Raw genomic sequence first — 52,142 nt, forward strand, 5'->3', positions numbered from 1 at the left:
GGCTTCGTTGCCGGTATTCCCAGAGTGCGCAGGCAACCCGATCAGCTCCACACGGCGGGCCGGGTTTTTTGGTGGATGAGCTCAGAATGCTGAGCTCATCCCCCCCCCCGGCTACGCCACTGATGCCTTTCTATAGCTCACACAGGCGCGTGGTCACTGCGAAGTGCATGCATTCATGCCGATGCATAAACATTATTGATGTTTTGCGCGTTTTCGTCTCTCTTCAGAATATTTCGCACACTTTACAAGTCCGCGGCATTTCCTCCTCAAATGCGGATGCACACAATGCCTGCACACATTGCCTGCACAAACGGGCGGGACTATTTTTTTAGTCGCGGCGATCAGCTGTCGCGCTTCGGTTGTCTGGGCGGGGCATCTCCGGACTTCTTAAGTTGTACCTGACTATAGGTACTGGAATTCGTTAATAGCGGTTTCGGCTACATCGAAACACTCGATATATCGAACAAATTCGGGAAAATCATGCTGTTCGTTATAACCGGGTTTAACTGCAACGGGCGGCTGTCCACTAGCTGCGGGATCACACACTAGCCGTGAACTCAGAGAGAAATGCACAAGAAACCAAGACAGCCAGGCTGACCCTACACTATATCGGTTCACTTGGCAATCTAGGTACCGGGAGCTTTCCACGTGAGAATCCCTCGGTGGTTGTTGCTTACTCTCGCAGAGCTAGATATGGTGAGCTAATTATTAGGCTGTGTCACAAAGGTGAGCTTGTCGGCCTTGACCGGGGCAGACGTTCGTTGACAGTTCATGTTAAGCCAATAGGTTCACATACCTGGGAGAAAAAGAAAAGAAAAGCACTGCAGGGCCTCTCAAACGAAGCTCACATAAGTCAAGCGTTCACTCGTCGCATGTCCTCGATTCATCAATTTCAGCTGTCACTTTCATTTCACGTGACGTGAGCACTGGAGTCTTTCTGAACGGCATCGTTTACGATCCTCGGGATGTTGCAGCGCATCCCTCAAAAGACGATGTGAAGGCGTGGTAATGCTTCTTGAATGACGTGTACGTGATCCTCCCTGCGACGATTCCATTACCATCTTCCCGAGACAGTCCTGGCGCATAATCGCTCTTGCATAAAACAGACGTATGCACGTTCAAATGCTCGGGTTTTCCATGCCTCGTTGAGTGACCTTTCCATTGCGTGGTGGCTTTGTCGTCTCACAGTCTTCGAAGCCCGCTTTACGCACGCTTTTTAGTTTTCTGTGACAGGATGGCCAGGTGCACGAGCCAAGTATCTCCAGAGCAGTTCAAAGAGAAGTCTCCGAAAGAAGAAGATTCCATGCGGCGACGGATCTCAGCATTAACGAGTGAACCTGTAAAACAAACGTATGCAATTAACGGGCTTTACGCTGCTATGATCCTCCGCGTGTCAAGTTGGGGTCGATGGCAGAGATAATGAGTGACGAAGCGAATTAGAGCGTCGAAGGATAACCGCCGAGGAACCGCACCTTTACTGGTGCCTCAGCGGACACCGCAATAAACGGGAATTAATCTACCAATCTATCACTGCGCCATACACACGAACTATAGTCAGGAAGAAACGCTGCCATGCCACCTCGGCTGGAAATTCCGAACCCGGCTTTTTCGCAATGCTACGGCGCATGCGCCCCCCCCCCCCCTCCTCTAACGGAAAAGTCGCGAAACGCCTTATGATCTCGGAGGCTGTTGTTCTGGCCATACCGGCCCATACCAAAACCGTATATAACACATTGCTTGGAATTGCGGAATACATCTGCTGTAGAAAAAAGAACACAGTCCTTAGTAATGTTCTTGTGTGCTTTATCTTCCTGCCTTCTCATAGGGCTTTGCCAATTTAGAGGTTTGTATCTGTCATCGCATCATGTGAGTGCATGAAATAAACTTTGAATACGAAAATTTTTTTTAAAAAGAAAACAAAAATCTTTGCTCCGCAGTGAGCAGCATGCCGATCGACTTCGAGGGACCGACAACTGCCCAGAACATGAAATGAGTTGACTCCACTGATGGATAGATTGTCCGTCGCATTGACTCAAATTAACCCTGTTTTTTTTTCGTGAGAGATGGATTTATATTTTTATTTCTTAATTGAAAGTCGCGAAAAATTACCTGTGGCGCCTCTGGCGGCAAAAACATGAACGATCCGATGTACCCGGCCATGTGTCCGTTGATTGCTGTGCGCGGTCGGTGATTTTTTTGTTAGTATTGAAAGATTGTTCGTTTGTTGATATTAAAAGGTATTACTCCATAAAAACGTACATACAGGCCTGCGTTAGTAGTATGCATCAAAGTGGCGCTGCCTTCGCGTGACGTATAGTGACGTAATGATCCCATGCTCGTCAGCGCGTCATGAGCAATTTTTCAGCGTGCTCATGCAACCGTGCACACAGTTTCGAGGTCGCTAAGATTTTGGAGCGACATAGTTTTGCTACCTACACTTCGTCTCAGAAATGACGCGCGCTGCTACTCGGCCTGACCGCGCATATGCGTAATGATCGTAATCATGTTTTCGGTGACTTGGCTTGGCTCGTGCATCGAGAGAGTAACGACGCCGGAACAAGCCACCCATGACACAGGCGCAGGCAACCTTGGACGCATGCGCACGCAACGCGGTACGAACACAGGGAAGCTGTATAATGCCACATCATCTCATTGTAACAGCTTGTTATTTTAAAAAAATAGTTGAAAAGCTCTAAGTAAAGGTGGTTATAAGCATAGTTGCAGGAACTCCTGCGAAAGCAGAACAACGATAGCTTTCACAAATCGCGAGAAGGGTTGGCGGCATCGCTATAAATTCTCAGCGTTGCCGGAGGAAAGGTACGTTCGTGTTTAGAGCCTCTGAGATCGAAAAATACTGCTTGTAAAATAACTACGTGCGTTTGGGATTAACCACTGCAGCTACAAACACTGCGAAGGGTGAGCTTTCTGGCGCGTCGTAAAAGAATGGGTCGAGAAAAATCAGTTGTCGGTCCCTTTTTATGACCGAGGCATGTTCAAAGAACGCAATCCCGGCGTAATGGAAAAATCGGCCGACGTGAATGGTGTTTTGAGCAGTGCGGACCAACGTTTATAGCGGACGTATTTCACCTTTAATAAATCGTTGAATAAATCGTTTGTTGTTTTTAGTCACTGGACTGCTTACTTTTGTGGGCAGGATATATAGGAGCGCCTGTCCTGTCCAAAACGTTTCATCATGTTCTGTGTTCACTTGCCAGCCAGCATGGCCCAAGCGTGCGTCTCCAGGTGCCTACTCGTCGATGCTCGGACCGGCGTCGATTTCAGAATCGCTTCTTTGCAGAGGATCGAAGCGAGGATGATTCGCAACGTCGCGAATTGCAGCGATTTTCAATACCTCAGCATTTTCTTCATTACTTGTAGACACTGCTCACGGCGGCGACGACGGTGGTGGCGACGAAGACATGACTGCACGTGTGCTCTTAGCCGACGAAGTGACAGCTGAAACTCGCGCCACCGTCTTGTGTGGCCACGCGATCAGATGGGGCCCTTTCGGGGCGTCTGCCACCTTGGCGTGACTAGAGTTACTGTACACTCACAGATGTAGAGGGAGTACTGCGAGGGTAGAGCGACTGTGTTACTCTCGCCAGAGTTCTTTAACGCCGTGGGGGAGTAGTGGAGAGTTAGCCGCGGAACTTGCTCTTTCCCTGAAGGCAGAGTAAAAGAGACCGCGAACTCTCTGCTACTCAGATAGAGTTCCCAATCCGCGGAACTCCCGCCCCGACGTAGCGTGAACAGGGTCGGGAACTCCCTCCTTAGCAGACGGAGTACAAAGCGCTAGCTTCTGGCCGACGCCGCACAGCGATATATAACTGTCTCTTAACCATAATCCTCCGAGCGTAGACGCCACAGATGTCACTTTATTGTGCAAGTTAATAGGATAGCTTTCAGTAATAACAAAAGAAAGTGTTTGTGATCGTAAACCTTTGGTTTCTGAAACGCCAACAGAGGCATGCTTCGAAGCCTCGAACATCGGCAAATTCTAACGCATCGCCAACTTAGTTTACGACACAAACTAATTGCCACTGGAACAAGGTAGACACTAAAGCATTATTGCAATAAAAAAAGAGTCGTGAGAAAAAAAAAAAAAAAACAACGTCCGGCAGGAGGAATCGAACCTGCCACCATAAGATTCTCAAGCCGAGGTCTCTACCACTACGCCACGCCCCAACGCAGCACTCTTGCCGTAAAAAGACTAGTCAAGACAGAGCTCACCGCTCGACTTCATCTTTACGGGTCGCATACTGAAGATAGACGTAATCTTCCTTTTCAAATAAAATTCGCGTCTTCATAACACACAAAACAGCTGACGACCACGAATGACATTCAATAACCTGTATTTTCTCGCGCTATCGACGATACACCCGCACAGCGCCCGTGTCAATGTACTGATTTTCATCTGAATCGATAGGTGCAACTACATACATAACCGATCGCCAAACACCAAATTCAACGTGCAATAAAGTATGCCATAATGTTAGTTCAACAAGGCATACTAATTGACAAGTCTGTGTCTGCGAAGTGCCGTCGAGTGCGCCCGGCGGCTTTCGGTGGCTGCCGGGGTGCGTTTGCTGAAAGCGGCGTCGTAACGATGCCCATCGCTTCTTGTACGAACACCGTACGCAAGAAAAAATGGTTCATTCGGGTTAACCGATACTAAAGCTACGCTCATTTTTACACATCGGAATTGCGTATCCTTAAACCCAGAAGCGCCGACAGCATGTACACACGGACTCGGCAGGTGCGCTAGGCCTACCTTCGCTGGGAGTCGTACGGGTCATATTGAGTGCGACCGATCTCGGCGCAAGTGGCTGACGAAGGTTGAAGAATGCGCATTTTATCGTCGAAAGCTTTGAATGCATTAAAATGCAACCGAAGTTGAGCGAAAGTGCGAGAATCGCCAGAGATGCGCTTGTATTGTGGTGATGTTGACCGTCGTTGCTTTTCTGGCGTACGTGCCGCGCCTGCCGCGGCACCGCATGTCCGAGCGGACGCCAGATCGTAACGTCGTAAAGTATTCATCAGCCAGCCCTGGTAAAAGATCGCCGCAAGTGTATTTGTAAGCGCGTGACTACAACTCTCAGATTTGGGCATGAGCGGCTGTACGGCATTGAGCCGATATTATAGAGTCCCAGCTGATATTTGGAATTTACGAATGAAAACAGTGTTGAATATTATGCGGTTTTATAGTAAAAGATCGATGTGCCAACAATATCACAATAGATCATTAGATATTTACACGTGTTCCGTGTATATTTGCTGTGTAAATACGCACAGCAGAGCTGTTGCCACTGGCACTAGAAGGGGGGCCAGACATCATGGATATATATACCGGTTACCGGGTGTATGGTTGTGTGCAGCGCCAGTAGTGCATATGTTCAGTGTTGGTGTGTTGTGTATGAATGAGTGTGCGGATGTGAGTTCTGTGTATGTGTGAGGTAAGATTGAGGCATTTCAGCCAGGTTCACTGTTACATTGTAGAAAACGTACGAAGGATTTCTTTTTTTTTCCTTTTTTTTAAACGTTAGTCCTAGCAGCAAGAGTGATTCTACTCTTGGAGGGAGTTCATGCACTCTAGCCCAACCAGCATTGTAAAACTCTGCGAGGGAGTAGCGCAATTCCAGCCGAGAGTCTATGTACTCCATTTCAAAAGCGTGACTTTACTCTGGCGAGGGAGCTTGTTCACTCTGGTTCATCCAGAGTACCAGAACTCTGTCGAGAGAGCATGCCTACTCTGTGCAGCAGAGAGTTCCCAGCACTCCTGAAAAGGGAGTGAAATATGGGACAAGCGTTTACTCTCGCAAAGAGAGTTGCTAGCACTCTCTTGCCGCTGTGAGTGTATATGCTACCTTTAGGTAGCATATACAGTAACTCTAGGCGTGACCGCACGGCAGCGCTGCCAAGTGGCGGGCTTTGCATCCGTTTTGTACCGCGCTCGTTACTGGTCATATTAATTAATATTACAGATATTTATTCATACCCTCGTGGCATTATTTATTTATTGATTTATTTATTGATACCTCAAGGGTCCCAAGGGACATTATCAGTGGTGAACCGGTATTAGGGGGCCGATAACTACACGTGGATGCCAAAAATGCGACAAGCGTTTAAATACCACAGCTACAAACACTGCGAAGGGTGAGCTTTCTGTCGCGCCGTAAAAATTGGTCAGGAAAAGTCAGTTGTCGGTCCCTTTCAGCAGGGTAATTCAATACCAAAGCCTTACTGGGATTTCTGCACGGCTTGCGCATCTAACTAGAGATTTTTAATTATATGCCTCAATTCTCAGATAAAAAAAAGGCAAACAACAATACGTCTAAATTGAGCTGCTTATCATTTAAACGATGCTTGGGTTCGAAGGCATAATTGTCGTAAAGTTAGACCCTATTAATAGAAAAGCGATCTTTCTCGTGTTAGTACAGTATACCTTTTCACAATACCGAAAGCACCACTCTTGCCACGAGAAGACGCTTGGTAAACGAGAAAACGCAACAATTGGTGTGACGTCACCAACTTGCTGTGACATCACAGATTTCGATGGTGCCTACCAGGGCCTACGTATTCTTAATCGGTAAATGTGAAGTACATTGGCCTCTGGCCAGAGCGTACCGAGTTAAAGGAAATTTTGTTGAGCCAATGCGGCTAAAATTCGAAAAATTACTCTGAAATACGTGACGTCATGCTGACATTTATTTATTTCGGCTCGAAATTAAAAAAAAATAAAACTTTGACGATTATTTTTTTTAATAATCAACTTATAATTGGCGGAATTAACGCCAACAAAGCGCTCAAAGAATAATCTATCAAACAGATTAGTCTAAGCACCCAAAATGAATTCACATCGAAGCAGATGACCGACCGGTCGCAAACAGTAGTTGTTGTATGCATCACCCATTTCCGTGATGAACAGAAAGATAAGGCGGAAGTAAGGGACACGCTCTGAAAGTGCCATATTACTCAGGCCGCTTCCTTCCTGCTGTCTTGAACGTTCGCTTCCGGGGTTGCAGAAAAGACGTTCGATGAAAGAAAGCAACTCTCGGCGGGAAGTTTAATTCATTGTTTGGCGGCGGTTTAAGCGACAGCTTTGAGAGATCAGTCGATTGGATTGCGTTTCATATAGACCTTTCAATGATCACGATGTGCCTGTCCTCCGATTCACAGGCTTGCGTACCGTCATTGTTTAATGCGCAGAGTTATGGCCGTGCAGGTTTTTTACTATAATGGCGGCCGAGGAGGCCGTTGTGGGAAGCACGTCATTGCTTCTATCACGCGTCCACTGCCAAGTCTGTTGTTTTCTTTGGACTGCGGTGAAATGTGGCGCCCCCTAACGGATATGTTAATCCGACTCACATTGTTTTGCAGAAGGAACACCTGCCTGTCGTGTACCCGATTGCACTCGTCCATTGCAGTGTTTACCTTCAGCAGAAATACTTTGTCCATCCATACGCCGTTTCTGTTTGCGCCTTCTTCGTCACGTGCGCGGTTCTTGCTAGTTTCTTTCTTTCTTTCTTTTTTCTTTTTTTGCCCCGAGCGTTATGACTCCTTTCCGTTGCCGGCTGTTTTTCTCGACGCGTCACACCTGTTATTGCGTGCCAACCGAAAGCGGCCGACAACAAAATTCGTTACAAGTCGACCGGTCCCTTCTCCGAATGGCTGCAGTGCGCGAGAAAAACCACCGCTATACGAGGACAGCCCCACGATCGAGTGTGTATTGCTATTTCCTTTTTGTTTATTCCCGTCTGGCCTCGTCGGTAGCGAGACCTTGCGAGCAGACGGCCTCGGCAAGGACAGAGCTACGCCGAGCAAACCGCTGCACACAAAGAAAGAAAGAACACGCAATCGCTTGGAAAGCACAGCCGAGAAGCACGCACGTTGAGTCATACGACCTGTGAGATATAAACAGGGTCAACTAAAAGCTGATCACCGATCTCCTCGTGCGTTATCGTACGCCTCTTAATCTGATTCGACAACAAACGCTTTCTGCATTGTTTGCATTAATTTGTTGGATAATTTATTTATTCATAACCTTACATGCCCCAGAGAGAAGGGAGGGGCGCGGTCGCAGTAAGATGACAACAACTAAGGCATAAACAGGAATTACATTGGAATTAAAAAAGTAACTAAGTTAGCGGCAGCCGAATCTTGCATTCAATGAACAACTGGGAAACAGGGGGTGTGTGCTGGAGCCGACATTTCGACAAGCGGACTTGCCTGCTTCAAGGCTTTAACTGGCGGGCGCCACTTAAGCGGTGTTTTTTGCCCTCAAGACCCATAAGTTGGAAATGCCCTTCCGTTCCATTGTGAGCGAACGCAGTGCGTGGCTGAGCAAATTCCTCCTCCTTTGACGGGCTGCAGGTGGATGACCCGCTTTCTGTCAAGAACTCGCTAGATGATCCGATCGCCCTTTCAAGAGAAAATTCCCCTGTACCGCATGGTTTTTCCATCGATGTCGTCGAGCTGTTTTATTCGGCACCTCCTTGCGTCAGAGTTTGTTTTGAGAGGAATGGGGTGTGGTCGAAATTTCCGGAGCCCTCCACTACGGCGTCTCTCATAATCATATCGTGGTTTTGGGACGTTAAACCCCAGATATTATTATAGAGGAATGGGGTGGCGTCGTTTCGGAATGATTGCGGAATTTCTGTAGAAGACTTTACGTCACTTTTGCAATTTTATCTTAATAGTACTGTCTTTCTTATAATGACAAGCTTTTTGCACAGAGGCATATGCATCGGCTCGTGTGTGGCGCCGGCGCTGCAGTGCAACGTTTTCCTGTCGTCCATTGACTCAGGTTCGAGTGAATTCGTTATCGACTGCAAAGCTTTTAAGATATGTTGATATGTTGACGTCTTCTTGCCGATCTTGAATTCGACTAACCAGTTGAGTTACAGTACTGCCTTGGACAAAGTTTTAACTGCTTTTAGATCACATGGAAGGAGCCTGACTAAGAGGAATCCAATAGTAAGGGACTGCAATTCCTAGATACCAGCATAACCTTTAATGATAACTTCACGTGCTGGTCGTATCGCCCTCGTGCTAAAAAGGAGTTGCTTAATTTTGAATTGGCGCACGCTAAAAATGTTAAGAGATGTATTACGACAACGTGCATGCTTTCCGCGCTAAGCAGATCCTGCGAGCACATGATGGTTGACAGTTTTGATTATCAGGTGTCGCGTCTGCAATCGGCTGGTTTCCCTTGCTCAGTCATAAATAGTGTTTCGGAGAGTACGCTAAAAAAATTGAAAGGCGTGCGCAAAAGGGCGGAACCTACACAACATAACAAAAGACTGGATATTATGCCCTATATTCTAGGAGTGTGCGAATATTCGAGTTTCGAATGCGGATCAATTAATACCTCGTCGAATAATTCGATTCGACTTTCGAATAGATAGTAATCGAAGTTTCGAAGAATTCGACAGGACGAATATCTAAAATGCGACAATTGCCAATGGTGCAACTTGGTTAGGGTGGGGTGGCTAAAGTTAACGCGTTACAGTAGGCCCTTCGTTAAAATTTTCACCGATATCCTGGTTCAAAAGCGAGCGCACCTTTACTTTAAAGGATATTAGGTAAATTCTGCACGTAAAAAAAAAACAATAAGAACACGTGAGAAAGCTCTCAAGCCCTTCCCAACTTGGCTTCCAAAACGAAGGCACGGACTTCTTGCGTAGCTCAATCGCGTATCCCGCAAGCGCCGTAAAACGTCCCGATTTTGGCCCGCGAAACCCTGTGATTGGCTCCACATGCAAAACCTTGTTCACGCTGTGCAGTCGCCACTGCCGCACTGCAACACTCGTTCAGAAACTCCCATCGTTAGGAGTGGCGCTACTGACTGGAATGGCGGCTCTTCATGCTTGCGCGCCCACAAAAGGTGAAGGTGGGAAACAAACATCCCTCCGTCATAGGAATCAGTATAACACGAAAGTGTAACGCGCCCTCGCAGAAATAGTTGAATGTTTATTATACATTTATGTACGAGAGCTTGCACAATGTCTATTGGTGTTTCGCTGACGCCTGGCGGTACATCCCGGCAACGAACGTCAATGAACATGATGAAACCTTTGTGGTAGCTGTAGTAGTTCACATACAGCCAGCTGGACATAGCATATGGTGAATCCCGAGCAAAGATGGCTTTAACACGCACATAAACATTATACCTGAGCTACATGCAGTGTTTCAAAGCGTCGTCATTTGAAGAGAGAAATGGGAAGGTGTGCGCTCCCTAGTAGTCGGTGCCAGTAAACTCGAAACACTGTTAGTCCATTTGGAAGCGACCCTATACGCCGGCGAGAAAGGCGAATCGCGTAACCGCGTCAACTGCGTCGTGGTAGAATCGAATAAGTGGACGCCGCATTTTACCGACCATTGAGTTGTCTTCAATACTGCAGCGAAACCCTCCGCCGCGCTGAGACTACCGAAACGCTCACAGTCGGTGCTCGTCAGTGAGATGATGCATTACTCGTGGCCTCCGAGATTGGCTCCCGCAACGCGCCGTTGCTCGTGTTGCTCCATTCGCACGGGGAGAGCGTAATCAGAGAAAGCAGTGCGATAGCCAGAAGAGCGTCGATTATTGGACGCTGAGCTTCTTTACTGAGCTTCGCCTAAGGTCGCCATCCCGCGAAATGTTAAGAGTTAAAGGGACCGACAACTGCCCAGTACATGAAATGAGTTGAGTCCACTGATGTAAAGATTGTCCGTCGCATTGACTCAAACCACTGAACTTTATCGAAAAGCTCTAAATAAAGGTGGTTAATCACATATAGTTACAGGAACTCCTGCGAAAGCAGAACAACGATAGCTTTCACAAATCGCGAGAAGGGCTGGCGGCATCGCTATCAATTCTCAGCGTTGCTGGAGGAAAGGTACGTCCGTGTTTAGAGCCTTTCAGATCGAAAAATACTGCTTGTAAAATAACTACGTGCTTTTGGGATTAAGTACTGCAGCTGCAAGCACTGCGAAGAGTGAGCTTTCTGTCGCGTCGTAAAAAATTGGGTCGAGAAAAATCAGTTGTCGGTGCCTTTTTATGACCGAGGCATGGGCTAAAGCGGCCACCTCGTGGTCTAAGGCGTTGACAAAAGTACGCCGAATGGGACGGCCGTAGCGACGGTGCAACGGCATTACTTCAACCTGCCATTCCTAAACGGCCACACCACCCAGCGAACCAAGCGCAGTGCGAGAGGAAAGTGTGATATATAAAAAGCACGCTCTTGAAGCATCCTGCACGTCATCGTGACGCAGTGGTTAGAGCGCCCGTCACCTATCGTCGCGGACTGAGAGGTCGTGTGCTCGATTCCCGCATACGGAGCTTCTTTCTTCTACTTTTTTTCTTCGCCACTTGATCGTGTACATTTTGTTGAGGTTTTTCCGTGACGGAAATACGTCATGGAAGTCTTGGCGAACCCAGGCATAAAACACTTTCGTGCTGAAAGAAATACACTTTCGAACAAACGCCTAATAAAGCACGCCGAAGTGTCTGATTTTTTAGGAGCGAAGCTCCTTAGGCCTGCACTCCTCGGCGCCGTCGAAGCTCCCTCTGTCTACCGTCCTTCATCACTTTTCTGTTTTGTACCGCAATAGAAAGCGTACCGTCTGAAGTGTCCAAACTTGCAGCGGTTTCTTTGCAAAGTGGGTAGAAATTTTAAAACAGAATTTTTCGATATATATATATAAATATATATATATTATAAAGGCATTTATTGACGGCACTAGTCGTCGAAGCACAACGGCGACAGTCAAGACAGAGCGCGGACTCTGAGCGCGAGGAGCGTGCTGTCCGAGAAGAGCGGAAGAGGACGACCAGCGCTCGAGAGGGCGACCCTTCCAACGCTTCGCTACAATTACGTCGGGTACGAAAAGGGAGCCGCCTGGCGACCTAACTGCTTGTCACTATGAGCAACTCATGGTAGGGTTTTAGGCGCTCCACGTTGACAATGTCGCGCCCTCGACGGCGCATGTCCGAAGATGGTTCAATGGGTTCGATTTCGTAGTTGACCGGGGACGTGCGTTCGACGACACGGTAGGGGCCGTCGTATTTCGGCAGTAATTTTGAAGAGAGGCCAGTTGCAGTGGTAGGGACCGAGAGCCATACGAGCGCTCCAGGGAGGAACGTGGGCGCAGAAGTGGTGGCGTCACCGCGAATGCTCTTCTGCTGCTCTTGGTCATGCGTAGTAAATGTATTGGCAAGCTCCCGACACTCCTCAGCAAGTCTTGCTGTGGCAGAAATAGGCGCACACTCAGACGGATCCGGCGTATGGAAGGATTGTGTCGATTGTGTGCGACGGGTGCCTGACAATAAGAAAAAGGGCGAGAAGCCAGTAGTGCTCTGAGGGGCAGTATTATAGGCGTAGGTGACGAAAGGCAGAATCCCAATTTGTGTCATCGGCGACGACGTACATACATCGAGAGCATGTCGCCGAGCGTGCGGTTAAAGCGTTCGGTGAGGCCATTCGTCTGTGGATGGTAAGCAGTAGTTTTCCGGTGAACAACGTTGCACTCTTTGAGAATGGCTTCGACGACTTCGGACAAGAAGACACGACCTCGATCGCTGAGCAGCTCCTGGGGTGGACCGTGGTACAGCATGAATCGGTGCAGCAGGAAGGAGGCAACATCGCGCTCTGTAGCCGCTGGGAGGGCGGCAGTTTCGGCGTATCGCGTAAGGTGGTCAACAGCGACGATGGCCCAGCGGTTACCAGCCGGCGTTGGAGGAAGTGGTCCATACAAATCGATGCTAACGCGCCCAAACGAGCGCTTACTGGTGGGTCGTCCTCTTCCGCTCTTCTCGGACAGCACGCCGTGTAATCACCGAGCAAGACGACGACATGCTTCGACGCGATGTCATTCGACCCTCTAACAGCCCCTGGGCGTCTCCTGTCGTTCTTGTTGCGAAGAAGGACGGTTCTGTGCGGTTCTGTGTGACTACGGACACACACACACACACACACACACACACACACACACACACACACACACACACACACACACACACACACACACACACACACACACACACACACACACACACACACACACACACACACACACACACACACATATATAAATGTTCTTCCGAAATAAAAATTTTCAGTTGCTAGAAAGCGCTTCATCCTGCTGTGTCCTTTCTAAGTCTTCGTGTATATTGTGCTTGTTTCATCATGAACTTTATTTTCGCTGAACAATAATGTAATGAATGTAACTGTCGTTCTCAGCGCGCTAGCGGTTAAATGAAGCCTTATTATACGATTGCAGAACACTTGTTTTGCTGTAATCGCAGTCTGTGCGTTTATTTTAGCACTGCTGCCGCAATCCAAGCCAAGCTGAGTCATCAAAAAGAGACAGTAAATGCACGCCTTCACAGCGCAGCACATGTGAGACATCCTAACAGGGGCGTAGCCAGAAATTTTTTTCGGGGGGGTTCAACCATACTTTATGTATGTTCGTGCGTGCGTTTGTATGTGTGCGTGTATATATACGCAAGCAAAACTGAAAAATTTCGGGGGGGGTTTGAACCCACCCAACCCCCCCTTGGCTACGCCCCTGCATCCTAACAACAATACAGCGGCACAGTACGACTAGCGCGGAGAGCCGCATGGCATAGCGCATGAGTTGAAGCAGACGAAATCGAAGACGGCGCCGCAAGCAGCGCCACCGGGCGTCTTTTTGGATGCGTGAGTAAAAAAAAGAAAAGAGATTACTCTCTGTAAGCAAAATGAGTCTACCTGCGAGGATTTCTTGTCCTACCAGTAGATTGAACCACATCGCTGTTGGGTGACGCTAGCGGTCATTCTTTCACAATTTCCAACATCAAATTAAAAATATAATTTCTTTTTTATGGGGAAAAAGCATGCTCGTTGCCGCAGATGTGATGAATGATCTAGAACATTTACACCACAATCAGAAATTTTTTCCGAGCGGTAGACAGACCCTTTAAGCATCGCTTTAGGTTGCAGTGGCCGGTGATTTAAGAGGAAATGTTTAGGCCTTGAGCGGTTTGGTTCGAGCGCACCAGAAATTCGAGGTCAAAAGAAATAAGCTCTGTGCACAACTGGTTATAATAGTCGTCTTGCCTTTAACCACCTTTATCGTAGATTGTGAAATTACAACCATCATTCTAGCGCACTACGGGCGCTTTGTCGAAGGTAGTAGCAGACGGTCAATAAAACGCCGCGCCCAATAATAAACGCTGCGCCAAGCTGCGAGCGCCGCACGCCGCGCGCGGCGTTCCGTCGCCGCCGTCGAAGGTCCCCGCCGCGTCACCGCTCGCACCCCTCTCCCACCTGTCTCCCTCTCGCTCGTGAGTGAGTGTGAGCGCACACTCAATCGCTCAGTCGTTCCCACCCTTAGTTCCCACCACCGAGCGCAGCAGACGCTCTCCCCACCCGCTCTACAGTGTACTACCCGCTCCCCACCCTACCGCCTTCATGAAAGCCAGCGGCGAGATCACGTGCATAGTCCTTTGCGTCCCATTTCTAAGGAGCTTTGCTCATCAGTTGTATTCGTACACGGAACAACTGCTAGTTTTTCTTTGTCTTGCCGTAACTGGCGGTGCACGTTTCGTGTAAATATAATATTCGATATTTTTGGCCACTATTCAATACTATTCGATTCGAGATCAAATTTCACTATTCGCAAACCCCTACTTTATTCATAAAGTCGCCCACAACCTGAAGAAGGTTGCGGACAGACGCAATGTTTCGTGATATTTTCCGCCCCTAACGAGCTCTCCCGGCTATGCGCCCGTATTTCTGAGAAAAAGAATAAGGCCGCCATGCAGCTTGTAAAACCTATATTGCCCATGTGGTTTATGAAATACCCCTCGGCTGTGGTAGGACATACATCGGCCAGACTGGTCGATGTTTAACTATCTGATTAAGAACACGAAGCCTCCCTTAACAATGTATCAGGATTACACTTGCCTTCGCACTGCAAGTCCTGCGCATGCGCGCCCCGTTTTTTCGAAACCAGGGTGCTTGGGAAAAGTCGAAACCAGGCGGCCGGCACCAAAGAGTTTAGGAAACTCTATGGCCGGCACCACTGCTGCCAGAACAACGACGTGACGTTCCTGTTCAAGTCACGTGTCGGAGGCCGGAAGTTATGGGAAACGCGCGGTTCGGCACGGGTCCCGTATGTAGGTCTGCAGAAACGAGCTAGAAGGCTTGCACTTCCGTTGCTACATATATACGATGCTAGCGGCTGCGCTAGTTGCATGCATTGGTCACGGGACGCGCACGCTGTTGCTGGGCCTCGTGTCGGTACATTTTCGCTTCCCTTCTTGCCGATGCATCAAACTGTATTATCCTCTGTGCGGCACCACTTATACATAAGAGGGAGATGCGGGTCCAACATAAATACAACGCGAGCGTGACGTGCACTCATCGTGCCATCATCAAGCGTTGCTGAGCACGAAGGTGCGATTTCCAGCCACTCTGGGGGAATGCAAAATGCTCAGTGATAATCTGGGAAGCCCGTCACTATTTATGTCGCCTAATTTATCAACTGACATCGCTCAAACCAACTTTGCACGTATTTGAGGTCGCAAAACAAACTGGCGCCCACTGTTTTGTTAGTCGCCCACGCTGTCGTCGGTGCGGATGGATTTGTGTGCGCCCGTGCGTTTTCGACGAATAGTTTCTCGATTTGTAATGCAACATGTGCGACATTGACATACCATGCATTCCATCGCAGATGCGAATTGATACACAAGGCCCGCTTGGCGTGTTTGAGACGAAATCTGCATTTGACTCGGTGCAACTGGCGCGTTCCTTGTTGCATTGCTGTGGAGGTCAAGGCTGCCTCTGTGGCTGGCAAAATACTTGAACAAGCTAAATGGCGAGTAGCTTATGTTTCGGCGGCACAAAATACAGGCTGCTGACTGGTGCATCCGCGGCAGGAGCTCCGCACACATTTCGAGGCAACTCATGGGACAATTCTTGCAAGTGGTTCGTTTGGAAGCGAGAAGCAACCAAACAGATGCTCGCAAAATAAGAATGATCGCCTTCGAAGGGAAATGAAGGTTGCTATGCGTCGAGATTACTGATATTAACGGTGTCCTTGTAACCACGACACTGCAGCAGCCTCGCATCGGCCTGAATGCACACACTACGCACGTGTGGCCGTAGGCTAAAAGGCAGACAGAAACGCCTTCCCGAGGCTGTCTGTTTTTCTTAGTGGCCGTCGTGAGCGAAGCACTCGCGGAACGTCAAGGCGTGACGGTTTCGTGTAGCTCGCTTTGCGCGTTCGAACCTGTTCTCCATGGCAGCCGCACAAAGCTCAGAATGCGCCTCCGCTGCGCAACCGACGGGGGAGACCCTGCAGAAGCGGCAGAAGCACGAGAGAGCCAGCAAAACAAACGAGTAACAACGACCCGATGACGCAGTCTCACGTGACATCGACGCATTGGGAGAGCGCGCGTATAAAACCGGTGGTGGAGAGAGAGAGTTTGTCCGTGCTCTCGCAAGTGCCGAGTCAGAACCTCGCAGACGGATTAATCCAGTTTCAGCGGACGGTCGTGCGTGTGTGGTGCGTACGTGCGAGTCCCTTCGTCAGCTGCGCCGGGTGTGCACTTTCAGTCATCGGAGAACTTCACGTGAACACGTCGTGCAGACCGTCGACGCTGTCTCTCGTTCGCACGCAGCCATCGTGGTGTTGTCGGCTGGGACGCATGCGTTCCTGGGCGTTCCAGCGCCGCCTGCAGTCGTCGCCCAAGCGTACCGAAGGAGCCTCCCGCCGCAGCCGAGGTTAGTGACTTTCGGCGACACCCCACTGCCGAAGCCCCGCTACCGAAACCAGGGGTCGAAGCGTTAGTCCTAGCGCCGGAGACCATCTTGGGCTGGTGAAGTGTCAGCGTCGCCTACGAGATTTCTCGGTGTGTGACAGCGATACCCTTAATCGTCACTGCGCGCGCAATCGGTTGCTTCCATTCCTCGTGATCATCAGCTGCAAACGGCTGACAAATACAAGAGCGCGCGCTATTTCTCAGCGACGCCCGCTCGCACGCGCGTGAGTCATCGCACTGCTGTGAATCCGCAGATGTTTGCGTTGCTAACGCAAACAGCGCGGCCCCTCTTGCAGCTTCCCGTCTGACGGGTTCGGCGACGCATTCCCGGTTCTTTCGTTTTCGTGGCCCCCTAGGTGTGCTAATGAGGCGCGATTTGGCTAATAGCCACCCCTTAGTTCAGGGGCTGTTTGCATTTGCATTAGCGGCTAAGGTCAGCCCTTGCTTGCCTTGTAGCTCTGTGAGGTCAAACGCGAATGCGCCGCTTCCGGATGCATACAATGCCGTCAGTTCGAGCGGCTGAAGCAGAGTGCGAAGTGGGCTGCGTCGCTTTTGGCGTAACTTATGTGGGATAATGCTGCGCTCTTAATCGCAGATGCATAACCTCAGGTCTCGGCAATTGCACTCTGGTTTGTTTTTTTCACGCTGCGCATGTGCTTGCGTCTTCCCTGTTTAGCGGTCGACGGTCTCGGTAACGAAAGATAGCCGCGCTGTCGCCGTTAGCTTGAGCTCACGGATGGTATCTCCTCTATCACCGACACGCTGTCGTCAATCCAGTGTAGTAAAACTTCAGTAATTCGTGTACATTGAACCTCCTTGATACGTTCCCGTTTCGTACGATTTCCCGGTACCAACGTTCGCGATCAAGCGAAACTGCGCAATGGTTTAGTAAATTTGGAGTGTACGTTTACACTCCGGATAGTATGTTTCTTCCCACGCTTTTTTTTTTTCCAGAAACACACGAACGAGGTTCTACTGTACACGCAGACGTCAACGGACAGCGCTTGTTCGTTGAAGTGAGGTGTTTGAATAGCTACGTTGTCCATTTTTAGTTTCTTCGTTATATTTGCATTTAGTTTTTTAAAGCTTTCCCTCAAGCCTAGCGTATCTCAGAACCCAAAAGGCGCGTCACACGAAAAAGTTTGTTTCGTGCATAAGGTCTTCGAGGAAACGGCCCAAGTCAAGAAGTCTAATGACTGCAGCAGCAACAGAAATGATCGCAAAAGGGGCATGAGCCACACGCTGCGCGATAGTGAGCGGTTGCCCCAGAGTTGAGACAAATTTCAAAAGGCTCCAACCACAAAATACCCAGCTGGTCCGTGAAAGAAAGGTTGCACATCTGCTGTCACTCCCCCTGAAGAAGATGGCATCGAGTTGATTCCGAAACGAAAATAAACCCATTTTTTTGGTTGGAGCCTTGTGAAAGCTTTAGTTAAATTAACCCAACCAGACTCTGTCGAAATGTTCAGCTCAAAGTCCAGAGTGCTGCTTGTTCACGTGTTGCGCCGCAACTTTAAAGCTCAGGATTATATCGGGATTTGGAAGCAGTCGAGCATGATGCTTTCCATTGCGACACACAGTTTCGCTTAGACAATTTTGCAAGTAACTAGTAATATTTGTAATTCATTTTCCTAATGAGGTAATCGGTGCAAACCTAAATATCCACCAGTTTGCGCAAGGCTGTTTCTAGCGAAATAGCACAGGCCGTATCTCCCCATTCTTTCAATTATGTGGTACACGTGCGGGTTGCTTTTACGAAGCCGAAATTTCCCAATTCCGACGGGAAAACTGCCGTGACAGTGCATCGTCAGAAATTCCGTTACTGCTAAAGGCACGATAATTACTAGCTATTAATAACTGAGCTTCACCAGTTAAACTCGCACATATGTGAGAGTCTTGATATAAATTCATTGTAATTGTTTCAGTTACTTCTTGGTGCACAGAGGTAACTATAGGATGTATTTCATAATTATGAATATCGTTTAAAGTGGATGCGCCTCATTCGTCAATTGCGATATGTGCCCTAGGTAATTTAGAACGTTAATAAGGTTACCGTTGATAGTTGATAGGTGATAGTTACCGTTCTGGACGACCGCCAGTTTATTTCGAATAAAATATTGCATCCTCTGAGTCTTCGTATATATTGGAACAATTTTTCGCAGTCTTCGAAGAAACACTAAAAAACGAACACACAGGTAGAATTCTCGAAAAAGGCGCGTGCCTGTTGTGTGCGTTTCCTTGATAGCTCGCAACGTGTTTATGGTGCCGCGGATTTCTCTCGTAAATAGATAACATTTTAAAAAAGAATGTCGGGTTCCCAGAAGGCCTGCGTCAAGGCTGGAAAAAGGTGCACCGCTTTCAATGCACGTATCTGTCTCAGTTTAATGCACAGTCAGTGAAGAAAAGAAGGGCTCTTTGTTAGACACAATATTGATGAGAACCAGCAGACAATAATGCCAAGGAAAGTGTGTGTCTCCAGGTGCCATTGCAACTGAAATTGGAGAGAAACTGCCTCTAAGCACAGTCCACACAATGCGAAGGACAGCGACGGAATGGGTACCAGGTCAACGTGCCACGATGGTCTAGTGGTTACGGCGCTCGACTGCTGACCCGAAGGTCGCGGGATCGAATCCCGGCCGCGGCGGCTGCATTTTCGATAGAGGCGAAACTCTTTGAGGCTCGTGTACTTAGCGTTAAATATCGAAATTTGCGGAGCCCTCCACTACGGCGTCTCTCGTAATCATATCGTGGTTTTGGGACGTTAAACCCCACATATTATTATTAACCCGGGGGGACGCGTTTTCGGGACGACGACGAAGAGCGTCCTTTTACGACCTACACTGAAAGGGAAGGCGTTTCCCCACTCGTTGCACGTGCATAGGAAACTCTTTTCGCTCAAACTGAGCGTACGTGTTGATTCAGCTGGGCGGCAGAGGGTAGTCTGTCGGGAGTGACGAAATCGGCAAGTTCGCAGGCATCAAAACGGAACCAGATCGCACAGGATGGGAGACCCGGGCAGTGTACAGGCTGGCATCACGTGCACTGTAAGCCTTTGGTCTTTCACTGGGGTTTCCAGTAGAAGGCCTTTCGGTTTGCCCTTTTTATTTGTCGTGAAACAGTATCGGTGGTCCATCCTCGTCTGATCATAATGGATGGGAATTACGAAGCGACTAGCACCCTTCCGATAAATCAATATGAAGGACTTTTCGTGCTCGGCATCAAAGGGAGACTGAACACGGCTTCACTTGTAAGATGCCACGTTAACACGCTGCTATAAAAAACGCTCAAAAAGAAACGCGCCGACCAACTGGCGGTCCCGTGTATGTAGGCAATGCATCGTGAACAGAAATGCCGACGAACGTGATTACCCACATGTAAAGGCATTATGTAGGTACATGACTTCTTAGTGTAATCTTATATGAACGAATTTATCAAATATAGAGCGCACTTTTAAGCCTTCTGTGGAGCGTACGAAAAAGTGCAGGTATAGTGAGTGCCCGAGCCGTCTAAAAAAATTGTTGGGAAAATATTTCACCAAATTACTTTTCTTTTCGAGTAAAATATCGCAGATGGTGGTCAAAGATGTTCTTGGAAGCGAATGTGAAGCTAGCATTCTTCCCTACATACCTCAGAAACACAGCCTCTTCGTGTGCCCGATTATAGATCACGTGCTCTTGTTCTGCTAACGTAAATGCTATGTTAATTGTGTAATTAAAATAAGAGACCGCAGTTGTCGACTAAAGTAAAAACAAATAAAACCGACGATTGTAATGGCGTAGCAAATTGGGCGAGTTGGAAAATACTCACGATGGCTGCAGCGCAAACACAAGAATAAAAACACAAGAAGGCAGTCAGGAAAAGGAAAAACGCTCTGTCTTTTCCTTCTCTCGTACTGTGTTCTGTTCGCGCTGGTCATCGTGTAAACCGATGATTATTGGTAACATCTGTCTCCAATAAAATTGGGCAAGGCATTGAGGAAGCTATAGTGACGCAAGCAGACACGTTGAGCAGTGCGGAACAGTTGGCCGTGCCTCTAATCGGACGTCTGGCAAGGGACACCCAAGGATTTTTATTCCTTGCTGACAGTGCAGCATAAGAAACTAAATCCCGTGTGTAAGGAAAGCGTTGGTGCGAACAATAACGGCATCTCAAGTTGCCCGAGTGCCGCCGACCTTCCCATGTAGCGAGAGTGAATGGGTCGGCGGCATTTTGCGAGGTCGTTGGGAGCGACCGTGGAGGATGACCTCGGCTTTTAAGCATTCCGCCAGAGATTGGCGCTCTTCACAGGCGCACTATATGCTTAATGAACGGCCCCTCAGAGGACCCCGCGTAGTGCAGAGTTTTTAAAAATCGCCTCTCACGTACAACACGATTACTAACGACAACCTGCGCAAAAAGAAAAAAGGGGCCGAGAAAGGACGGGCGCAGACTGAAGATTTATCGAGGCTCGAGATGCCTCGTCAAACGTGAAAGTCGACGTCAACACGAATGGTTGAAAAAAAAAAAAAATGGAAGCTAAGCGGCACGCCGCTCCATGCGTCATGTACAAGACGTCCACTAAAGCACCACTGAGAGTAATTAAGATGCAATTGACCTCTAAATAGCACAGATACGTAATGGATTTCGCCGTCGTGTTAGCACGCGATCCCTGCGACTGTTTGTCGGACAAACTGTGCAAACACACGTGGGATAATACTAATCAATCTCTCGTTTGTCACAGACGGCCTTGCACTTGTGAACGAAGAGAGCTCCTCGCGCCGCGCAGTCTTTTGTCGTTGGCACGGCTTGCCAACTCTCCCAGCGCTCAGTCGTTCAAAGACGGCGTAACTGACGTTCATGAGCTCGCGATCACTGCACGCGGGGAACAGTGTAGTTCACTAATCTACTATATTTAATTAACTGCATAGTACGTATTGCAGCCACTGAGGGTCACGTCCACACTTGGGAGGAAGCCTGCAGGGGTGGCTCGGATGTATGCGCTGTTTTAAACGAAACACCCGTTTGTACAAATACTGTAGTCTCGATATCAGGGTGGCATTACAGCTTTATAATATGACTATATATATATATATATATGTATCTACTCGACCACGTGCCCAACTTGTAAGCGTTATATATGTGCTGTCTCTTGAATAAACTTCCAGTGTGCGCCTCGAGGATACCAACGAGTGGCTGTCTCGCCGTAATATTCTGAGTAGTAACGATGGGCCCTTAACTATTTAAATGCTTAGTATTTATGTTAGCTGACAAAAGGCACTTGCGGTTCGAGCGGAAAGCATTCTGGGGGTGCAGCTAACTTTTCTTCTATTTTTTTTTTCTTTTTTCGTAGCACGTAACCGAGTATAACTTGGCAAAGGATGAAAAAAGATGACATACAGGTGCTGGTACACAAAGATTGCAGGTAGCACAAAATAAAAGGCGGATCACGTGCAAGTACGACACTTAATTGGAAAGCGTAACAAAGGTAATTCATTGGACAGTATATGAGACAAACAAATTTGGGGCAGGCTTCAATGGACAGCTGACTCCATTCAGTTATGGCCCTGGAAAAAGAATTAAAGGAGCATTTTAAGCGCGGCTCGTTTTCTCTTACGTTAATTCGCGTGGCGCCGTTTTATGATGGTAGGGAGTTTTCGAATAGGGGCCCCCCAGCCCTTTCCTTGCGTGTGCTCGCTTTGGGTCAAGCAGGCGCTAAGAGTTTTCGAATAGGGCCAGCGGCGCTTTGGACGAGCCGTCGCTTCAGTGTGTGCCGTCGTGTGTGTTTGACGCAAAGCCTTTGGGGCAGGCTTTGGGGCTTCCGCTAAATTCGATAAATTGCGTCCCCAGCGCAAAACGGTGTTTGGCTCTCGCGCATGCGTAGTGGCCTCGACGCTATTTCTTTGGGGCCCTAAAGGTTGGGGCCTCTAAAATTCGTCCAGGTTGGATACGCTTTCGGTTCCGATTCGTATGCTGCAACGTGTGTCCTAACGTACGTAGCTGATTAAAAAGATAAGTGTGACTTTTCGTGCCTGACATGGATTTCTCTCGCAAGCAATGTCCGCAGCTGGGAGTAAACGCTCGGTTACGCTATGTGCAATAGCTAGATGGTATTTTATTATTATTATTATTATTTTTTTTCAATTCTGTGTTGCCTCAAAAAACACCCGGTACGTAAAACCGATATCTGTCTCAATTCGCATATGAAATATATCCAGCTGGGTGGGCCGGCAGTTGGTTCAACACGTCGTGAAAGTTCGACCGAAAAAAAAAAAAAAACAGCAGGAACTGAAGGACGCGCTCAATGCGTTCCATCACTGAAGTGGGTGTAAGAAGGCTGGGCACACAAACAGAGAGGACAGAAAGAGCGCAAACTTATTCGGCGAAAGCAATATGAAAGCATGGAAAACATGCGCAAAGCCCGACAGCATTAGAGAAGACGCGAGTGGCAGAGGCGATCGGGAGGTTGAAATTATTTTCTGTACGTACGGGGTTATCGAGGGGATACGTGAATTGGCTTTTTTTTTTTTTTTTTTACGTAACGGGCTGCTCGCCAGGGCAGCCTATTGCATAAACGTGGCCTTGAACGCCCGCGTGAGAGAGGAGAGATCGACGTCTAAGAAGCCACACAAAGGCGTATGAAATATCGTGTCGACTGTACACATACACGACGATAAGACAAGTGAATCGAACGAAAGAGATGGCTGCAAAGCAAAGGCGCTTTCGACGAGTCGGACGTCCGAGCAGGCCAGCGTCGTCGCATGGAGAAGTTTGCGACTCCCGTGGTGTGTCGAAGCCGATCACCATTTGTGTCGATGGTGACCGTCGCGTGATCTCCGCTACAACTCGCTTTTCCAGGTGCACGTCACTTGCGTCTTCGCACGAGAGCGAGTTGTTCTAAAGGGCGATATTTAATTCCTGACGATGACTTTTTGAGGGGGTGCGTACTAAAAACCAAGTTTATATTGTGTAACCTCCTTTTGTCTCTTTTCTTGCGCTCAGTAATTTCGTCTTCATACTTGCGCATCATCTGTGTTGTTTTTCCTTGTTTCTTGGTCCGTGTCCGCCGGAAGCGCACTACAAGTATGAATACGTACCGACTAGCCCCTGTTGCTGCCCTACTAGCATGAATTTCGTCAATAGATGGCTTGCACTGACGTCACTGAAAGCGCCCTGTTGGAGCACCGGCACGGGTGGACGCGACGCTTCCGATGTCACAATAATGTCTTCAAAACATCACACGCGGGTTCTTTCATTATTCAAGTACAGAGACGCGTTGTTGCCGAGACGCAACTTGTTTGTCATCAAAGCCGCCATCGTGGAGTCCCAGTTCCTTTGAGAAGCGGCGAGAGATTAGAGTTGAGTGAACATTTATACGTGCACAGTTTGCCCCCCATTCCCTCCCCGGCAAAATGCCTCTGGTTATAATATACGTACGCGATACAATACACTGCGCCGAACGCGGTTCTGCTCGTAGCGTGGCTAATATATTGCGAGACGATAAAACGCCTGGAAAATATGGCGGCTGCCGATCGACTCGATCCAACTCGTTCCTCGTTTTACGCTGCGCAAAAGAACGCGAGTATTTAACGCCATCCGAGTCCTTCTGAAGAACAGACGCGCTCGCAATTAAAACTCGTCGCGCGCGAACTGCAGCTCTTGTTTTACAGTAATCTCGGGTCGCGGTTTAATCTCGACAGTCGAAGAAGACGCACACGGGCGCGCTCGATAATTTTATTGTGAAAAAAAAAAAAAGCAAGGCACCGCATTTTGACACAAAATAAAAACACAAAGTGCTTCGCGTTATTAATATCGAAGGCCATATCTACACACATGCCAAGGCAGATTACGATAGCGGGATTCTGACACAGCTGGGTGTCACCCGACTGCGCAATCTTCTTCCATTATATCGCGTCTTATAATTAAGCGGAATGAAGGACAACATGTGAAGCCGACGTCGGGAAAACCTTGCGAAAATGCAGGGTAAGAACCACAGGGACCAATCTTCCGCTCCCTAGGTTATTAGAGGAGATCGAAACAAACACGAGCGCGCAGTGAAATGATGAATCCTTGCCCAATTCTGTCAGTTAGTTATTAACCAAGGTCGCATTATTAAATTTAGAGCCAAGTACGCGTCGTAGAGAGGGCATTTTCCAAAACGACCGATCCAATTTTTTGTGGCTACGTAGTTCGTGCTGTGCGGATATCAGCAAGCCCGCGAGGAGTGAAATAAAACCACGTGACCGCGCTCGTACTGCGGCCCTTTCGAACATGCAGCCATGCAGCGGCTTCACAGCGCGTCAGAATTTTTGACGGCAAGGAAGCGCCGTCATCCCCGATAAAAAAGCGGACGGGCCGTGGTTATTCACGTGCAAGCGTGTGTTCGGTGGTGACCTGTCTTCGGAGGATTCAAATCCTTTTATGTTATTTATTTGTAATTACATTGCGCTCCCCCCTTCAGTTCCTCTCCGCGGTCGATCACGTTACCTCCTGGTCACGCGGCCTGTTTTAGCGAACGCACCGGCGCAGGGTCCGCAAAGACTGCGTCGCTGTACAAAGGCTGCACAGTTAATGAGCATCTCAAGATGAAATGTACACCAGATATAATAATAGACGCAGGCTGCAGACATTTGCGATGGTCGGCCGCGTATTTGCGCTCATTTTTATACCGACCCGCGTGCCCTGTCGCTGCAGTGAAACTAGGTCAATGCCTGCCTGCCGTCATTTGCTTGTTATATTCTGTGGGCGAGAGATGGGCACACAGATAATATGCCAGGCAGAGTGTGTAGAGTGTGTGGTGTGTGTGTGTGTGTGTGTGTGTGTGTGTGTGTGTGTGTGTGTGTGTGTGTATATATATATATATATATATATATATATAAATTGGCAGATCCCGTGCCTCGTGGGAATCGGTTTCATGCGAAGCTGTCGGCAAGTAGTTCTATGCTGCATTCCTGGGTCTGGGCCAAGTGTTACGGGGTGGATCAACACGTTTTTGTGAGTGTAGTAGTTGTGTGCACATCGTGGACTTGCGAGGCACGTCGACTACACTGGCGTTTAAAGGGTAACTTATGGTGTGACGTAACATCAGCACTCATGTTAGAGCACATACGTCAGTATAACCGAAACGAAGTGCACTTTACGGTGCGATGATGTGAATATCATATGTACCTTTCGTTAGCATATTCCTCTGAGGTCGAGCAATGCTTGAATATAGCTTGCTGAATCATAGGAATACAAATGTAATGTTTATTGGATTTGTATAAAAACGGGGCCAACATGAACCACAATTGACGCTAAGATGACATGATGCCTGTATCGTAGGAGTAAATATGTAAAGCTTATTGCTTTGTTGTAAAATTAGATAGCCAGCACCACAACCACAATTGACGTTGAACCAACATTATGCCTGCATAGACTGTTCTTCCAAAGCAGTTTCTAGACCTGGCGTGGCGCTGAGGTAGAATACCTGACTGCCACACAGAATGCCCGGGTTAGATTCCTGCTTGGATCCTAATTTTTATTCTTTGCATTCGTCGGGTCAACACTACCGGTGTCAGTTTTTCTTAACACTCTCGCATTTAAATTACCAATGTCTGTTCACGCTGTTCCTGGGTAGATAAAAGCTGTCAATCACCTGTGGCGCATACCCGTACGCCGCAGTCTGTGGTAAATGGGTATGTGCCGCATTTGTCTGGTGGAAAGGGTTTGACGACATATGCGGCAGCATTGTCACGTTATTCATGTCATGACCAGACAGTCATATTTGTTAGATCCTCTTACGCTCCCTCTCATGCCAATTTTGGTGTACCCCAAGTTTATATATATATATATATATATATATATAGTCAAGTAGATCCTCCGTGAGAAGTCACAACGTTGTTTATTTCGACGTTGTGACTTCTCACGGAGGATCTACTTGACTACTTGCAACGCTACGGCCACTCCACCACCATGCCTGCCTATATATATATATATATATATATATATATATATAGGCATGCTGTGTGTCGCCACTATATTCTGGTGCTTGCTTATTGGTGGACAAGATCACCCGTCAATCAAATTGGTTCAAAAGCAGGGACGGGAAAAGCCGACTGATTTATTGCATTCACAAAAGACACACATTTCCCCCTTTTCTTTTCTTACTTTTTTTTAGAAATGTACCTTTGTAGTTTTCACTATTCCAATAAATAATAATTTATGGTGTTCCATGTGCCAGAACCATATGGTAATGAGGCACACCGTAGTGGAAGGTTCCGGATTAATTTTGACCCTCCGGTGTTCTTTATTTGCGCTTAAATCTAGGTACACTGGTGTTTTTGCATTTTGTCTGCATCGAGATGCGGCTGCAGCCTTAGCCGGGGATCGAAGCAAGTTTAGCAGTGCGGCCATGTTTTTTCTCATTTGTTAACCTACTGAAGAGAATAACAACGCACTATAAGTTTCATTTTGCTGATCGACGTACTAGTATTACGCATTACTTATTCTTGGGTTTATTGCCAAGTAGGGGCATAGCCAGAAATATATTTCTGGGGAAGTTTGGCCTCCCTTTGTTTATATCTGTGCATGTGTTTGCATATGTGCATGCAAGTATGTATACACATACTAAAGGTAAGCATTTGGGGGTGGTGTCGGTCCCCCCAAACCACGTCCCTGCTTTGCCACTGTTGGCAAGTGTATTTTTCTTGTTCCCTCTGTTAACCAAGTCATTAGGCGTATATATTCACATTTATGTTCTGCCTCAGTTATCTCTTTGCTAGCATTAAGGTATAACAGTCTCTCCATGCAGATCTTTTTGTACAATAAAATGTGCATTTCACGATCCCCAACAAAATGCAGGTGATGGCCCAACAACCCCGAGAGAAACGCCGCTCGCTGCTCCGCTGGCTGGTGTCTCGATCGCGGGACCGTAAAACACCGGCGGCCACTGCCAACAACGGCTCGGTGCCCCTGGCCTCGCTGCCCAAGTCACACACCTACTCGGGCGCCTGCTGCAAGGCGCCCCGGGCCCAGCGATCACTGAGCGTCTACGATGTCGAGCAGGTCTCGTCCCAGAGGCCCCTGCTGGCACTGTGCAGACTTTGCTTGACCGTGGTGCCCTCGTCGGCGCTGTACCGAGTGACGCACTGTGGATGCTATTTCTGCCTCCAGGTGCGCTCGATTGGCAGCATCGTGCAAAACTTTTGAGTGCGTGTTTGTTTGGGCTTATGCGGAGCCTTGGCTTTTAGGCCAACAAAACAAAATGGCACCGAAAGCTACTTTACCACAAAATGCAGAATGTTTAGCGCTGGATTTATAGGTTTTGTAGTGGCCGCTTGGCTGCTGACAGCTTTGCCAGTTTCTCTTCATTAAGGGCATAAATCCCAAACGTTCCCTGCATCAAACGCTACATTAAGGCCTCAAATCCCTCATGAGAAGGGTCATGTGGTAAAAAGCAGGCCTGAGGTACAAAAAAGCACACAAATCTCCAAAAACCACGCCTTATGGCTTCGGGCACATGAGTTGTGTGGTCACCACGTCTTTCCGGTGGTCGTGCGACTAAAGAAATAACAAAATCCGGAGTCTGTGCGACTACAAAAAGCAGCGTTCACGTGGTATAATGTGCACAGTCCACGTGAGGTGTGCCAGCTGCGTGCTTACTTCATCTTTGCACTGTTCGCATAAATGATTTCCAGGGCCCCTGAACCACCTCTGATATTTTTTAGAATGTTTCAAGTAAACACGGGGATCAGAATGCCGTCACAGTCAAGCCCAAATAAACCTCACTACCAAACGCACTTGAACTTTATCGGTCCTTATTGGTTTTGTTGCAACAGTTATCAGATCTTATCAACCTTGCCAAATTTGGTTCGGCAGCATAGCAATTGCAGCCGGACACTTACAGCCCCTTATTAGTACCTACCATCATTGTCAATTCTTTGATACGTGAACATACCGGGCTGCCATTGAGTCCGACCAATGTGCTCCGTGGAAATTTGGCCGAGGGTGCATCCACACTGAAGGCTGCCTTGCTGGCCCAACAGCCATACACACTGTGCAAATTGTATTGTTTCATGTCTAATAGAGCTGCAGGTACGTCTACAGAGACTCATTTCACTTTTGCATTATGAACATTTTCTATGAAAGAGAGTTGAAGCATTTTTTTCCCTAGTGGTATACTTTTTAAGGACCTCCCTGATGCTGCCAATTATCTACATTTGCAATGTTCTAACATTCCAATATTATAAATTGTCGAATTATCAAATGATTTTCCGATTACAGAGCGTTACATATCTTTTCTTTGCCAAGGCATAACATGGGGTGTCTGTGTTACAGTGCACACGTCAGTACCTGACCGTCAGCATCCGTGATGGCAATGCCTACATACCGTGTCCTGATGACAAGTGTCCGAGCGGAGGCATCTTTGAGTCTTCAGAGGTGAGGCACATTGCTCAATTCAGAATACTTTGGTGCTTTCGTACTGACGTTCCTCTTTCTTGCAGATTGAACAGCTTGTCGAGAGGGATGTCTGGGAGCTTTACCTTCGATGCAAGCTTAACCGAGGTATACACTTGTGTTTTGTGTCACTCAAACTATGAGCAGGAACTCGGTCACTTCAGTGAAGGCAACCGCTCCATATGCAAATACCACAGTTGTTTAAGTGAAAATAAAATTGAAAGCCATGGGTACTGTTACGTCACCCAGCGTAACAGGGAAACTTCTAAGCGTAGTGGATTTGTCGGAACCTGCTTAAGTTGATAAACTTTCCAGCGAGTTCTGTATAATATTCAAAAATGTGGATTCCATCAACAAATTTCAAAAAGCGTTTAAACTACGAGGACAGCTTACGTGCAGCATACTTGGAAAATTCTGAGAAATTTCAGCAAATTCACTGATAGTCATCAGTGTAAGGCACAATGTAATGGTTTAATGGTGCACGTCTATAGCCGGTGGTATCCAGTAGAGGGTTCTCCCCAGAAATCTTTCTAGCGGTGGACAGTTTGGAAGTCGGGGCAGGGTGAGGTATTAAGTTTAGGAATTTCAAGTTTTCAAACTTTGCTTTTTCGACACACATCCACATTTAATTTCTAGCCGTGCATTTGTGGCATCTAGGACGAGCATAGAAAATGGAAGCAAGGGCGCTTGTGTTCTAGCGAACCACAAGGTCACCTGTTCAGACTTTTTTTTCCAATAAACAGGTGGCGGGAGGCATGGCTCACTGACGCTGTGCACGCATGGTTGCTATTTATTGGTGCCTCAGGAGTGCATTTCAGGGCAGTCAGTCGGAGCGGTGTATGGTATTCCCACCACCACCACCCACCGTGGGGATATGAGACGGGTTTCCAGCACTTTGTGTGCTCGTAATTTGTCGTGTAGCACATCCGGAAGTCTCTTGATATTTGAGTTTATCACAAGTGTCTGTGTATTCCAAAAACCCTGTGCTATACTGCGAGTGAATTTTTAAATGAATCTGCGTGGAGCGCATTGGTATTATTTGAGTCACTGTGCCCACTTATGCAGATGTGGAGATGGACCCCAACCAAACTTGGTGCCCTGGCCCAGGATGTGAAAGCATCTGCCGTGTTTTCCCACCACTGCGTGACTGTGAGGCATCGCCCGTCCACTGCTCCAAGGTACAGCACACCTTGCTTGTTCTGGTGTTTACAGGCTTTACAACCGAGGATATGAGAGCGCATGCCTTCTGGTGCAAGGCAAGTGCCCTGGTGAGCGGGTGTCACTTTGTGGGTTCAGCAGGCCCTTGCAGCACTCGCATGCTCTCCGACATGTCCATTCTCTCTCGCTGCCATTGTGCTATACGGTGTTGCATAGTCACTGCAGCAGACGACACACAACTGAGTGCTATGAAGGGGCATGTCCGCTAACTGAAATAGTGCGACAGCCACTCGCCAGAGTGCGTCAGGTGGCACGAGCTTCCTTGTTCAGCACTGTCGTAAAGCTTGTGACTGTACACCTTGGAAATTATGTGGGCACTTTGCATGATAAGGACAGCTGCAGCCACAATTCTATTTCTCATCGATTAATCTGAATCTCTGTTAATGACTGCACCAATGTGGTTCTGAATTAGTACGTGTTTAGTGTCTGACTGCTCAGGACACTGCTTTCAGCTAACGAGCGTTGGCCGATTAGCAACAGCTCTGGCAGTCAGGGAAGACAAATTGAAGAGACCTGTGCTGCTAAGGTTCGCTCTGCTGTGTGCATTTAACTTGTGAATGCTTACTTGAGGTCTTGCTTAGCACATGCCTTTCCTACACTGCTATTCTAACTCCTGAAAGACAGCATGGGTGGTGGCTCGAGTAATTGTAAACAAACAACTCACTGCAGCTGTGATGGCTTGAAAGAGTAAGACAACACTGTTCTGCTCCTTCCCACTTTGCAGTGCAAGCTCACCTTCTGCTCCTCGTGCAAGGAACGCTGGCACGCATACCAGTCATGCGATGAGTTCCGGAGACAGTTTTCTGAAGATGAATTGTGAGTGCATCTTGCAGCTGCGTTTGTAAGCATTCCATTAGCGCTGTCCCTACTTGCATAGGCGTGCGGGGGCGAAGGTTCATCGCAGCTACTTTGCATTACACCCCCCCCCCCCCGCACGCCTATGCCTACTTGAGTCCTGAATGTGCAAATGAAACGAGACACATCACTCGGAACATGTTTGCATTATATGTTGCAGCAGTTAAATACAAATGGCCGCAGCAGTCAATGGCACGTGGCTTTTTATTTATCTTGCAGAGAGTACCAAGCAACTTGGCCACACATAATATAGTGCAGGCAGTCCAGTTACTTTGTTACCTTTGTCACAGTAGCTTTTTAAAGGAGGTTACAGTAACTGTGTAGGGGAATAGCTGCTCTAGTTATACTTGCTTCTAATGCATTCTAATGAAAGCTTTGACTGTTCATTCCAGTGTGCTTAAGCAGCACTAAAACAGTCATGCAAGGCAAAAAGTATAAGCATTACTATACGAGACTATGCCAGATGCTATGAGCGCACTTGGCGAATGGAGGCAGAAGTGGCGAGTTCTGTCAGATGCGCAACTCTGTTCCCCAAGGGCCAGTGGTCCCTCAAACTTCTGGCACCACTCCTATGCAACCAGTCGTGAAATTGCCACAAGGCACCAGTATCAGTTGGGCTTGAATAGAAATGAGGTGATGTTCAAATCAGTGATGCAAGTGCATTCTTGGTTGCCTATGCCCAGCATAGGCCATGTTGCATGGTGCATGTAAACATGGAATACTAGCACATCTCTGTTGTGTGGCACTGGACACACAACAGAGATGTTGTGTGGCCTTTGTGACAGTGCACTATCCTACTGCACTAGGTTGTGCTCTGGTGGCACTCCAAGCAATTACTATGCTGGTTTGGAATTGCTGACCTTTTAAAGTTTTCTGGAGCATCATGATCAAGGATTGGTTAGCTCTCTTGCAGTATTTTGTAGAGCTGTGCGAATAGCAAAATTTTTGGTGCGAAGCGAATTCGAATAATAAAGATTGAGTGCGAATCGAATCGAATAATTTCGAATAATTTTCGGATATTTCTCAAACGTTTTTCGAATAATTTGAAGTGAAATTACAGAAAAAGTTGCAGAGAATCCCTAAGTATGTTCTTGTGAGATCTCAACATGAAAGTGTTTCTTTTCGCTCGGTTGATGAAGCGCTGGTGGGGTCATATTTCATAGTTGTCTTTCTTATCAAGAGTGAGGCAATGTAGAGGCCGAATTGTATTTATGTACATGATTTGGTGCAACCAAAGTGTTGCCGACAACACTTTACACGAGTAAAGTTCAGGTTCTTTTGGAGATGAGAAACCACACTCCACACTCGGCGCCCGAGACGCACCACCCGAGGTGATATAAACGAAGTGGGAGGTGAAATTAAGTTTGAAGGTAAAAAAAAAAACAACGCTCCACACTCGGCGCCCGAGACGCACCACCCGAGGTGGTATAAACGAAGTGGGAGGAATTAACGTTGGATTCGCTGGTCGCTTGAAGAATGAGATACGCTGGAGAAGTTTAGAGGAAAATCAAGACAACTTATATTTACAGACTTACAAGAAGAGTTACAATCATAAATGTTACAAAGAAATAAAGAAAAACAAGTACTGGAAATGAACCGTCTGTAGGGCGACCCTACGAATTCGGCAGAGCCGACGGTGCCGAACACCTTAAGCCCGGTTCAGAACGCCAGACGGAACACCGGGGCCGCTTTTTATTACCCGATGCTCCGCCTTTACATTACTGCCGGCGAATAGCCGCCTGTTTGCCCTGTAAGTGGGCGGTGCATGCAGCAAATCAACAAACTCGCGACCAGGTCACCGCCTCCTTACATCTATGCGGGCTCATGCTCCTCGCCCCAAGCAACACACAAACAGGAGGCAAATAAAAACAAAGTAAACTCGAGTTGTTGTGGCCAGGGCAGGCTCAGCTGACGCTACACGTGTCTAGAGCTAAGTGTACGCGTGCGGTGACGAGCAAAGAAAAGAAGAACGTGCCTGAGAAAAACGACCCTGGTGGTATGTCAAATACATTTGCCGAAAAGACACTCCGCTTCGACCACCCTCGGGCCACTTAGTTTCTCCCCCCTCCGCGCACAACGTCGCACGTGGCACCACTTATGAGCTCGTTACCTCAGCTCCCGCTCCAGCTAGTCTGCCGAACCAGACTGTAAGCAAAGTGCGGAAATGGATGCCACGCCGAAGGGCGGGCCAGCGTGCAAACAATTGTCAAAGGTGCCGACCGAACGCTCGATGCGCCACGACGTGGGCCCGCTCCTCGTCGATCACGTATTCGAGCGTCAAGGGCCTGTACGTCGTGTGCTCCACCTGATGCACGCCACACATGACGAATGCCTCCGGCGACCGCGTGGTGCCCAAAAAGCAGGCCGCTTTCTCTTGTATCTCCCTGGGAGGCGCCCGCGATGCGCGTGAAGGGCAAACGACGCGGCCCGGAGGCGGCCCATTCATGCACCGCCGAAAGGCATCGCTGAGCAAACGGGGAGGTCATTACGACAACGTTTCCAACCCTTCCTGCCGCCGCCCGCGTGTGGGGCCGGGCACCTTTGTCCTGGGCGCGACAAGGGATCCGATGGGCTCACCTATCTCCGAAGCCTAAGTGCTTTTTGGGGCGATGCGCAGGCACTTCGAAGCACCCCACCGGCGTGACCCCCCAAGTTGGCTGCACCGAGTAAACAAAAAGAAGAACCGTGCGTCTGGTTTTGACGGCGGTCCTACACCCCCCACCCAAGACTTCGCAACAACTTGTATACAGTGTTGTCGAAGTAAACACCGCAAAAGGCGGACCGCGCTCGACCTGAGGGCGCACGGTAGGTTAATAGCCGTAGCTAAACGGTACCCTCGAAGGGGGCCGTAACTGTTCTCTACGTGGCGGTCGCGCAGCTTCCGGCATGCAACAACGAGTGCATATTCCGACTTGAAACGGAAGCGCGGAAAAATGTCCTAACAAAAAAAAAAAAAAAAGGAGCAAGAACAAAAGAATGATCTAAACTGGCTCATAGCGCCAGCCTACCTGCTAAGACCAATCACTGAGCTGCCCTGCTCACTAAATACAGCACATGTATGCGAAACGCTATGCAGATTACACGCGAAATAAACAAAAACACGTCAAACAACTCACTCAGCAAGCTTTCTCGACAAAACGCTTAATGCGTAAAACATGCGACACCTTACACAAATGTGTACTCGTAATAATAAATAAAACAAATGCATGCCGCGGATAGTTATTCGGAAGCAAAGCTAGCGCTTCCCGGAACAATATACACAATCCCCAGCACTTGCCGTTTATAATCCGCATTTCCCAGCCAAAACGGAACAAACGCGCACACAAAATACATTGGCGGGTAAAAAAAAAAAAAAACATGCGGAACTCGCAGTTTACAATCATACACTTGCAAAAGTCACACACCATGATGTAATCTTCAGTTCTAAACTTAACCACTGGGAGTGTTCATTCACGGATGTCCGCTGAATAGTCATTTCAGTCACAGTACATGCGGCACATCACACACACGGTGTAGTCACTCCGGTCTCACCACTTCCCCCTGGTCGCGGTCGAGCCGTAACATGCAAACTGCACTATAAAGCTTTAAAAACTAAACCGGGTAAAACGCGAGGAAATAACTTTCTCGCCATCTCCTAACCTGCCGCTGTTCAAATGGTCACCTAGGTTGAATCTTTTCATTGGCCCCCAGGGTCAAAAGTACGCACGAGAAGTTCAGCGGAGATACCATGACCGTGGGGCACACCCTGGCATGCGCCTGTCACCCTCGTTGGGCAATCCCCCGGCACGCAGACAATTCTACCACCCAGTCTACCTACAATAGGGCCGCAGGTGCCTCTATGGAATGACGGCGCTGGTACACTGCAACACTCCTCAAATGTGAATATTACAGTGGCAACCCTGCTCCGCGAGCATCCCTTGGCTTTCGCGAACTCCTCATACCCAAGCTTCAAAGCCATTCGGTGCCTCCGGAACGCTTGAATATTGCTCAGGGGGTTATCTTCCCGGCAGCGCGCCGGCGATTCGGTACACGGGAACGCCACCGTAACGCCTCGTGTGACATCAGTCGCCACTGCAGAAGATTCCTTTCTAGAACCGCACGGTCGCCGTTTCTCCCCGCGCATTTGCTCCTCGCCTGAGTCAGACAGGCTACCCGCAACGGATTCCGGCGCCGCGACATCTGCGCTAGCCGACTGCTCGAATTGAGCCGCACTATCCTGCCTGGGCACGCGCGTAGTGTCATGACTCGCGACATACGACTGCGCCGCTGGGCTTACTCGAACTGCCTCTGAGCTCGGTGATGACGCGGTCATCGCCCGTTCGCCGCCGCAAAGGATATTCTGTAGCGGAAGGATGCCTTGGCCCCCACTCTGAAATTTGGTTGCTGCATCTGTTTCCTGCGGTTGCCTACGAGCGTCGGTATTACACTCAAGGACATCTTTAAACTCGGCAACCCGTGTTGCCGCCACCGCATCCTTCGGCTCTGCCTCGAGTTCGAACTCGGCGGTACCCTCACACTCCGTCGGGAGCATGCTAACCGACTCGGCGCGTTCCTCTACCGCAAGCACATCAATGTTATTAGAGGCATCCGCGCGCGGTTCAACGTCGACCACCTCCTTGCTAGTGCCCACTCGCGACGAGAGCTCATCGCTCAACGATTCGGGTACTAACTTTTTGGGTTCGGCGAGATATGATGTTTCCAGCACGTGTGGCACGAAACCCGGTCGTGACTCCCCCACGGCACTCTGACTCTTACGCAAGGCTCTGGCGTGCTCTTCCAACTGTGCGAACTCCAGCTCCACCTTGAGCAGCTGGCGGCGCTCTACTGCCAACTCGAGATTAAGCTCTGTTTTCTCTGTCGACCCACCGCGCAATAACGCTGTGTCGTAGACCGCAGGCGTTGAATGCGCCCATGCGGCATACCGATCTAATACTGCTTCCGACACATGCGGCACCAAATCTGTTCCTAGTGCCTTCCCCTCGGCACTCTGATTTTCCCGCAAAGCTTTGGCCCGCTCAAACTTTGCTAACTCTAGCACCGCTTCGAGCAGCTTGCGGCGCTCATCTGCCAAACGGAAATTCAGGTCTACTCTATCTGTCGACCAACCGCGCATTAACGCTGTGTCATAAACCACAGGCATTGAATACGCCCACGTGGCATACTCATCTAATTCTGCCGTACCAAGCGACATTTTCCCTCGGCTCGAACACGAACACAGGAGTGAAAGAAAACGAGGCCGAAGCAACTCACTCTGTTTTGTTGCCGGCTCCCGTCTCCGATGAAAGTGATTCGACCATGTCCGATGATGGATGGGGCCTGGGTCGCTGGTGGTGACTCGTTGAGGGCTGCCTTGAACCAGTCGCTCCTCGTTGTCTTCCGAGAAGACAAGGCTATCTGCAGCGTCCAGCTGCTACAGCTACCAGCTGCAGGGTCCGTTGATACGGTGCCGATCAGAAATCGGTATCTTCCTCTGTAACTTCTTCGTCCGTAGTGATGTCTTGCCCAACTTCTCCTTCAATCTTCTTTAACTCAGCGATACCAATCCTGTCGACTGCGCCAGTAAAGTTCAGGTTCTTTTGGAGATGAGAAACCACACTCCACACTCGGCGCCCGAGACGCACCACCCGAGGTGATATAAACGAAGTGGGAGGTGAAATTAAGTTTGAAGGTAAAAAAAAAAAACAACGCTCCACATTGCAAAATATAACAGCACGAGGGACGGGACTGAAGACACAAAAACCACAGGACGAGTGCTTTTTGTGTCTTCAGTCCCGTCCCTCGTGCTGTTATATTTTGCAATGTCGCACCAACTTGCCCAGACAAAGTCTCTGCTAAACGCTCCACACTCGGCGCCCGAGACGCACCACCCGAGGTGGTATAAACGAAGTGGGAGGAATTAACGTTGGATTCGCTGGTCGCTTGAAGAATGAGATACGCTGGAGAAGTTTAGAGGAAAATCAAGACAACTTATATTTACAGACTTACAAGAAGAGTTACAATCATAAATGTTACAAAGAAATAAAGAAAAACAAGTACTGGAAATGAACCGTCTGTAGGGCGACCCTACGAATTCGGCAGAGCCGACGGTGCCGAACACCTTAAGCCCGGTTCAGAACGCCAGACGGAACACCGGGGCCGCTTTTTATTACCCGATGCTCCGCCTTTACATTACTGCCGGCGAATAGCCGCCTGTTTGCCCTGTAAGTGGGCGGTGCATGCAGCAAATCAACAAACTCGCGACCAGGTCACCGCCTCCTTACATCTATGCGGGCTCATGCTCCTCGCCCCAAGCAACACACAAACAGGAGGCAAATAAAAACAAAGTAAACTCGAGTTGTTGTGGCCAGGGCAGGCTCAGCTGACGCTACACGTGTCTAGAGCTAAGTGTACGCGTGCGGTGACGAGCAAAGAAAAGAAGAACGTGCCTGAGAAAAACGACCCTGGTGGTATGTCAAATACATTTGCCGAAAAGACACTCCGCTTCGACCACCCTCGGGCCACTTAGTTTCTCCCCCCTCCGCGCACAACGTCGCACGTGGCACCACTTATGAGCTCGTTACCTCAGCTCCCGCTCCAGCTAGTCTGCCGAACCAGACTGTAAGCAAAGTGCGGAAATGGATGCCACGCCGAAGGGCGGGCCAGCGTGCAAACAATTGTCAAAGGTGCCGACCGAACGCTCGATGCGCCACGACGTGGGCCCGCTCCTCGTCGATCACGTATTCGAGCGTCAAGGGCCTGTACGTCGTGTGCTCCACCTGATGCACGCCACACATGACGAATGCCTCCGGCGACCGCGTGGTGCCCAAAAAGCAGGCCGCTTTCTCTTGTATCTCCCTGGGAGGCGCCCGCGATGCGCGTGAAGGGCAAACGACGCGGCCCGGAGGCGGCCCATTCATGCACCGCCGAAAGGCATCGCTGAGCAAACGGGGAGGTCATTACGACAACGTTTCCAACCCTTCCTGCCGCCGCCCGCGTGTGGGGCCGGGCACCTTTGTCCTGGGCGCGACAAGGGATCCGATGGGCTCACCTATCTCCGAAGCCTAAGTGCTTTTTGGGGCGATGCGCAGGCACTTCGAAGCACCCCACCGGCGTGACCCCCCAAGTTGGCTGCACCGAGTAAACAAAAAGAAGAACCGTGCGTCTGGTTTTGACGGCGGTCCTACAACACGTGATAGGCAGAGATGCCATTTCCTCAGCCTCTCCTCCTCTTTCAACTTCTGTGGAAGCCCAACTGATGTGGCGGACAAGGGTGTGCTCCCTTCAAGTCCAGAGTTCCAAATCTGCCTCGTAGACGTCGATATATAAGAACATCTGAAATTTTGGATGCTAAAAAGCCTCGGCGTCCGATTTTTCGGACTACCTGCCCAAATTTCAGGTCCAAAACAGCATTAATTGAGCCCCCAACTCTGCCACATCTTTCATCTCCATATTGGAACCAGCTGCCTTTCAAGCGGAGCTTGAAAGGCAGCTTTGCCGCAATACGGGGGTGTGAGGAGCTGAAGCATATTGAAAATCTAGCGACCACTCCCAATCTGACGTTGACTGTCTCTTGCCTAAGTTCGACCGTAACGGAGCTTGAAAGGCAGCTTTGCCGCAATACGAGAGTGTAATGCGGTGAAGCATATTGAAAATCTGAAGGGGTCACTTTCAACCGGACGTTGACTGCATTTGCCTTTGGGAAGTTTGAATAGTTCGAATAGTAAAATTTCAGTGCGAATCGAATAGCAAACACTATTCGAAAAATATTCGAAATTTCGAATATTCGCACACCCCTAGTATTTTGTACTACGTGCCGTTAGTGTAAATCAAACACGTAATTGTACAGGAAGAAACTTACCAGAACACTTGCTGCACAACACTTTGCGACTAGTTGGCACAGTTAATACTGTCCCATGTGTATGTTTTGGAGGCTCGGATGTAGGTCAATGAATTTGGTAATGCAGCCTACTCAAGCTGCATTACGGTTGTTTGTTTTATACTTATGGTACTGTGAACAGTCAGCAATGTGCAAAGTGATACAAGTGACCTGGATGAAATGTTACCTATCCTCTTCAACATCGTTTTTTTTAACGCTTGGTTACAATGTCGGTCAGAAAGGTTTGCCACATACTATGTATTAATAAAGTTTGAAGCTTCATTTTTCTCGCAGCAAAAGATAACGTGTTGACTGGTGTTTCACTGCTTGCACAAGCAAGGGCCAGAGCAACCGCACTTGGACAGCATGTGTTTTAGGAGTTTTGAAACACTGCGCGGTGTTTGAACCACTTCATCGTCGCAGTTCTTTTTATTTCTTCCTGTCTCAGATATTGGGGACAACGAGGGATTGAAAAAAAAAGAAAAGGCCTCTTGAAAAGCTAAAGAAAGCATTTTTCCTTGTTGTGCGACACAGGGCCAACCTGCCAGGCGAGGAATGTGGCCTGATCAAGCGTTGTCCACGCTGTCACATTCCCATTGAGCGAGACGAAGGCTGCGCCCAAATGATGTGCAAGCGCTGTCGGCACGTGTTCTGCTGGTACTGCCTGGCCTCCCTTGACGTGAGTTGGGGAGCCTCGTGAGCATTGCATTGTGTGTAGAGCTGCGCGAATAGCAAAATTTTTGGTGCGAAGCGAATTCGTATATTAAAGTGTGAGTGTGAATCGAATCAAATATTTCTCTAATATTTCTCTAATATTTTTCTAATAATTCAAAGAGAAATTGCAGAAAAAAAAAGTTGCAAGAGGATTCCTAAGCATATTCTTATGAGATAGCAACATGAAAGTGTTTCTTTTCGCTAGATTGATGAAGGACTGGCGGGGTGGTGTTTCATAGTTGTCTTATCAAGAATGAGGCAATGTAGAGGCCGAATTGTATTTATGTACATGATTTGGCGCAACCAAAGTGTTGCCGACAGCACTTTACACGTGATAGGCAAAGATGCCATTTCCTCAGCCTCTCCTCATCTTTCTGTGGAAGCCCAACTGATGTGGCGGACAAGGGTGTGCTCCCTTCAAGTCCGGAGTTCCAAATCTGCCTCGTAGACGTCGATATATAGGAACATCTGAAATTTGGGTGCTAAAAAACTTCGGCGTCTGATTTTTCGGACTTCCTGCCGAAATTTCAGGTCCAAAACAGCATTAATTTATCCCCCAACTCTGCCACATCTTTCATCTCCATGGTGGAACCAGCGTTTTCTTGAGTTGATACATTTGCGACCGTAACGGAGCTTGAAAGGCAGCTTTGCCGCAATACCGGGGTGTGATGAGGTGAAGCATATTGAAACTCTTGGGACCACTTCCAATCTGATGTTGACTGTCTCTTGGCAAAGTTCAACCGTAATGGGGCTTGAAAGGCGGCTTTGCCGCAATACGAGAGTGTAATGAGGTGAAGCATATTGAAAATCTGAAGGGGTCACTTTCAATCGGACGTTGATTGTATTTGTTTTTGGGAAGTTCGAATAGGTTCGAATAGTAAAATTCTAGTGCGAATCGAATTGAATAGCAAACACTATTCGAAAAATATTCGAAATTTCGAATATTCGCACACCCCTAATTGTGTGTGCTCTGTGAGGCCATCCTCCTGTATTATTTTGGTTTTGCATCATCTAAGTCCCAAATACATTATTTGCTTTGGACACTATGAATGAAAAGCAAGGACAGAAAAGAGGGCAGTGTTAAAGCTCGTTATTACGTCTGATAAAAGGTGCAAGCTAAATCTTTGTGTTCGATCTTTTTTCTTTGCCCCCAGGATGATTTCCTGTTGCGGCATTACGACAAAGGGCCTTGCAAGAACAAGTTGGGCCACTCACGGGCATCTGTCGTGTGGCACAGGACTCAGGTGTGTCATCACGTGACGCGTGTTGCCATCTCTAAAAGAGCATTTGCTGTAGCAGAATGAATTAAAAACTACTGCATGTGTGCCAAAGCATCTGTTCACTGAAGAACAGGTGGGCAAGTAACTTGACAGCCACTTTTGTCTTCCTTGTGCAGCACTTCCATCAGTCTATTCAATAATTATAAGCAGTGGGGGAAGCACATTGACAGGCATCCTGTAATCCAATATTTCCCCACATGATGGATGCGAAAGCATTGTGCCTTGACCACTCTTTGCTGTGAAATGTGGCCACAGTAACGTGTGTGATGACTTCCATGCCTATAGTTGCATTGTAGCACATGTGAACAGAAGCAGTAGCAAAGGACGACATTAACAGCCGGACATTGCATGCAGTCCGTTTTGCCTGCTGCTTAGCCCATATTAGTGCTGTTGTTTCCCATTTCCATACTGTTTTGCCATCTGCATTCATAACTTGTGAGCTGGTCATAAGCACTGCATGTACTCGAGGAATGCAGCATACTGTAGTGGCAAGGTATAAGAAGCTTCTGTACCCCTTAGGAGATTCGGTAGAGCATTGCACGCCCGGACCCATCGTGAGAAGCCATGCTCTTGCTAGAGGAAACCAATTAGTGTGTCATTAAGAGTGTAATTGTGTCCAAATCTGCACTGACAATAAAACACTGCAAAAAATGCTTTTCACAGCACATGTAGTGCCAACATGAACAGCGTGGCAAGGGCCTCTTAAAAATTTCTGGCGAGGCATTTTATTTTACTCTTGTATACATTTGATGTTGTGGACGCCAGGGATTGTGGATATCTGCAGAAAAAAAATGTCATTTTGGCCCAAATCATTGAAACGAGGCTTAGCATTGCATCCTTGCATGGTAACAATAGTTGGAGGCATTATATTATGGCAGCTGCTGTGTCAAAATGCTGGATGTGAACATCGGCACTAGACTGTGCTGTGTGTGCACACAGTGAGTTGCAGCACAGGTTTGGCTCGTGAGGGTGACTATCCTGTTACACAGCTCATGAGTGAAACCTGCGTTAGGGCGATTTGGCTTTTATACCAATGTGCTTTTCATTGGGCAATGGGGAGTCATGCCACTCTTGTGAGACCAGTTTCAGCCATTATTGTTGTGTTCACTAAGCTTATGGAGAGCTAGTCTACACCCACGCTAGCAGTAAGGAGCTTTCTTTTTTTACTCCCAGGTTGTGGGCATCTTTGCCGGATTCGGGTTTCTTCTACTGCTAGCGTCACCCCTTCTCTTGCTGGCAGCGCCCTGCCTGCTTTGCTGCCGATGCAGCGGCTGCCATCGCTGCCTTGACCCCGAGCCAGCAACCCTCTGAAGGAGCAGACTGAAATGCCAGGCACTCAGCAGAGATCTACGCCTGGCATTTTCACCAAATATGTGATGGAGCGCTGCTGTCTCTAGCGAGACAGCTCCAAGTCAACCTGTGACTGTTGTGAAAGGTGCAGTACTGTGCTAATAGTAACAGCGTTGATGTGCTGTGCACCGGGACCTTTCTTCTCTGAAACTGTTTTGTGTCAAGAGCACTGTGGCATGGGTGCACCAAGAGCAGCGCAGTGGCGGTTCCCTCTCGTGGCAAGTGCTTTTTTGCCAACAGTGAGGAATCCTGTGGTGAGGCGAGAGGAATTGTTGCACTCTATCTGTGTTAGCACGTGGGCGTTGCTGCATTTTGCAGTTCTTGAAGCGTACCTGCCACTGCAAGAATAATGAAATATTGGATTTAGGATGTGTAATGCTGACTGTATAGGCTGCAGATTCGAGTGCTGTGAGCAGTACGGAAAAACATGTCACTTTGCATGGGGGGCACCTTTCAGCGGTGACATGGTTATGAAAAATGCTACCCAAAATGTCGATGTGGCTTTGCTCTTGCGAGCAGCCCATTCCAAGTTTGCGGAACAAATGTTGGCTTTTTTCACTTGCAATGCAAGATCTGAGTGCTACGTAACAGCTTGCATACACAACTGTGTTTGGCCAGCCCAAACATGCCCCAGAAGTTGTAATAATACGCTGTCATAATGAATTATAACCGTAGCATTTACACAAGGCCACGACTAAAGCTGAATTCCTTGCACAGTTTTCACCGGTACATTTCAGCAGCGAAATGCAAAAACATCAATGTAGTGACACAGTTAGTTTGCTTGTGCAACTCAGCCCAATCTGCCCCACACACTGTTTTGGGATGTGAGGCACAGTGTTTAAAAAGGTCCTGTTGTGGTAGACATTTCAGCGCCTTAGCACCAGTCTCGACTTATGTGGCAGTCGAGAGCCACACCTACTCACTCACCGGTTCAGAACAAATGCAGCAGCAGAATGGTCATCCTATGTTCTTAGTTTGTGAGCAAGGGTTCCACCTGCAATTACAACTCGATCTAACGAAACCCGGCTTTACCAAGTTCCTGATCTAACGAAGAAATTTAGATTCCCAGACAGATACCTGTAAGGTTCAGTATTGTCATCAACCCAAATTAACGAACAAATGTGTCCACCAAACCAGATTTAACGAAGTTTTTCCAGAAATGCCCGAATCAAAAAAGGCGATTTCCTTCCAATTTTGCAGAGATCTTTTTTTTTTTTTTATCGTGCGCTCTAATGCTATCATTGAAAAGTCTAGGTTCACGGTCCTAGCTTTTGTTTGACGAGGCTCTACGCCACGCCCATGCATGGAGCAGTGAACTTGGTAACGCTCTTACGTACCGGATGGTATTACGGGCGGCGGTGGTTGGTTTCGTGGCACTAATCGCCTCCTTGCAACTTTCTGGCTCGGCCTGCTCGCGCAATCACTTCATTCGTTATCTGCGTATCATTTGTCCATCATTGCTTCATGTGACCGTCTTTCTGGCCTGCATCACCCTGGCACGGTGCCCCCTATGTCCGGGCGGCATGGGAGGCTCCATGTCAGGGCCACCCTCGCGGACTTTTCACAGGCGTAGATTGGTGGCAGGAACAATGGCCTGGTAGCTTCTGGTTGCTGCAACGTTACTATTTTTGATTTCAAAGAGCCGAAAAATCTCTCTATTGATTTTACGAACTTCCCAATGTAACGAAATAATTCTAGCATCCCAATCACTCCGTTAGATCGAGTTTCCACTGTATTTCTTTTCTCGACGCCGTCCGTGTTCCGCTCCCGTTCCATTATGCCCGCCAGCTGTTGTAGTCGGTAGCTTGGCTCCTTAGGCCCTTATGGAAAGTTAGCAAACTTGGCTTTAGCATTGTGCTTCGAGTGAAGTGCAGAGTATAACATGCTTCACAGCTCAACGTTCATGAGTATGTATAGCTAGTGTCCCTGTGAGAAAGCCAAAGGCTCTTTATTTATGGTGCTATGCACTGTCATTCTGCAGTGAAGTCATGGAACCACAAGGGAACAATGTACATAGTGTTGTGTGTTATGCTGTTGGAGCAACTTGAAGAGTTCTTCAGAAGTGGAAATTTGATTTTATTCACTGGTCCACATTGAAGGAAATTGTTCGTTTTAACATGTGGTGAATCTAGTTGACAATGTCTATACTATATGTTCTTTTTTTCATTTGCTCACAAGGCTAGCTCTGCACATATGTGGATTCACTTGGTTTCTGTATATAGGAATGCGCAGATATTCTTGCAGTGCTTGCAGAGGACTGGTCACCATTTGCAAGCACTAATTATTTAGACATGCATGCATACTACACACCAATTATCTTCTGTGATAGCTTTCAGAGCCAATTAGGTTTAGCAGTGAGCAAGGCAGTCCGTTGTGCTGCAAGTTCTCTGATGCCTATGCAATGCGAAACGTGTTGGCTGTAAATATCGTTTGTTTGAAGCAAATCAAAGTATACTAAAGTCATATCAAGATATTGCAATCACCAGTACTTAATGCTTCAAGATTTATGTATGCACAAGACTGCTTTATGGTCGCCAAAAGTGGCTTTTGTTAAGTGGGCTTGCCATTAATGTGACAAAGATTATAAAATGGTTGCTGTATGTATAATTGATTATTATTGTGCACAGATGTTTTGCAAAATATCTTCAATTTTCAGTTGCAGTGGCCCAGTACTTTAGGCACTAATATGATTACACTGTTTGTCAGAAAGCTGCAGTGCAACTTTTTACTGGAAGACGCAGTTAACACACTCAACAGCACAAGATGCATGGAGTGGTGTAATATGTTCTTGCCACTGCAACTGAAATTCTGAACTTTGGAAGTATTGCACCTTGGAGTTAGTGCCTTCAGAGTTCTGGGCCATGTTACCAGCAAAGCACAGCTGATGTAATGCCCATGTATAATGGGCAAGTGACTGTGCCCACCTGGAAAAAGATCTTGGAGGGTTTTTAAAGCACTGTTATTGGTCAAGTGGCCACGAGCGAGTTTGTTGCTGTCTCTACTTGCTTGTTGGATGCTGGAGCTAAGAGGAATAACCTAGTCACAAGCTAGTCCTGACTGATGTGAAAGAGGTTGCATCTTCACTCTGTGCAAGTTAGAATAAAAAGACCTCATGACACGTCTACTGTTGTCTCAAGTCAGTCAAGTTTGCCAGGCTGTTCTGCACGAATCACACGTACGTACCATCAGCATGTTTGTAGCACATTTGAGAGAATACACATAGTTATTTGAAAGTGCAGTAATGGTTAATAGCCTAGACAAAGAGTTCACACGATTGGCAGCCAACCTCTGCAGTCTGTACAAGAGTGTGTACGACACAAACTGACAGGGGAGCTGCTCATGAAAAGGAAATGTGCTGGAGCGCATACGCCAACATTCCCAAATAACGGCACCACTGTATACTGCCAGCACTAACATAACTTGGAGGATGTTAAAGGGGCCCCGCAACACTTTTCCAAGTAGCCGTGGAATGGCTTCACTAAAGGAGCTTATTTCCTCACGAATCGACCACCGCAAGAAATTTTGGAATCCGTCCAGTACGGGCGGAGTTACAAACATTTGTCGCAAGCTGTAATTGCTTTCTCTCTTCTCTCGTCCCCACGAAAGCGCTGCAAGCTAAGCAGGGGGGGGGGGGTGGCATGAGGTAAGAAGGTACGTCACACATACCTAGTGACCTTGAACACTTTTTCTTTTCCTACTTCGAACGTGCAATGTACTTTAAGTGCAATTGCAGGCAAGTGACGGCCTCCTGTGGCGGCCACAGTAACTACCAAGCGCGCCATGTTCAGATCAGCCAATGGCATGGAACTTGAGTCGGTGATGCAGCGATATTGAGTCAATAGCATCACTTGTCGAGAGAAGAGGAAGCGATTTTTAGCTGACTGAGAATTTATTGCAAACCCCCGGCCGCGTGTTGCGCTATAATGTTGAGCCTGCGTGTTCTCGGGAGCCTTGACTACCGATCGGCAGCGTTTTCTGACCATGCTGAAAAAGTGTTGCAGGGCCCCTTTAAGAACCACACATGTGACTGAACTAAAAATGAGAGGTGTAGCATTAAGAGATTAAAGAACAAACATTCAGAAAAAGTGTACCTCAGGCCACGTATTGGGAAGAACAGACAATGGTTGATCAGTGAGAGCTACAGAACAGATACCAAAGGATGGCAGTGGGTTAGATATCTGGCAGGCATAAAAGGGGAGCAGCTCTCATTGGAGATCACTGGGGCAGGCCTGTCCTTGAGTGGACATGCCGACGATGACTATTTCTGATTGAACGCAACCTGGGTGGTCACTAATAAACCTTGCTCAGTTTTAGGTCTTTGCCAGCTTTTCGTATATCTAGTACAATTATATGCCTCCCAGCAACACTTGGTGCTGAACCCATTGGTATTCAATGTCGGTGATCAGTCCATAATGCACTTTCTGCAGAAGGTACTGCTCACAAATCCTGTAGCTTGAGGAATGGCCTCTGAAGCATCTTGCAAAGAGTGCACATCATTCCAAATGTGGCCTTCACTGGCCCTTGTGTCATCAAGCACCACATATGTTAAACCAAATGTGTTCTAAATACACAAGTGTACTATAGAAGCGACTCCAGCCACAGTTTTGAGGAAGGGACCGAAAGGGTCAATAAATGGCTGCAGCCATTTCAGTTTCTAGAAGCCTTTAACCCAGCCAGACAGATTTCTGTCAAAAATGTCAGCATTTATTAATTGGAAGTGTATGCACTCTGGAAGCAAGTATCAAGAGTAATGGATATACACCGAGGTCCCTAGGTGTTCTTTATGTCCGTACTGAGCCTGTAACAACTTGATGTGGGCTAGTTGGTTCATAATTAGAACAAATAAAGTAACAGCGCGAATGAAACAAGGACGACAAAGGAACGAAGACCACGGGACAAGCGCTGACTGCCAACTGAATGTTTATTTTAAGAAAAACCAGCCTTTTATACATTCTCAGAATGAACATGCGCACTACAAACACTCGCTAATCACACTCTCAATCTTTCTTTTAAGAAGTTTATTTCTCTATTTCTCTCTCCGAGAGAAATAAACTTCTTAAAAGAAAGATTGAGAGTGTGATTAGCGAGTGTTTGTAGTGCGCATGTTCATTCTGAGAATGTATAAAAGGCTGGTTTTTCTTAAAATAAACATTCAGTTGGCAGTCAGCGCTTGTCCCGTGGTCTTCGTTCCTTTGTCGTCCTTGTTTCATTCGCGCTGTTACTTTATTTGTTCTACTGAGCCTGCTTAGGGCATACTGATAGACAAGCTGCTGGTAATTTAAAGGGACCCTGAAACGGTATTGACGATTATGTACGAACACATTGAGCCGGTAGAACAAGTCCTAAGGATCATTTACAGACCGATTTAAGCTCTGTGCGAAAACTGTGTAATTTATTACAAGGCTTTAAAGCCGCGAATCGCCACCGATCACAGCGGCTCAGCCAAACGCATTTTCAAACCGCCCACTTCCAGTGCGCGTCGTATTGGAAGCGCGACGTCACGCAGGCGGCTGATATGATTGGATATGTCCAGTACACGTCACTGAACCTCCTGTGGGCAGCGAGCGTCGTCTGCCTGTGTTACAACGTAGTCCATGTTGACGTGAGCTGAGCGAGAGTGTTTATCTTGAGGTTTCTTTTCTTGGACATAATTAATTGCCCCAGCCTTGTTGCGCACCACGTATCTAGCAATTTCTAGCAATTGGTAACTTGTAAAGCTGCGACATCGTGCAATGTTCGTGAGGCATCTGGCGAGCGGAATCCCTTCAGCTCGTCGCTGCAATGAGCGTCGCGCTCTCGCTATCCGTTCAACGCCACGATCCACGTTTTTGTGGCTGTAACTTCACCCCTGAAGACACAACCACATTGCCCGAGTTTACGCTTATCGATGACCGTTCTCGAATTATTTTTGTTTGTCCGCATGCTGTTGCAGATTGTCGCCGTACAGGAGAATAAAATAAGATCTGCTGGTAGTGTGGCGGCACCTGTCGGAGCAGATATCAACCACTCCGCGAGCTTCGTCTTTGTTGGGCCTCCGAGATTACGCGCAACCCGTCGCGAAGCTCAAACCGTCGAGTGCGCTCATGAGAGCACTGCGATCGCCGGCGATGTCAGGGTGTCTGTGAGTTGAGGGTGCAAGGCAGCGGTGAGGAGGAGGGTATAGATATAAATTCCGTAGCGGCCTTGGTACACAGCGCGGCGCTTAATTTCTGGTGCGAATGATTTGGGGATGCTCCTGCCTAAACGCTGACAAAACTTCAAAAAACCGTTTCAGGGTCCCTTTAAAGCACACACATGTAGTACTATATTGAGCTCGTAACAATTTCGGGAAGTTAATGTTCCAACTTTTCACCCTAAATAAAGCTCGTGCCCATAGTGTGTAGAAAACCTCTTCATTACACTTCCATACAACAGCAGTATCAAAATAATTAGTACACAAGCAGGCTGCTTCTACCATTGCAGTAGGTAAATACACACAATGCAGCCATTACCTGAGTAACATGCAAGTTTTCAGCGATTATCACTGAACCTTACATTAGCCAGTTTCTGCTGTACAACCATTTTGAAATTCATGGTTGTAGGTAGCTTCAGGATCCTGCAGCTCCAGGCCACCTTTAAGTATGTTCATAAATGTGAAAAGATCAAAATAAAAAGAAAATCTAAACAGTGATGAGCACCCCAATGTCTACATATTTACAAAAGATCCGATCTAGCCTTTTACCAGCTCTCCTAGATTGCTGAACATCTGAAGCACCAATCACTTCGCTATGCCTACACATACCTGCTAAATGTCCCAATTTCTGACAGTCCTCCCGATTGTATGGGCACAGACATAGATCTTCCAACAAACAGCCACCCAAAATGAAAATGGTTCTGAACACTTTCTGGCCTTGAGGAACCAGAACAGCTTGCCATGGGACCGCCTTGCTTATTTACAGTTAGGCATGTTATCTTGCACTGTATGCAGTTTTCTGCAATGTTATCTGCAATGTATGCAGTGTTGTACTGTATGCAGTTAGCTTCACAGTTGCACAATGTAAACTATATTTTGCAGGTCATAGGTTTTGTTCTGTGCATGTGTAATTACACGTGCACACTACAATTGCAAGCACCGGTGTGACCGCCAGCATGTAAAAGCTTTAGTGCAACCATTCAGAGCTGTGTATGACATTACTACCAACGTTACTAGAACAAACTCAGTTTCAAAGCTCCGTATCTCCGCCAGCGGAGGAGGGTGGTCCGAACGGCGGTCGCGAGAACTAGCGGCGCTGCAGTTCCGTCTTGCTCCACTATCGGCGCGTCGTCTGCTGCCACGGCATAACCAGCATAACGCTGCGGTCCGCCGCGCAGTTGCTCGCGCCAACTGCTCGGCAACTTTCTTATTGTACTAGTTAGGTGGATACTTAGGTGGATATGCATAAGGTAGTCTGTATGCATTGGCCCGCGTGCGTTGTTCATTGATTGGCTAAGAATCGATGTTCGGTCTATATTGCCACGCCCACTTCTTGTTTTATTTTGACGTATTCGGGTTTGACCAGCAAGGACGGTTATCAACGCCCGACGCTGTCCGCGAAGCAGTGTTCGAGAAGCTTCGCGATTGTAGATCGTTTTGGTAAGATTGCGCGCTGCACGCGAATGTTCCAGCTTTGTCGAGAGATAACGCCGCCACCAGCGATATCGCTGGAAAGTTCGATAGCGCGTGTATAAAAGCCGACGCGCTTGACCGCTTGTCAGTTGATCGACGGTCGACGCTGTGTTCGCCGCTATTAGTGTATTGCTGTAGTTTGACTTTCAGTTTCCCGGCCACAAGTTCGGCCAAATAAAGAGTTTCATCTCGGACCTGCTGACTGCTGCCTTCGACGTCACGAACCTGTGACAATATTTGAGCAGTCTACATTGCGCTTAACTTCCAAGCATAGGAGTTTTTAAGCGAATGAGGGTTTTCAGAGTAATTTTTATAACTACCACCACAATTTTAGCCGCTGCCGTCTTATCTAGACCAAGAACAACCCAACACATTTGTAAAAGCCTTTATAGTGCACAAAGAAGCGTACTTACTCGAGATACAAAAACGTTCTAGAAAAACAGTACTCATGTTTCTACAATTTATTGAAAAAAAAAGCTTTCTCGAAAAACATCATCAATGCTTTGCAATGTTTACAAGACACGTTTTCGCGACGGTTAAAGGGATACTGACCCAAAATCGGAAAATTTTACGAGAACTCGGTAAATGAAATCTCAGTGTGCGATTACATCGAATAGATGTCGTCTCTGAGCAATTTTTTCAGCGGATAGTTGTATTTTCGGTGTCTCATCTTTCTACGTCGCATCCTTCTACGGTGCCTTAAACAATTCGAACAGATCGGCCGTGATGTGAGCACCGATCGCGCGTACTCTGTCGCTAGAAGAGTCGTCAATATTCAACTTCAGTTTTTCAATTTCACCGAGCAGATGTTCCATGCCCGCAGCACTTTACACTGTACGACAGCCGTTTGCGTTTCGTGCTGTAGCCGTTCACTACGCAGTTAAACTGATCGTCAACTACAATTTTCTTTTGCACAAGTAAGTCTCCGTTCCTGAAGCAAAGTGTGGGATTAGGCTAGTTGGTATTCCATTATTAAACTGCTCAGCGCAAAAATTTGACACGGTACACATAGAAAAGACGAGGACCAGCGCTGGTCCTCGTCTTTTCTATGTGTGCCGTGTCAAATTTTTGCGCTGAGCAGCCCGTTCCCGAGCCGGCGAGTGTAAAATATTCCGCACATCTTGTTCGATACCTCGTCGTAAAATCTCTCGAAAATCCACTGCTTTGAAGGCATAGCGACAGCTGACAACTGATCTAATGTTTGTGTGATGCAACTCTCAGTCTCGGTAGCGTATATAGGTAATCGCCTGCCTTTCGTTTTGCTGTTCTATTTCTGGCGGCTCCTCCAAATTGGGCACTGGGCTTTCGCGGGACGCCGTGCGTTTTGGGGGGGATTTGCGCCTAAACCCCGAACATTTTGGCTTTGAAATGTGGGGTGGAAGTGCTGGGAACAAGCGCGGCACGGCACCTGGCGCGAGTTCCCACTTTCCACGTGGGATCAAAACGTCTTGTCCCGCAACGACACGACGATAGTGCTTTACAATGTCGTCACTCTCAAAATGAACGTCACAGACCTTGCATTTCGCAGTAAGCTTTCCATCTTTGCGATGCAAAACCTGAATGGCGTAGGGTCTTTTGCAGGTCCGAAGTGTCGTGAAGCGGAGTCGTCGTTGCGGTAGCCGCTCTTGCAGCCCGGCGCAAAGCAAGTCGGCATACCGCACTGTGAATCTGTTCGCCCTCGTTACGCTTCGTACATCATGCACGTGTCTTCGTACAAGACGCTAAGCCTGGTCAAGAACAGTCGCAAAAATGACGAGCTAACAAAGCGCAGACGACACCCACGTGCGCTCGTACATCGGCGGCGCCGATCACAACACGCGCCAGCCGCAGCCAGCTAGACGTGACTGCAGCGCCACTAGTTCTCACGACCGCCACGCGGACCGCCTCTCCGGCGGAGCTTTTAAACTGAGTTTGTTCTAGTAACGTTGATTACTACAGCCCCGAGAAAAAAAAAAATAAATAAATAAAAAAATAAAAACGTGGGCTTTGTTGTTGAAAACGTGCATTTTGTTGTTTTTTTATTCCAAACAC

General features: G+C 47.9%; 1 protein-coding gene across 1 annotated transcript; it reads left to right on the plus strand.

The window, feature by feature from the left end:
* The first annotated feature begins 16,482 nt into the window (after positions 1–16,482).
* On the plus strand, positions 16,483–45,584 carry LOC119406833 (probable E3 ubiquitin-protein ligase RNF144A-A). The gene is made up of 9 exons (XM_037673567.2): positions 16,483–16,745; positions 27,599–27,910; positions 29,075–29,176; positions 29,242–29,302; positions 30,260–30,372; positions 31,137–31,228; positions 39,657–39,801; positions 40,991–41,080; positions 42,290–45,584. The coding sequence occupies exons 2-9, from the start codon at positions 27,602–27,604 to the stop codon at positions 42,425–42,427; spliced, it is 1,050 nt and encodes a 349-aa protein (XP_037529495.1). The 5' UTR covers positions 16,483–16,745; positions 27,599–27,601; the 3' UTR covers positions 42,428–45,584.
* The last annotated feature ends 6,558 nt before the right edge of the window (positions 45,585–52,142 follow it).

Source organism: Rhipicephalus sanguineus, chromosome 10 (genome assembly GCF_013339695.2).
Source record: "Rhipicephalus sanguineus isolate Rsan-2018 chromosome 10, BIME_Rsan_1.4, whole genome shotgun sequence".
NCBI lineage: Eukaryota > Metazoa > Arthropoda > Arachnida > Ixodida > Ixodidae > Rhipicephalus > Rhipicephalus sanguineus.

What these genes read in the sequence shown, in the direction of transcription:
- LOC119406833 (XM_037673567.2), top strand. Translation starts at nt 27,602, where the DNA reads ATGGCCCAACAACCCCGAGAGAAACGCCGCTCGCTGCTCCGCTGGCTG. An exon ending in GCATCTTTGAGTCTTCAGAG is followed by an intron (nt 29,177 to 29,241) that starts GTGAGGCACATT and finishes TCTTTCTTGCAG; the next exon opens with ATTGAACAGCTTGTCGAGAG. An exon ending in TCGATGCAAGCTTAACCGAG is followed by an intron (nt 29,303 to 30,259) that starts GTATACACTTGT and finishes CCACTTATGCAG; the next exon opens with ATGTGGAGATGGACCCCAAC.